Below are 72,089 nucleotides of genomic sequence, written 5' to 3'. Positions count from 1 at the left end.
TTAAACCATTTTGCTTGGTTTCATCCAGTTCCGCTCATGGAAACCTTATGATTGCCCAAACTGATTTTTTTTTCTTTTTTTTTTTTTTGTATTTATAGGTACTTTAATTCAAATTTTTTCTCCCCAAACCAGTGGTATACTGCCAAGATAAGCTGTGCCACAGGTTTTGTGGAGGTAGCGACTGGCTAGAAATATGCAATTGCACTAGATGCATTCTTTTTTGGTTTTCTCAGTGTAATGAAACATTTTGCTACCAGTATTTAGAAATTAGTATTTCTTTTTACATTTGTCAGACTTCCCTCTAACTGACCCCTGTGACCCTGGCTGCTACAATTCTGCTGGCCTCAGAGCTCAGCAGCTGAGTTTCTTTGCCCCCTCCTTTGTTTCTTCATCTCAGACCCCCACTGAAACAGAACTTCACCAGAGTCATCCTCATCTTAACCTTTATATTCCTACTTGTCCTTGTCTTATGGCAGAAAATATGGCCCATGAAACCCCTTTTCTGTTAGTACCTGACTGAACCACTGAAATAGCTTGACTTCACCCCATACGCTTTCTTCTGCATTGTCACTGTTATCACAGCTCTTCAGAGACATAGTCCATGCATGGTACTGTATACATGAGGATTTGTGGCATCTTTGTACTCATAATTTCCATCCTTGCCCAGAAAACATGATTGTCAGGTGAGGGACAGCTGGCCCTGTCTGAGGATGACAAGAGTTATGTGGAGATACTTGTGTTTGCATGGTGGGACACACATACTGACCTGAGGCCATTAACTACAATTGTATTTTCCCTTTGATCTGCCATTGTACGTGTGTTTTGGTAACCATTGATGCTGTTGACAAGAAGAGTAAAATAATGTTACCAAAACTTCCCCAAAATAACCTCCTCTCCATCACTTGAGAAGCCCTTTTTCAACACCAGCTGTCAACTGCCCACAGCAGGAAATGCTTCCTCCAGTGTGTTTTCCTCCTGAGGGACTGTTAGCTCTGAAACATGTCATTGTGCAGAGCATGGATTCAATACACAAAAGGCTAAAAACTGCACAGCATCCTGCTCTTGCTATTCATAAAGTGGAGTATTTCTCTCTACTCTGTGGCATGGTGAGGAGCCAAAAAGAAAACCGCAGATGCCTGACCCAGTAATGCTGTTGTCATAGCAGAGTCACATCCCTGAAGGCTGGGTCCTATACCAAAGGTAAGCATACTGAAAACAGCAATGGTTAGAGAGCTGACATGCCTGCCACTGCCTGGAAAGAGAGGAAAATGGGATGCTGAACTATTTCCTTGCACAAGGACTGTACAATCTGCTAAGCTGAAGTGAAAAGAGGTGCTGATGAGTTATAGTGATTTCTACTAGCAGATTGCCACCATTTCCTTGCCTACCTTCAGAAAAATAATCACACTTGTCTTTCACTGTGCAAGCAGCTTTACTGGCATGGCTCTCTAAGTTTGGTGTGGTAAAGGCCTTGGCTATGTCTCTGCTGTCTAAACCTTTTGGAGAAGGGAGCAGAGGTGACTGAAGGTGGGCTGCAACAAATTGCTGTTGGGCCATCAAGGCTGTGAATGACATAAATGCCAAGAACTGTTCTGCTGCTTACGTTTAGTCACTGATGAGACTGCGTTGGGCTATATCTTGTTGTGCCCAATCTTGAGCAAAGGTAAATGCAATGGTGTCTTTCCTGCCAGCTCAGGAACCAGGGGAGGCTTGTGCAAAGGTTTCACTGATGAACGAGGAAATCATTTCTTGATGCATGCCAAGGTTATAATTGGGGCGATTTGCGCAACTGGGAAAAACCTAGACTTTTCTTCATCTCTCATGAGGAAATTAAGAAGCTCAGTCGCCAAGTATCTGTTGGGAGAATCAAGAGGAAGCAGAGCTGTTTGTTCACCGAAGGAAATGGGAGGGCTCAGCGCCTGCAGCAGTGACATTATCTGCGCACGGGGCATGCACAGGGCCATGCTGGGACTCTCATCCTGTTGCCTTGGTGGAGCAGGAAGCTATCAACCCCGAGCCCTCTATCCTGCCAGTGCCCACACTACACTGAGCCTCAGGTGGTTCTTAAGCCCCATGGGATTTTTTATTTTATCCTCTGCTTCAAAGACCATGTGTTTTTCTGTGTGTGTGTGTGTTTGTGTATATGTGAGACTTGCTTCTCATCCATTCCCTCTGCAGCCCTCTTATTTAGCTTTTCCTGTTGACCAAAGGTTTGATTCCACTCTGGAGAAAAACAAACAACATAAAACCACCAGAAATACCTCTCTGTTCATCTCACCCATCCTCTACTTCAGCTTAATAGAAACAGCTCTCTGAATTTAGTCAACAGTGCTGCTCAGGCACTACCCATAGTTTGTGAGGTTTTTTTTTAATTATGCTGCTTTTATCTTCCCACAAGTTTTATATGATTTCAGGAGTACATTATATCACATGATTAGTATATGATGCATGTGGTCTGGTTTTCTTTTCCCAGAGGAAAAATTACTTGTGCTACCTTGTGTTTTGATTTAGTGCTTTTGGGGTTTTTAGGATGCACTATTTTTTTAATAACTTCATTCCTCTGTACATGTGTATTAGAGGATGACAAGGACTGAGATAGCCCACATTTTCTGTGGGTAGATGATTTCATGGTCCAGGACCAGCTTCCATAACAACCTTTTCTTCTGGACAGAGGAATATTAAATTTATGAGAGGAAGTTACTGGCAGTGGTGAGGTCCTTTTCCACCTCAAATCTTGAGGCAGCTCTTTAAAAATGCTGGGATCAGGCCTTTGGCACGTCTGTGGCAGCCAGTATTGCAAAGCAGAGCTGCCACAGCTTTCTCTTGTAGTTACTGTTCCCATGGGCTGACATGGGATGTGCACCAGGTCCTTGAGGTGATTCCTGCCAGGTCCCAGCTGCACAGTGCCACATTCAGCACAGCTAAAAAAAGCCCATGAAAGCAGCCTGTGCATTACAGTCCTGTATGGAGCTGAACCACAACCTAGCACAGTCAATGGGCAGCTCACCTATGAGCTGTGTGCATTTCAGACAAGGGTCAGGGTGCCCTGGATCAGAGACCTTTTTTTTCATCTGATGATGAAAAGATGTGTTGCAACAAGATGTGTTGCCCTCCATCAGTTGGCCTATGCTGACTCCTACAGAGCCTTTCTAGGAGAATCAAAACAGGCTTTTAAAGTATCTGTCTATTCATACAGTAAAAACAGATTACATTGCTGTAGCTCCTACCAAAGTCCAGGGAGGATGTCCATAGAGCAACATAATTTGTCCTTTAAACTGGAGTCATCTTACGAAATTGAACAATGCTGCAAAGACAAAGTCTGTTGTAAATAATTTATTTTACTTGAGTAACCATGGGAAAGGAGAGAGAAGAGCAGGAAGGAAAGGGTACCTGCATTTACAGCCAGCAAGATTGGTATCAGCCTTATAAAAATATCTGAGCGGGGATCAGAGAAAAACTGACAAAGACTTGTCCTTTGTGTGTGATCTGCAATAACAAAAGGGGTGTAAATGCCTTCCAAAGTAAACAGCAAAACTTCTCTATTCTTTCAAGACATGGGACTGTGTGACCAGTGATGGCAGCAGCTCATGCCTGGAGTGGTGATGAGGTAGCGGGTAAAGCTGTGTGGCTGCCAAGGCCCAACTGAGGCTGTCAAGTTGACAGGGAGCAGCAGCACAACCCCAGAGCTGCTGTGGCAAGGGCAGGTCCAAGTCAGGATTCAGGACAACAGGGAGCACACTTTGGCCCATGAGATGTACCTGGTAGAGGACTATTTTTCAGTACAGCCCCATTGCTGCCAGAGCTCGCAAAGGAACAACCTCTTTGACCCAGAGAGATCCACATGTTCTCTGAACTCTTGTCCTGCACCCTAACATCCAGCCCTCTGTGTGCTGGAGAAGGCATCTCCCAGGCCTTCCCAGTCCCCCCAGGTCCTCCAGGTCCCCCATGTCCCCAGGCACTGCCAGCTGCAGTTCGAAGCACTTTCTGCATTGCCCACATCACCCCAGCCAGATGGGCTTGTTTATGTCAGCTGCTCTAACTTCAGACTCACCAGGACAGTGACAGTGCTCTTCAGTAGCAGGCACAAGCTGAGACAGTGACTTTTACTTCAATCAGATCCACTTCAGAGAAAATTAAAAAGAGAAAACCTGACTCTAGCCCCTTCCTGAGGTTTGACCCTTCCCTGCTCCTGGAGAGGCCCATCCCATCCTCCTTCTTTGCAAAAACAAACCTGTTGCTTGCATGTGCTTACCCACCCTCTTACCTCCCATTAGAAGAGGTATTTATTTCTATAACCTACTTTTGATCCCAAGCTTTTCAATGAACTGGAGACAAGATCTCTCAATACAACAGCACTGCTTGTTATCTTTTCCTATAACCTTAAATCACCTTATCCAGAAAACTGGTAGGTTACTTCCCTGTTTGTTTCCAACAGACTCATTGAAATTGAAACATACAATACCTATTCCTGGATCCTGACACAGTCCATACAGTTTCTTTTAATAACCTTCATAAAGTCATTATGTTTATTACCTAATAACATATACTTGGGAGTCATAAAATGTATTTACATTAGATAGTTTTCCAAGTATGCGAAACGTAAATCAGCACCCCCAGCCTGTGTTGTGATAAGGTCAGACGGATTCCTTAAAATACAGGAAGTTTACTGGCAAACCATTATATTTTTTTTTAAGTCAAAGTGATATTCCTGCCAGCTCTATTTCTCCGTAATGTGTTGACTTTCAAGAATCGTGTACTTTGTTCCTTTGTTCTCGTCATGCTACAGTAAGTGAAGTTATTCATGTTTTTTTTTCCTCTTAGACCAAAACAAACCACCTGAGAGCCATCAGCCAACCATCACCTTGGATGGTGCAGGCAGCCCTTGGGAGGATGGGGGTGACTGAGCACTGCAGTTCATGCTGTGCATTGACACTAGCGGTGCCTCCCCATGCTGTGTGTCAGGACAAGTCCTGAAGTCACCCTCAGGTCACAGTTCACCTGTCATGGTGTGTACTGCAAGAACCATGCCGTTTGGTGCCCAGGGACACCCCCTTGTCCCAACAGGAACTCTGACCAACCTGGGTATCTTCCCTGCACAGGCAGTGGCGGCTGGGGGGGAGGCAAAGCAGAGCCTGATGGCAGCTTATCTGGTGGCAGGTCACCTCAGGTTGCTGTCTGAGTGTTACTGCTCTCATTTCTTTGGCTTTTAGTTAAAAGGAAGGCTTTGCAAATATGACAGTCCCCTGGAAATCAGCGTCTAGGTTCAGTTTTGAGTTCTGACATGGTCTTCCTGAGACAGTATGGGAAAGTCACTCCACCTCATTGTGCTGCACAGTGTCTGTCTGTGAAGGGGAGAGGGAGAGAAAGTCTCTCATTTCTTCCTCTCTTTGTTCCTCTTGACCTTTAAGACTGTAGCTTCTGAAGTTAATGGCTGTTTCTCATTGCATGTACAGTACCCTAAGTTTGGTCAGGACCTGTCAGTGTTACTCTAATATAGACAATAAATAGGAATAATAAAAAAAAAAAGACAGCAACCATGAGGTTGGTGTCACCAAATATGAACTAAAAAGAACTGAAATAAACAGCATGCAGCTGAGCTGCTATGCCAGTGGAAACTTTGGTAGTTCTCTTGGTAATGTGGAGCTCCTATGGCAGGTCAATGTGGCAGATTCTTGTAGCGGCATTAAAAGTCTCCCAGTTTTGGAGTTTTTTCTGAAAATTTCGTGTCCTAGAGTCAGGTGGTTACAGCTGAGCCTCAGCTTCCACTGAAAACCAAGTTTCTCTACTTATAATGGTCCAGAGAAAAGCTTTAAAATATCCTGGAAGAAGAGAGAAAGGTGGAGAACAAGAGAAAAATGGGGAGGGGAGAAGGAGAGAGGGGAAGAGAGGAAGAGAGAAAGAAAGAGGGAGACAGATAGATAGAAAGAAAGAACCCATACTTTTTTGTTTTTTAAGGTCTTGTGATGTTTATGCTAGTCTTAAGATCTCTAGTGGCCTGATTCATGGTTTCTGAATGGATATCTTTGGCAGCACAGGAATCTCATGTAAGACTTTAAACAATTATGTTCTCAGAGTCTCCAAATAAAATGCTTGTGCTTTAACAACAGTGGACAAGTGAAAGGTTTGGCTTCTTTCCCTTTTGGACCAGCAATGGAATGAATGGAAAACTGGTGCTGTGCGCTGCACTGATAAAGAGCAAACAGATTTGTTTCTAGTGATGCTGGAGCACATCAGCTGGGAGGACCTCATGCATATTTCATCTGACTATGCAGGTCCGCAGACTTGTTGTGTTGTTCCTGACAAAAAGTGTGTTTCTTCTAGAAGCTAAGAATGATGAGACCCTTAGTAATTTTGAAGACCACATATTCTTGAGTGTGTTGTTGGATGTAGTGCTGTAAGATGTTGGGGAAGGAGATCTCTCAGCAGTGAATAAAGAACTCTAATGATAAGCATCCTCCATTAAGCCCTGCTACTGCAGAATCAAGTTCAAAGAGTAAGCAGCAGTGCAATGGTACAAATCTGCCAGCTGGCACAAGTCTCTTAGGCCAATCCCAGCGCTCTGGCCAGTGCAGCCAGCATGCTCACCTCTATAAGCCATAGCAGTAGCAGTGCGCTCCCTCCAGCTAGACTAGGACAAAGCCCAGCCCTAAGTATAATATAGGTATCATATGGAGGCTAGAAATCACAGTATCTTTTGAATATCCAGGCCTTTGAAACCCACAAGCAAACCTGCTTCAGTGGATGCTGTTCACCATAAGAATTAGAAGACCATAAGGCTCATGTAGTCTGGTTTTAGAGGTTGACTGAAAGATCTTTTGGTTATAGCATGGAAATGAGTGAATGCTGAGGGGATACTCTGTGTCCTGCTCTGCTTCATGTGTGCCCCAAATCCAATGATAGCAGCTGTTTTGGTAAGAATCCTCATCAGATGAATCCATAAGTTTTCCACTCCTCAGTTATGAATATGAAATCTAGCCCTGGGTCAGCTTTGAGCCACAAACCAAATCTAAACTTAATCTGGATGCAGACCTAGCCCCTTCCCCTGTTCAAAACACGCAGGAATTCCAAAGGCGAATTTTTGAATTTTCCATGGTTTGTGATAGTCTCTTTGGAGCAGCATGTGGGCAAAGCAAGTACGTAACATGGCTATTGAGGGCCAGATGAGTGGAAGCAGTTGTTTGCTTTGTGGGTAATACCATGGAAGTCAATGAGGCTGCTCTCTAGGGAAAACATGGAAAATCAATGACAGAATCTGGCTCTGTGTCTGTAAGCTTCTGTAACTATAAGGTTCAGGAAATGTGCAGGGGGTAGAACTCGCAAGGAACACTGGGCAGCTGCTTCTAGCCCACTGCTGACCTGTCTTCTCCAGGTTTGAAACCTTAGAGAGGAAAAAGGAAAGGGAATGTTAGCAATTTCTGTCTGAGATTCGCATCCTTTAGATTGTCCACCTCTAGAAGAATTTGCCCTGTGAACATCCACCGAAGTGCAGCAAACTAGTCAAAGTGGGTTAAAACTATATCCTATTCAGAGGGCTTTCACAAAAGGCTTACCCATCCACTGAAGCTCAGCAGGTACCCGTACTTGAACCCTACTAGGTGGTCTGAGTGACTGGTTGGGTGGGCACAGGTCTGCCTCACTGCCCAGGAATGCCTGTTAGCCTGTGAATTCTCAGCTGTTTGTCACCTAAATGCCACTTTGAGTGTTTTTTCCTGAATATATTTTGAAAAACTGTCAAACTTCAGACATACAAGTGTCTATGAAACCCAGTGGTGGAGTTGGTTTGGGAAACACTGGGTGAGTTTGCCCAGCAACAGTTTCAGGCACATATTCTAGTTAGGCAGCATAAATGTTCAAATTCCTTGGCTGCTTTCTGGAGTCCCAGATCTTTACCTTGGCTTCAGATCTGGATCAGACTAGAACTACTTAGGAGTGATTTTCCTTTATCAGCTTCTTTACAGATAATTTACTAGCAGTCCAAGCTGCATATTTACTTTGAAGAGCAAAAACTTCATCTTTTAGAGAAGATTACTCTCCTATGAGTAAACATCAGGCGGAACACAAGGAAGGGATGAAAATTGCAGACAAAATGGAAAGGAAACAGCTGATCAGGCTGTTAGATAGTTCAGGTTGAAGTACCCTCAAAATCAGTTAGAAAGGAGATTAGAGGGGAAAATAGTTCATGGCGTTGTGGGACCAAGTGCAATGCTCTATATGTGGCTGTTCATCGTAGCGCCTGAAGTCTGTTGCATGCTAGCCCAAACTCTTGAACAGAAAAATTAAAGCCCTGTCTAAAAGTCTTTTCTCTGGAGGGGATGCCACAATGCAGCGCAGCAGGTGCCAGGCTTGACCACTGTTCCCATGAGGGAGCTTTCTTTTGGAGCAAATGCCATAGGAAGCATGCCAGGAGGTAACCTGGGAGAGAGAGAAAATGATGACGAGCCGCATCAGCTGCAAACCTGGGTGCCGTGTTTCCATGTGGTGCTTGGCTACCCTGGTGACAGACACGTTATAAATACCTCAAGACAGACCCATTTTGGAGGGGTGCCTGCAGCTGTGGGGAAGCTGCAGATTAGAAATTCCAACCGACTCGTCACAGGCATGAAAAATATTTCTCAACGCCCCTCTATGCTCGGGGGGCCTTTCTTAAGCAGATGAGACTTTAGTAGTCTCATCAAACTGTGATTAGAAAGGCTTGTGAGAGCTGCATTTATCCCAAAACGTGATTACTGCTGTTGTCAAAGCCAGTGTGATCTAATGCTTGCCCTTGGAGCAAAATAATGACTAGTGGAGAACTGATTGAGGTTGAAGAGGCACAGGCTCGAAGTGCCTGCTTAATGTCATCACAGGGTTGAGAAATGGAATGCCAAGCAGCAAAAGCCCCCATATGCACCTGGCCAGCAGGTCACTCAGGCCAAAAAGTGCTTGTAGGGCTTAGGTCATAAGCACTACAAGCCATATGACGCTTGCCATATGACGTGAACCAGCAGAAGACTACAAGGCAGGATTGTCACTACTGTCCCGACCTATATTCAGGGAAAGTCAGTATCCATCTCTAGTACCATGCTTTAAATTACATTTGACATTCAGTACAATGACAGAAACATCCCCAGCCATTTGTTCACATGCTTTACACTCCTGAGGAAGTGACCATCACGCAAAACCTACCTCATAGTAGGTTGTCTATGTAGATGCTTACCTCATGGGTGACAGAAATGTTGACAGCACGGTTCACCACATAGATGAAATGTGAGACAGGTTTTATCCTAAATTATGAACCTCCCAGATCTAAAACCTTTCCAGGATAGACTGATATTACTACAAACACAATTGTGAAGACTCTTAATAGGCTGAAAATGTTTTCATTTTTGAAAGATAAGCATTATTATTCTGATGTTCCAGCAAGCTCGGTTCCAGGCAGTACAATACCCAGGACACAATCAAACCCTTACTACTACGCAAAAAATGGGAAGCAGAGGAAATGATGCAAAGCCACGATGGTGTGTGTATCTTCCCCTTCATGAAGACATGAATGAGAACTTACCCAGCTGAATCATTTCTTTCTGATAAATGACTCTGTATTAATTAAACCTAATCACTCTAGCATAGCTCCTTATATGGCTGTTAAATTGTTACCAGCTTACTGATGATTGCGTTTACGAACAGTAATTGGGCTACCTTCTTTTTGGAGTTATCAGAGATTTCCACCCATCTCTAACTTGTTCTTTCCTCTACCACAGATCCCTTAGAGGTGCCAAGTGCCAGATTAACTATTTGCGGGGCTGCTGTCCACCTGAAGGGGAAGAAATCTCCAAAATGAAGAAGGAGGCAGGTGCAATAATCATTTGTAATAATGTTTTTCCTTCTCGTGGTCACTGATGGTGCTTATAAGGACAAATGGACAAACAAGAATGAAATAGTGCAATATTCTTTTGCTTCCCCATAAATATCATTTTTCTGCACTACCACAAAACTGCTGCTGCCCGGACTGATATTAACATAAGGCTTGTAAGCGCTTTTGGGGCCCTGATTACATTCACTGTGTCCCATTGCCAACCTGTAATGTTGTGGGGTTTTTTAATGTATGGTTTATGTGTTGCTAAAAAGCTATACCCCATTTGACATCTGTTATCTGGATTAAGGCTATTTATTCTGCTGGCCAAAAAAGGATGGAAATCTGTGGAGCATTTAATTTGCCGTAATCCACAGGTGATGGTCATTTGTCAGATTGCTGATGTGAACAAATCCAACAGAACAAGCAATCAGCCTATGGACTTAAATAAAAAGTCAGGAAGGGAAAGAAATACCAGGCCATCCTCCATAACACTCTCCTATTTATTATTTTTGTCTGTGTGGTCTTGTAATCACAAATGTTTCCAGTACAGTCTACAAGACTTTCTTGCACGTATCACTGAGCAACTGATTGATCACCAAGACCTTCTAGTAAAAAGACAACAAAATGCAATGCTTTGAAGGTCTCCTCTGAATTCAAATGCCTGAACTGAAAATGGCCAGCACTGAGCCAGCTCAGAATTACTGCTACATTTACTAGAGCTAGTAATGTCCAGAGTTATTTCCGCTCTGCTCCTTTACAAGTCATGTGATCTTATTTCTCCTCTATCAATACTCTAGCAAATGAAAACCAGACTCATAATCGTTCAATCAATTTTATTTCATTGCTACTGTGTGAAAAGGAAAGCTTCATATATTAAGCAGCATTTTAGATAAGAAGAGTGAGTAATTGGTTACTGTTTCAAGAACAACAAAGAGCGAGCATTTAAATAAATGATTGCAGAAAATTCTTTCATACAGTCAAAATGTAATTGGGTACATAACATGGCTGATACACTGGTGGCCATGAAAATTTATTTACCTTCTGAACCACTGAATAAATTATTCAGCCTCTGATCGCTGCCGAACAAAGTTTATAGGCCAAATTCACTGCTGGCACAGCAAACAGAGTTACACTGATTTCCATTGAGTTGTCATCATTTGTTCCAGTAATGAGCTTGGCTTGCCATTCCTACAGCGTGGATCTAGAGTCCTTTGAAGTCAATGGAAAGGGGCCTTGGCTTCAAGGGGCTTTGGGCTCTGGTGTACCATGTGCTTGACAGCAACTGAACTAGTTATACTGCAGATCACCGTGCATATACATATTCAGTGTCATGACACATACTGACCCAGGATTGGGACTGGAAATGCATCCCTAGCACCAAATACTCTATTTCTGTAACCCAAGTCTGAATTTGGAGATGGTCTTTTCACATTTAGAACATTTCCACTTGGTGCCCAGCCCCTCAGTTTGTTTGGAATTTAATTCCTCCTAGCATGTTATTCCATCACCCCCTCAAATCTCTCAGTAACTGCCTGAAAATTGAAGCTATTTTAGATGAAGCTTCATTGGAAAAGATGTGGTTATAAACTAACATATTCTTGCCCTTCACCAGCTGTCTGTTCTCTAAACCTAGCTGTGAACATAATTTTCCCAAGAAAGCTCTCTGGCAGAAGTTAGGTAGGAGAAGGATGACAGAAAGCAAGATCATGCATTTTAATCACCAGTTAGTAATGTTAAATTGCAGAGCTTGCTCTTGTCAAATACTGTCCAGCCTGGGTAAAGAAGGCACATGTGAGTAATGCAGTGACTCCAGTCGCCACGTAACTAAAGAAATGCAGAGAAAGTCCAATGAAACATGAAGCTCTGCTTCCCAATGACTTGGTGGGGTACTTCGGTATCTGACAGGTTCAGGATGTATCACCTAGGTGGCTCTCAGTTAGACTTGTGTTCTGTCTGTCCTGGGCCTGGAGATGAAGCCGCAGGTCTCAGCAGCAGCAATCCACCTTTCCTATTGACAGGCTGAGGAAGTAAATGGATTTTCACTCATGCATCTCAGCATAACGAAAGCTTGTGAGAGAAGGAAGCCAAGGAGAGAGGAAGTAAAAATACATTCTCTATAAAAATATGAGAGTCCGTCCTAACAGGAAGTAATAGCAGCATGAGCTGACCAAGAGAACTGAGGAAGAGAACAAAAATTGTGCCAGTAACAGTGGTGTTTATCTTGATGGATAATGAATCTTGAATTTGAGCTATCTCCTGGATGACAGGAGAATGAAATAGAATATCTGACACCTACCACTTCTCAGGTAGCATTAAATGTATTAAAAATGTTTACATGCCTAATGTGACCTAATTGCAACCTCACTGAACTAAAAATCAGGTCTCCCACTCACCTGGTATTGATACCTCCAGCTTTGACCTGCTGGGTTACCCTTGCTGGTTTGCTATTCTGTGCCACAGCTTCCCAGCTATGAAGAGGAATGATAGTAAATCACATTGACTGCTTTAATAAAGCACTAAAAAACCTCCTGCTCTAAAGAGGAGCAAAAGCAAAATAGGCAGATTTACTGTTATTTAGCAGCTGTATTCAGGTGTGAGATGGATACTTTGTAATGGGATGGTGATATCAGATTACAGGTTTAAAATAGGCACTTTCAGAATATGCAAGTCCACAGAGGAACTTCTGAAATACCAGTTCAATCACTGACTGTGGATTAGCAATAAAGTCTAAGTTTTAAATTCCAGCTAAAAAGCCAGATTTATGATTGCAAAATATGGTGTTTAAATAAACCTGCATCTGACACCAACTGATCATCACAAAACAGGCTTAGAGCTAGCTAAAATTCTTCTGGGTTAGCATGAAACTACTGGAAGTTTAAAGCCTTTTCATGTTTTGTCACAATCTCGATAATGGGCTTACTATGAAGGTTGTAAAATTTCATTACAGCACATTCATTTCTTGAGCAGAATGAGGCTCATTTTTCCAGTGGAAATAGCCTGGTCTTGATGATGCTTCTCTCTGTGCCAGAGGAAAGGTTCAGCTGGCTTCTTGGATCAGCTTTATGGCCTCTTCACAATGCCAGGCTGCTGCAGAAAGGGGAACTGTGGAGCCAAGAATTTGGCCTCTGGATTTCTGTGACATTAACACCCAGAAAGAATTCCTGGGAAGGACCACTTCCATGAGCGAAACTGGAGCCATTCCTTGCAGTCTGGGGCTTGTCTGCACATGTGAATAAGTGCATCTGGAATAAGAGAAGCCGTAAATTTAAAGTAGGAGAGTGGTAAAATGCAGTAAGTCATGTGGCAATGTGATTATTTCTTTTTTATTTCTGATAGAATTGGTTATGAAAGTTAGTGAAGTTGACGCAGGGAAAGACACCTACATTCCAGTCTCACAGCGTCCACGTGTACTATCGCTCCAGGCTGAGTTACTTGGAGTTGTTAAATGTTTGCACTGGAATAACTCCATACGCAGACAAACTTTCATTTTTTCTGCAGAACTAGGGAACTGAAGAAGTCTATCAGGGAATAAATTCAGCTTGCTTATTTCCTCTTAGAACAACAGAATTGCCCAGGTTTGTGAGGTTAGTATAAATAAAATTGCCAGGGTAAAGCAATCGATGTTCCATTAATAGATGTTTCACAGCTGAGTAAACTTATTTCAATGTATCAGCTGGAAGACTCCACCATTTCTGGTTTTCAAAACATCAGTTTTGAGTGCCTCTTCTAGCTTTCAAGCACTTTGGTTGAAGGAAAAAAAGATCTGCTATCATATTCACCCAGATACAAGTCAAAATACGGTTTTACGGCAATTTCATGGAAAAAAAACCCCAACCAACCAACCAACTTGCCTTATACTTAGGTGCAACTTATTTGAAGAGGAAACCAAGTCAGTTCTGAAGTGCTACACACTTAGAGAAGCTGTTTATCTGTTCAGTTTTTTCTTGCCTCTCTTTTGGTAAGCATTTTCCCTATTTTTTTGCCAGCCAGAAACTATAATAATGTGTACCCAAGTCTGCAGCTTTTAATGATTCTTAGAATTTTCATACAGAACTTGTAGGGATACCATTTGTTATTCACTGCTGTTTCAGGGTGCTTGGTGTACAGAACAGATCCTCTCAAAATGAACTCATGGAAGAGAGCAGAGGAGAGAGGAAAGGAGGAAGAAACATGGGGGTCTCATTGGGAATTATGCTTAACCTCCATTCTGACATTCCCCAGGCACCTGATCGTACTGCGCTGAGACTGGAGTGATTCTATCACACAGATATCAGTTGGACACACTTTGAGAAATAAACATCATTTAAATCTTTGTTTCTCAGAGGAAAACAGCTATAAGTCTCCGTCTTTACAATGAAACATCTTTCAACGTCCATTCTTACAATAAGCACCTTTCATAGGCTACTATTGCACATACTGTTCTTCCCAAATTTTGCCTACCATCAGGGTAACATTTATGATACTTTTTTTCTGAAAATAACAATCTATTTTTTTCCAATAACTAGCAAGATTGGCCATTTAGCATGAATCACCTAATTCATTCCAGACCTTGGACTTTGACATTTATTTTGAGATATTTCTTATTTTGGAGCATAGTGAAGGGTACATTTCACAGACCATTTTACCAATTTCATTGGGTAAAGAATGAATAACAATTCCCTAACTTGAAAATTGTTGTTTAACCACTGCTGTTAAGTGAAATCTTACTCTGCTTATGATTCAAGTATATATCTTTGTTGCAAAGGAAAGATGAATAAATTATGATCCTAACCAGCTTTAGATAATTAGATGCTTAACATGAGCAGTAGAAGGGAAAAGACATTGAAATAAGCCTATGGGAGGTGAACAATTTGTACTGCAAAAGCCATTAATGAGTACTGGAGCCATATGACTTTTGCTAAGTCTTTTCTTCAGACACCTCAGCCCTTTTTAATGTAATGTATAGCAACTCAGACTCACTGTACAGCCTATTTGAGGCTGTCATGTTCCCAAGAAAGAGCAGACATACACTGAGGGTGGCTGAAGACAACTTATGTTGCTGCACCCATCGGACACTTCTGCTCTGCATGAAAGTCAGCAGAACAAAACACAAGTCTTGCACTTCCACATTGCAGGATCTTGGCATCAACTTACCCCTATGAGCTGGTTTTGATTTTATCAGAGCCTGCCATACATTTGAATCTCAGCAGGAGCCTCAGTAGTGCCAGGCAATGCTCCCTTCTGCTGTTAGTCCTGAGAATGCTGATCTTGGGCAAAGGAGAGGAGCAGGCAGGTAGAGCAGTACTGTCTTTGTCCCCTGCGAAAGATTCATACCAATGTGTCTGTCAGAGCCATAAATCTCATGTCCTTAAACACTTTTCTTCTCTCAGTATCACTAATGTCAGTCATAATATATTTTGTCTGGATAAACATTTACAGGGGATAGTAAAGAAGGAATTAACTTAACAGTCATGCGATACAGTGAGGTTTACAGTGACCATCATTGTGAATTTATTGTTAAGAGGAAATGAAAAAAGCATATGTATGTTGTGCTACTTGTGGAATCATGTTGTTTTGCTGTGTATATTATGTGCTAACGCAGGACGGGCAACTCAAAGGTCCCTGCCAAGGAAATATTTGATGTCCTGGAAATGCTCCAAAAGTTCTTTTAAGCCATTTAGATACAGGATGTTCAACCAGTACCTACTGCATTTAAAGGGCTCTGTTCTGGTAATCTAATATTTGCAGAAATTATCTGCTGAAGGCTGAGCAGGCACGTCAGGGTAACATTCCTTTATTCATGTAATCACAACAACATAAGGGTAACCAGGACATGACTGTTTTGCAGCCAAACAATGTATTAGCAATTAATGAGCAAGAACTAGAGCGTACACTCTACTTTTCTAAGCTTCTCTCCATCATGGATTTGACAGTGTCATCACAGTCTTACCTGTTCTCTTTCAAGATCAGGCTGTCATCAGACTAACACTGAACAAACACATTTGGAAGTCATCAGGAACTTGCGTTCACTTTTCCCAGTCCTTTGAGTCATCTCAACAAATCTGAGAGTTGTGGGGGTTTTTTTAATCTGGCATCCTATGGAAGTGGCAAATGTTCAGTCATATGGATGAGTAAAAATGTGCATGATTACGGTTTTTTTTTCTCTCTGTTTTTCCATTCTGCAAAACCTCCCCCAGTATCTTTTAGACCTAATGGCTATTTGCCTTCTTACCTCTATTCAGAAAATTAGAGAACCACATTTTTCTGGAGACCACTATGTTCTCCTGTCAAATTCTTGGCTTTCCACAAATATTGTCATCAGTTTGGAAGATGAAGTGAAACATTTATGAAGGGTGGTGGATCTGACTTTGGCACAGTCAGCCTGCAGTCTCAAGGGTTCATTCTTCCCTTCCTCAATTATGGCAAGGAAGCAAGAGAAGTGAAATTATGCTTCTTCAGTCACCTACCTCCACAGAAAAAAAATCAAAAAAAGAGGGGGAAAAAAAAAAGAGCAATGGTGTACTGAAGCCAAAAGCCAAAGTGAATAGCTCAGAAACAGTCTGCTAGCTGAAATAAGTTCGTATTTAGCTGTGTGCTGTACAAGTCCAAACAATTAAAATGACCCTAAAAATGTTCTGTTCACTCATAGATCACAATTGAAAGAAAGATGAATATGTCATATTCCTCATTAAATTTTAAAAAGTAAATCCTATTTTACTGTGACTTTTTCCTTCTGAATGCTCTAGTGACTGGAATGGAGGATTTACTCAACATACTCATGCACTTAGTGCACGCAGGGACATGGGCCTCCACTGCTTTCTTTAGTCCCTGAAATTTTAGATTTAAATTTAATTTAAATTTGTTCAAAATGTTAGTACATTTTAGACACTAGTATAATTACCCAACTCAGTGGTACCCAAAGTGGTATATTCCATTTGTGGGGTAGGTAGAGGAGTGAGAAGATGCTGCTGTTGGCTGTGTAGCAACCTGACCTGCTGGAGCTGTGGGTGCTCTGTCCTGAAACTCTCAGGACAAGTAGTTGGCAGACAAGAGGGCTCTCAGACCCTCCATCACCATGAAGGCAGGACAGTTTCTGCTCATGTGTAAGGCAGATTTGGGATGGCCATGGAAGTTTTGCTTTCTGGTTCTCCATCCTATGAGGAAAGGCTGAGAGAGTTGGGATTGTTCAGCCTGGAGAAGAGAAGACTCTGGGGAGACCTTATTGCAGCCTTTCAGCTCTTAAAAGGGGCCTTAAGAAAGTTAGGGAATGACTTTTTAGCAGGACCTGTTGCAATAGGACAAGGGGTAATGGTTTTAAACTAAAAGAGGGAAGATTCCAGCTGGACATGAGGAAGAAATTTTTTACAATGCAGCAGCTAGGGAACCTTCTTGGATGAAATTAAGCCTCTCCAGACAAGAACTTGGATCTCTGACTTCTTACACAGGAGAGCTAGCCATTTGCATAAATGAGCCAGTTTAAGCCTCTCATGACCCTCTCCTCCCTTACCGTCACTGCCTATAGTACACCCTCCCTTCTTCTGGACATTCATTTTTGGTGCCACAGGCATCTCTGATCAGTTTGTTCTGTGCTTCTTTAGGCACTAAGCTAGATGTATTTTTGTATAAATATATTATAAAAATATATAAATATTTTTATTGTATAAAATATTGTTGGCAGACTGCAGAGCTGCATTCACTAGGCCACATGGTGCTGGGAAGCTAAGGACAGTAACAGGAAGCATAATGATACCACAAGTCCTTTCCTCACTGCAGGGCTCTCAGGCCAAGACCTGGACCACAGATCCAAAACTCGTACTTAATACAGTTTTTCTTTGCCAAAGCTTTAGAGGAGCAAAATCTCTAGAACTCAGAAAGCTGCAAAAGTGATGAGAGTCAGAAATTATTTCTAAGTTACATTAGAAAAGCTGACATATGTATACTAAGCATGCTACATGGACACCACTACTACCTGGTTTGTCACCCATAATCTGACTGCTTTAGTGGCCTGTTGAGTCCCTGGTTTGTGTGCTGGATGCAACCGCCCACACCAAATACTTGGCTTTTTATCTCTCAGGTATCACACCCTCTCCCCACGCCACAAAGAGATGAGAAGCTGCTCAAATTAACTTCCTTTATTAATGGAATGGTTTTTATAGAGCAGAAATGAAATGGATGAAAAGGACGCTTGTCTTTCATGGTTGACAGAAAAAGTAAACACTGTCTACAGACATTATACAGCTTTCTTTTAACCAAAATTAAATACAGTCCATAGCGAAGCAAGCAATCTCTAGAAATGTATTGTTATGCTGCTATTACAAACTATTTACATTGGATGAAAAACAGGTGTCTCAAAGCCAGCTTTAACCTTAGTTGATTACTCTTAATGATTCTGTGTATCTTGCCCTCATCTCCCCTTTTTGCTATTATATATAAATCAGATATTAACAAGGTTAAAAGAATAAGTAATCACAAAACAAACTCTGAGTAGAAAGACAGAGAATAAGCTCCCTTCCTCACCTCCGAGCACAATTATTCTGTCACCCTCCTTCAAGATTTAAGGAGTTTATCAACTCCCTGCACACTTTTCCCACATCCGACTATTTGTCTCTCCGATCAACTTCTTTTCCAGGTAATCCCTGTGAAGGCAATAGCCGGTACAAGAATATACATTTTAAATATATACATTTCAAAGGAGCATATTTTCTTCTAGCAGTACTGTGTGCTGCCTCTGCGAATGCATGTTCACAGTAAAACTATGTCAAATAAATATTTGAAGGAATCAGCACAGTGCATCCAGTTTCACTTTTCAAAGGGAAAGTGGTGTGTCTGCTTTTAGTGGTGGTATAAGGCAGAGACATAATACAGATCCAACTTTGTCAAGTCACAATCATGAACAAAGAAATCCTGCCTAATTACAAAATACTTGATTAATAACTGGACCAAACAAAGAGATAGGTTTACTATACACCGAAGCTATTCGCTGAAAAGGACTTCACTGCTGGTTTCATAGCAGACATACAGCACAGATAGATAGTATGTTTTTTCAATTTGCAAAAAGGAGTAATCAAAACAGTTTGCCTATTCAGTCAAACATTGCTCTGCTGTAACAACATTGTTCTCAGTTGCCTCTCTCTTTGATCCTCCTGCCTGTATTTCTCCTCTAGTTTTTGTTTTTCAGAGTCCATACTATAAAAAGTGGAATCTGTGCTTCTCCTAATCTTCTCAAACTGACTGAAATCCGCAACATACTTTCCATTTGGAGAAAGAGAAACCACAGGCACGAACTCGTAGCCCCAGTGGATCTCCTCAGGGATATAGGAAGTTCTGCTTTGGCAGACAGCACTGGTGGATTCCACCGTGGCATTCAGGAGCACCACAAGCTCAAAGTCCTTATCCTTGAGATTTTGAGGTGTGAGATCTCTCAGAGGGCTGCTTTCATCCAAAATGTGGTAGAAGGTTAAAGGCAAAATGAGAAATGGACTCTCTGAAGAGGAGTCAACATTGAACTTGACACTGGCTTGATTCAGCAAGATCCGTTCCCCTTCTTTGGTTTCATACGTCTGAAGAAGCTTCCCAGACAGCTGACACTGTATCAGAAGGCTCTTCCTCATATTTGCTACTCTGATCACCAGGCAAAGTTCTCCATTGTGTTTAGTAATGACAGCACAGTGGCTGAATTTAATAGTCTCTGCTCTTTTTTTAGGTCTTGCAATTTTGGCTAGAAAGGTACCTGTGATGAAGATTTCTATCAAGGTGGTGATGACCAGTTGGGCCACAAGTAAGAAAATGGCATGAGGACACTCCTCTGTAATGAAACGAAATCCATAGCCAATGGTTGTCTGTGACTCCAGGGAGAAGAGGAATGCTCCAGTTAGAGAGTCTACATTCTTGACACATGGCTCATGCTTTGGCGTGAACTTGTTTATTTCTAAATCACCATGAAGGAATGCAATAGCATAGTAGATAACTCCAAAGAGGAACCAGGTCATAACAAAAGTAGCAGCAAATAAGGTGAGTTTGTACCTCCACTTCATGTCTATAACTGTAGTCCACAAATCTTGAAGGTAGAGTAGGTAAATGCCATCGACTTTGTCTATCCGCACGTTGCTGTGACCACTTTTAGACATCACACGGGGCTTGTGCGCCTTGAGCATGGCAGTATCAATGCCTCCATTAACCAGTGGGACACGGGACATATTAATCTTTGTGGTTTCCATTCTCACTGCTTCAGTCCTAAGGAGAGAACAAAAGAAAACTGTTACTTACTGAAATCAAAGCACATAACTCATTCTGAAAAGCATTTGAAAATGTTGATGGAGAGAAGGCACAAACATAATCTAAACACAGCAGCAGTGAATAAAAAGATTTGGAATATGAAGTTACCATCATACAATATCTGACATTGCAAATAATTTTATATTCATTTTTCCAGGAAAAAAAAGTTGATCTTTGATTCTGGTGACTGCCAAATATGGAGAAGTAGGTTTCTTTTATGATAGCCTGTAAAGGAAATTTGACAAAGTTGAAATTTTATATTAGTACTTTATTTCTGTAAAACGAATTAAATTTTTTTCTTACATTTCTCTAGAGAAGAGTCTCTTTTTGATTACTGAGCAGGTTTTCTTTAATGCCCTGAAGAGAGACATCTGATCAAAATTAAAGTCGCGTCAATGCTTGGTTTAGAATGCAGATCCAGCACACCACCTCTGTCTCTTCCTGCGGCGGAGGCAAAATGAGCCAGACCAGCTTTCACTGTGAACAATTAACTTCCACAAGTGATTTACTCAATCGGATCTGGCTCTTTGTTACAAACCTACCACTAACCTAGAGGGAAACAAAGCAGACCTGAACATATCAAAGTCGAGTTTTGGAAAGGAATATTTACACCTGAAAACACTTTGAAGCTGTTTGCGCTGTACAGTGCAAAAAACTATTTTAAGCCATCTAAAGACAGAAAAAAAAAAAAAGGAGGCAATTCACAAAGTCAGCGTTCTAGCCGTGGGCCCTGACCTGCGCAAACCCAGCAGTCATTGGACCACCCGACTCCTGAAGTTTGTTTACTGTGCATCAGTCCGGATGGAGACTAAGTGTGCAGACACTCAGGACTGAACAAAGCCCACGGAGTGAAGCAGAACGGTGCCTCTGCCAGTTTGATGAGGCAAGTAACAGGACCCAGCTTGCAGGACCAGACAGTGATTACGTAGAGCAAGGACAGTGCATGTTATAGTCGTTTCCAACAACAAAACTTCCTGCTGACAAAAACAACAAAGAAAAAAAATCCCATGCATCCTTCGTGCTTTGGCAGGTTGCACAAAAAAGCATTGTTTTGTTCCATTGTTTTTCTCAAAATGAGCCTTAAGTGATTCGTTTTCATGAACCACTGAAAAAAAAAAAAAAAAAAAAAGGAATGTCTTCCTTATAGCTACTTAAAAGAATTTTGCAGGAAGTACAAGATATATTTGTGGTACACACATGTGCCAATCCAGGACATCAGCATAATTGCTCACTGAAGTACTTTTCCTGTTATGTCAATTAAGGAGAATTTTTGTTTATGGCTATACCCATCACACTGTTGCTGGTTTTCTGGGAAAGGGTAATTAAACTCAACTCCCATTAACACCTGCAGCTCATTCTAATTTTGTTTTAATCACCAACATTTCTCTTCCATAGCCTAGGAGCCAGTACCATATATATATATATAAAAAATACATATATATATAAAAGAAAGGAATGCATCAATGATCCCAGTAGGAGATTCCTTATGTGACAGTCAAATCAACACACAGTGCGCAGCATGTCCGGATAATAAACAGGAAAAAACCTTCAAGTGATCTGAAAAAGAACAACGGGAGGAAATGGGGGGGTGGGAGGGGTAAGGATGGGAAGGAGCATACATGCAACTGCTCTTTAGGCAAACTCAAAATCAAGCACTACTGTCAGTGTGTGGTAAATACATTCAACCTCTAATGGGAAACCTTTTCGGAAAATGCATGCCACTTAGTGAAGAGACTCCATTCCCCACACCAAACCTCACACTCGATAAGCCATGGATATAAAATGTGTGCAAAAATCTGTCCCAAAATAACTACACTTCTTCCTCTCAAGCACACTTCCCTTTAGCCATTACTTCCAGGCACAAAACATTATGTTGTCAGAATAAATTTCCCTGCCACAGACTGCTAGGCCAGGAGATAGCTGACTTCTCCAGGCCAGAATCGGGGACACGTCCCCATCCCATCCCCCTGCTCAGCCTACCTGGACGCCTGCTCCTTGGAGCAGCTCCCCAGGGCTGCCGACTCCTCCTCCTCTGGAGGCAATGAGGATGGAGACAGGCAAGGCTCCACCTTCCCTCCTCAGTGCTCCAGCTGGTGGGCTTAAGCTGGTGGGGCAGGGACAGGGCTCATGGATTTGGCAAAGAGCAGACTTACCTGGTCAGAGTCAGGGGTGGCCCAAGGAGAGGGGCACATGGACACTGCACACCACACTCACCATGGCTCTACCACGCCCAAGAAACACTGACTTCTGCACAAGTGGTCAGCATACGTGTAATAAACTTGGCATGTTTGGGATGCACCTGCCGTGCACAGCAGCTCTGGCCCACATGCACTGTGCCACTGATACTTCCTTCATATGCCAGACTTGGTATGCATACACTGCACTGTCAATCTACAGCACCAGCCAGGTTCACAGTTTCGACCCACACAGGGGTCCTGCCCCTGCCTCTGCTCTGCCCTGAAATACATTGTTCCAGGTCCAGGAGCCCTGAAAGGAGAAAATCCTGACAGTACAGCCTGCCAGATATCCTGGTGGAGAATACCTATCACCACAGACACATCAAAATGCCATAGCAGAAGAGTTGTCCCCACAAGATGGGAGGTAGGAAGGCAGTTGCAAGGCACAGTGTCTTCCCTGGGCTACACCAACAGAGGGACAGCTGCAAAATTTGCCATTTCAGGTTTAACCTGAGAAGTAGAGCCCTGCTGCAGCCCTAGCAATGTCTGGCATGCTTCAGGTTGTGTTTCAGCTCACAGCCAAAGCCATTTCTCACTGTGTCTCTTTATTGTCCCCATGTGTAAAGTGGATCTCCACATGTGAGGTCAGCATGGCAGAGCTGCTAGTTTTGGAGTCCACCATAGATGAAAGAAGCTGTATCAGAGCTCCCCTGTCATCTTTCGTGTCCTCCCCTGATTTGTATTTCTGTATGTGACAAAGTTACTCAGCTTTACAGTGATTTCCTGAAATGGATCCCAGCCAATTTCTGGTGCTTTTTTTGGTGGTAGGGTATTTTTTGTGTTGATTTGCTTCCTTTTTTTTCTTTTCTTACATCACTTTTTCCTGTGTGATCCTAAATTCCTCTAGTGCTCTTTTCCTCTCCAGGGAAATTAATCTTCATTTCCTTTCCCTGCAGAAATACTTCCCTTCTTCTCTGCCACACTGATACGGGAAGAGAGGATCTCTCACTCCATCTTGGAGCAGCACTGCCTCTGCTCCCATACTTTATCACTGGCAGCAGCCAGCAGCAGCCATCTTGGGGAAGAAACTCTCATGAAACCAACAGTGGAACAAAACTGGGCTTCAGAGGACGGTTCTCCCCTGCCCTCCACTGCCCCACTGCTTCCTGTGAACAGTACAATATCCCACAGTAATGATTCAGGGGTGTCCATATGTATAAAATCCATGTTATAACACCTGCATTACTATTTCCCATCTTAGACCTTATATAGGCACCTCAGATACCCTGTGCCCTAACAACCATCCCCAGCACCCCAGCCAAAAGATTTTGGTTGGTTTGATTTCTACTCCTTTCTGTCTAAATCAGAAAGAACATCTACCACAGTAAGTTAATATAAGCAAAAAAGCCTGAATAATAATAGTAGTATACATTTTTTTAAATTAAAAGAATGTCTACTGTCCATTAGCTAATTGATTTTACAATGATAAAGTAATTTTTAGTACTGTAAAAAAAAACCCCACTCAAACTGTAGCTGCAAATAAAAGTTAACTGAAGGACAGTTAAGGAAGCAGGTACTTCAAGAAGGAAGAAAATGAAATCATCTCAGACTTGTCTAGTGCTCTAATATGCTATGAATTACCTCCTTTCCTCACCAGGCTTTGGAACAGCCAAAGGAGACTCCCCATCAGAGCACATGCTGGTAAGGAAGTTTAGTGCAGACAAAGTCAATAAAATGCAGAGCTACATACCAAACCACCAATCATGAATACCTTGGTATTAAGGTAATTCCAGCAGCCAGGAATAAAACAAGCACATTAACAGTGTTTCCAGAGACTACATTATCAAGAAGTCAAAGCCAGCTTGCATACACGCAAAAATGTTCCTGTTGCATGAAGCCAGATTTGCTTGTGCAAGTCCTCTTTTGGCAGACACAACCGATTAAAAGCGTACAGGAGCACGGCTTGTTCGAATGGCCTCAGCTGTTTGCTTTTTTTCAGATCAGATATGCTTTGCCACTTGAGCAAACCCTCATGCATGCTTCACTGCCACTCTGACACAGGGGCAAAACTTGAACTGTTTTTCAACCAGCATAAGCCACCAGCAGGCTTGGCATTAAAAAAAAAAAAAAAAAAAAAATGTAGGGTTGAGGAAAGAAAACATTGAAAAGACGTACATAAGCTTTAGATCTTTTCTAAGTCTGATGTGGTTCAGTAGGTTATAAAAGTCCCTCCTGAATTCTCAGTACTCTGCCTAGCATGAACATTGTCGTCCCTCTGGGCTATGCACCAGGTTATGCTGAGCAATTGTCAACCAGCAAAATCCTCCTCTGTAGCTGAGTTAAGGAATACAAAAGGAGAGAGCAGAGGTAGAGGGAGGGAAGCAGTGGTTGCAAAAGGTTGCTTCACTTCTGCCACCAACTGCAGCTATACAGCCGGACACTACTACCTTGGGCTTAATCAAAGAGTCCTCAAGCACTAGGACTGATCAGCGTTTAGAGTGCTGATGGGCAGGCTGGCAGTCAGTCATATTGTAAAATATGCTGCCTTTAAAAACTTAATTAACACCTTTTTATTTTCTTTCACAAAAGGACTAAGCCAACAGATCTGTAAAGACCCCCTCAAATCAAAACCAGCTACCCAAGCTGTGCCTTTATCTCCCCATTCCTCCATAGAGCCACCAATCAAGGCAGGGCAGCCCTGTGAACAATGACCCTCCCTGGGCTTGGGCATCCAAGAGCGGGTGAAGGCGGAGGCATGGCCGAGACTTCAGGCAGAGCAGTGCTCAGGGGCTGCAGAACTGACTGCACCAGAGGTGGGGGCAAGCAGTGTAGGAGCCAACTGTATCTTTGTCATCACTCACAGCAGGGCCATGGCAGTAGCCATTTACAGACCAATCTTAAGGAAGTGAAAACCCAAATCCATATTTCTCTCTCTTAGGCTGCCTGCCTGACATCTGGCCATGGAAGATAAAGCTGAAGAAGTCTCATGGTGTACTGTTTCTGAGGGAGATTCGTGCAGGAATCTTCTTCTTTCCAAGGGTAAGGCTTTGCAGTAACTATTGATTTGCATAGATGAGCCTTGGAAACAACACTGATGCAAGCAAGTGGAAAAACAACTAAGCAGGCAGAGAGAAGGCAAAAGATGACTCAAAGCTTACTGAGGTTAACGGAGAAGCTGCCAGTGATTTCACAGGTCTCTGGGTCAGGCCTCCAAGTGGACAAAAAGCACATACTGCTAGTGTCTGAACAGCTAACACACTGCAAATGTGACATTCATTCTCCCAAGAACATGCCATCCAGTCTCTGCCCTGGGCTCTGTGGAGGAACAGAGGACTTGGCTGTGCAGAGCCTTCAGTCCGGGAACCTTCAGGTACACCAAAGTCTTCTTTCAGAAAGGAGTAAGTAAATGGATCAGTTTCTGAAACTTACCTTTTTGTGTTCAGTAATATGGTATACACAGTGTTGCTGGAAAAGAGAGAAAGGTTCCCCAGAAATCTGTTCTGTTTCTTCAGCAGTGCAACATTCAGTACTTTTGAATGTCTCCCATTCTGGCATATTGTTGCTTCAAACTCTTTTCAGGCTCTCAAACGCTTCATTAGCACAGTTAAGCATTTAAAACCTGACTCTGCTGTGATGCTTTTCCCACCCACTAACCCTTGCCTTGTTCTTGCAGTGCACACCTTTCCTGGCTCTTTCTACATGGGCAAGTCTAAACAGATGCTCGAGAGCCTGTCCTTTCTGTTTCTGGGGAGCTGGGTGCCAGAACTACTCTGCAAGGCTGAAAGGGACAATATTGTTGCATTATGCTTATCAAGCTCATACCCTGTACTTCCACTTTCATTTACATCTTTAACCTGTTGTAGGAACATTAGTGACCCCTCACAGTAGGCCTCTGGCACAAGCAGACATTTCAGTAGCACCAAAGAGAACGAACTGAGCAAAGGGAGGACAAGAGTGGTGTCCTATCCCAGTCAACTTTAGCACTCAATGTTAAGGCCAGGACTAGACCTTCCGAGAGCTTAACACCTACTGTTGTCCCATTTTGCAGTCACTGCCACCATTTCTTCTCTCTTTGATTCTAAGATGCTTTTAGGGGCTTTCAGAAGCTACATCCTGTCTTTCTTTGTCCCTGTGGTATTTCTCTTTCCCACAAGGATATCTCTCATTAATCTGTTTTCCCCCATTTTGCTTAGTATCCCATTCTTCTCCTCTTCCCCACTGTCTGTGAATCACAAGATATAGTTGTGCTTACTTGAGTTCTTGCTTGTGTGAATCACAAACTAGTTGTGCTTACACCACCACCAGAGGAATGTGTAGCTGTGGCAGCAGAATTTCTCACGAGACTGCACACTCTTTTGTGTGCTGCAAGTATCTTACCATAGGTTCACAGCACTATTCCTGACCTCTTCATTATATGACTCCGTTTCCAGTGATGTGAAATTTTGCAATGCTTAAACCCTTTGGGCTAAGGTTTTCCTCAAGACTGGTCACAAGTGAACACACTTTATTTGTTTACTTCATGTGTAAGTCAAAACAAAATAGCCATTTCCAAAATCAAAGCTAAGAAAATATGTTTTGGGATGTTTCTGCATCCATGTTAAAACAGCTTTGATGTCTTTTCCTTCAAGAATCGAGTGTAAACACATAAGGAATTTTTGGTGCAGAGAATGAAGCTCACACTCTCCATGGCCAGATGAAGACCCTAACAGCTTGGCTGTAGAGCAATGTCAATGCTTTCTTGCTTTCTGGCTTTATAAATCTTTATCCATACAGTGATATAGCTTCAGTAGAAAGTGCAGAGTCTCCCTTTCCTATATCCCCAGTTCCTTATCAGTGCACTCCCCTGAGGAGTGAAAATATGGAAACAAATTGCCTCAGACATGGGGAGGAGTCTCACCTCCACCTTCAGTGGTCAGATTTGGGAACACAAGTGGTAGCAGCCACACAGTTCAAGGAGGAGGAAGGAGGTGGAGAAATTAAAGAAGGGGTTTTATTGGGAGAAGGTTGAAGAGAAGCCAAGGAATGCATCATTTTGGCTCGTCTTGCTTAGGCACAAGATAAACTAACCTTTTTGGTGTCTTACAGGGTGCTTTGTGGTATGCCCAAATGCAGAATTGTTGGGTGCCCAGCAGCATGAGGGTCAGAAACAGAGACACCTGTACACATCGAGCATTTCCAACACAAAACAGAAGCTGGGCAGGGATTTTCTGCAAAATAGTTTTCCATTTAGTCAACTAAGGCTTACTTAAGTCCTTCTTAAGTACTTAATTCCCTTTTTGGGAATGGGATCTTTGCCAGCTGGCTGCTCTGGCGGCTGTGAGAGCGTGCTTTCTCACAGCTCCCACTGCCTTCCCCATTGCGGCGTGAGGACAGGCCGCCTTGTGGGAGCACGGCTCCCAAGTAAGCACCAGACGGGCAAAGGCACTCAGAGAGGCTGCGCTGCTCTCGTCTCTGATTTCAGGGCTGGGGCTGAAGCAGATTGGGTTGTTTGCCCAGAGGCATATTTTACCTCTCTATGCTTGTTTATATGCTGCCTCGTATAAATAACCTGGTTATAATCTGACCTCATGGGGTCATGTGCCAAGACAGTTTCGTGTTTCTGTACACAACCAAGGGGTGGCTGCATTTCCTTCTAGCATTCTAGTCAGATGGTGGCAACTTTTATAATGATACAGAAAGCAATGATTCTGAACCCATCTACTGCTCAGGTTAAGTCCAACAAAGCTCATAGGGAAGGGAGTCCTCTCCCGGGTCAGTGCAGAGCACAAGCATACTGGAGTGGGCTAGTGCCTAAATTTGCTGGGACTGTCATTGCCTGCTCACTGTAGGTTGTCTATATCCTTGTTTTCCCTTCTGTCACAACAGGTATAGGACTGAACCTTGTTTTTAACCTCCCCAGTACTCACTCATCACTTCACAACCCATCAGACACCTACTCTACCACTGAAGAATAATAATAATAATATTAAACTCAGAACAACAGATTTGCTAATCTGCAGCCCATTTGAAATTTGCTGCTTTTGTTCCAGACCTGAAGAAGGGTTAGTGGAACAGAAAGCTTGTCTGAATTCTTTTCTTGTTTGTTTGCTTTTTGCTCATTTCTTGGTCTAATAAAAATCTGGTTTCATTTAAAAACAAACAAGCAAACAAAACCAGAAACAAACACTTCCTCTAGATTTTTAATTTGAATTGTCAGCAGGTGGCTGAAAATGAATAGTAGAGTGCCTAGTCAGTGTTATGCAAGAGGCAAGGAGAAAAGCTAGCACTTTGCTGATAGTTCACAAAAGCCGGCTAAAACATCTGCAATCTGCCTTCCCCAGGGCCACTTCTTCTCACTGTTTCTCAGCAACCATGGCTGGTACATGAAAGATATTTAACAGGCAGCAGTGGGATGTTTCAAATCATTTAGAGTGGTTTGTGCCTTTCTTTTCTTTCTTGGACTACAGATACTCTGAGCCTCAAACCCAACACTGGACACTAGGTCCCAGCTCCAGCCTTGTCTCGCTGACGAGCAAGGGCATCGTCTCCTACCTGTATGTCAAGCATACAGTATGAATACATCCCATGGCTCAGCAGCTCTCTTGTTAATTACCGTTTGCAATGCCAATTCATCTCATGATGCATACACAGTAACCCAGTCAAGTTGGGTTTTGTTTTTTAATTAGTCATTGCACACTGGAGCTTTCACAGCTCAGTGTAGGTGTGGCTGTGAGCTGAGGCTCCCTGCAGAGTGTCAGGCTTCTGCTGTGGCAGACTTGTTAATGTGCTCTCTCCATACGAAAGCTGCATTTCCTGTAAATCGCAGCACTCCTTTAGCCCGTACCACAAGATACTATGCTGGTGGAGGAATGACGGTAACCCAGAAATACCCCACTGCATGTACACATTCACAAACACTGCCAAAATAAACATCTTTATAATTTTCTATCTCTATGCAGCCGTTAAATCTCAAAACTGAAATACCAGTCTATGAAAAGAATTTTCCATCAAAAAAAAAAAAAAGAAAAACCCAAAAAATCCTGCACCTTTTAAATATGTAAAAACCTCAATAGTATTGAAAATAATGGAAGGGCTGCAAAAGGCCAGGAAACTGGCAAGGGATAAAAGCATTTTATTTAAAGGTTTTTATATTGGTAACCTTTTGTACATTAGGCACTAAAATTGCCTAATGTAGTCAGAATCAAATCTAACTGGGGAAATAGCACACCTCGACCCAACAGGAGGATGGACCCTGTTACAGTAGTAGCTTTTCCTCTATGACAGTTTCTGGTTCTGTGTTACCTATATAATGTAGCTGCTTTGTGCTGCTTCATTTATGCAGAGTAACAATAAATGCAGACTAATCTGCTAAATAAGCCAAATTCATGGCTTCTCTGCATGGCCAGGACACAGCAGTGAACTTGGCTTTGTGATATTTGCAATTCTACAAAGCTTATTTCCAAGAAAGAAGGATGGGTTTGTCACGGTTTCATCTTAAAACTTGTTACAAGGTGATTTTCTCAGGAAGTTATTTGGTTATGAAGAATTGCCCTACCTGTGTGAACAAGTTCATACTGTGCAAAATGTTTTCAAAAAGTAAGCCTTCTGTTTTGCTGGCAAAATGCAGCCTGTGTCTTCCCTCACCCAAACCTAATGATTTTTAAATTTGATGTCTTTATCTCTGAGGCAAAACACAGATGATGCTACTGGCACAGCAGAGACACATATAGATTTTTTACCTTTTTTTTTATAATGAATTAATTTACTGTGAATGACAGAGTAAGTATGGCCAATATTCTCTTTAAAGGCAACAACAGCTTCAAAAATGTTCATTCCTACTCCATTTTCTCTGTACTACCAAGATTTCAAATTGCACCAAGCACCTATTTCCCTTGATTGTCCAGGTCTGATAAACAGAGAACAAGTTCTACTTGATAGCAAACAAACATTCAGTATCTACTTGACAAAAACAAAACATTTAAACTTTTAAATGCTGGAAAGAAAAATCAATACTGTCCAATAAAATCAGAACATGTGATACTTCACAGGCAAACATATATATATCATAGGTCCATGTTTACTATTAAAAATATTACTTTATTGTAATGTATTGGTATGTGTATTTTCGTAAATGATTACATTGCCTATTCTGTAAAGGTCAAGCAGTTGCAAATATAAAATATCGATGTGGTAGATTTTGGTGTATCTAGAGTCAGTTGTGAATGCATCTTCTTTTACATATATTTCCCTTTGTTCCATTATTACCCTTAATAAAATCTCTAGATCTTGATACAAGATAATTTTCTCAAACAGCAAGTCTCGGACACATCCACAATGACCAGTAACCACAACCTGTGGCTACGGTCTCTTGCCCAGTCAAGTCTCCCCTTGAGTTTTGCCAAAGCACTGCCAAGATGGTCATAACACAATCTCCAGGAAGCCACTGGTGTTATCCTGGGGCTCACACCCCCTGTCCTCATCCCCATCTCCATTCCTGGCCCCATTCCTGGCCCAGCTCTGTTGCAGGTACTCATCAAGTGCTATCTCCTCACCAACCTTGCAGCGGGTGCCCACAGCTCCTAGGGGGATAGAAATGGTCACAGAGGTCCTGTAAACCATTAAAATGCTGCACTGGTGTATAAACCAGGGCCTTCCATCTGCCTCTCTGAAGCAGTCAGGGACAAATTAAAAATATCAGGGACGCTTTCACAGTGGTGTAGGTAGGGTTGTTTATTCTCAGTACTGCCCAACAGTTTTATTTCAGGGCAGCTTTCTCTTCGTTTTTTTCCTGACCAATCTATGGATGTGGTTAATTTAAGGTTTAAAAGGCTTTTACTCACACATACACACACACCCATATATGTTTTCCACTGAAGTCTCTGCTTTTTCCTAGACCCACCCAAATTCCAGTACATAGCTCACTTGTGTGCCAAGCTTTCATATTCTCCGTGCAATGAATGGAAAAATGCCCTTTTTTCCACTTCTACACATTTTGGGGGGAGAAGAGGGAGAGTGTGCAGAGGAGAGGGAGGAAAGGCATCCAGAGGAATTTAGTCATACCTGTTATTTCAGAGCAGAAACAGGAGAGAGTCCCAGAGCTATCTTTGTTTCTGCCCATGAATGGAGGTGCATGGGGTCCAAGCCCTACTGCTTGCTTGGGACTCTGAGCTGTATTTGTGGACTGCCAGGGAGATTTAAAAATTAATAATTATAAACTAAAAGTAGCATAAGAAGCTGGCTGTTATGTGTTCCCATTCTGTTTATATGAAGTACTTTAGAACCACTCTTAAATGCATTGATATTTTATGAGAGGGATAAAAAAAAATTCAAAGCTTAATGGTGAGAAACATTGGGGAGTTTTAAATGGAAATGATGGCTTTCAGCTGTGTCATTTTATGCTCCCTTTAATAAGGTATTTCAGGCTATAAGCATCTTGGTGAAAGGCGGTGGGCTAAGAGCAAAGGGCGCCTCTTGCCACCCACATCAGCCTGGCAGAGGAAAGGCTGCAGGACCACCATATTTTCACTCTGGTTCACATCCTCCCTTCTACAGGGGCTGCCACTGTAGCTCATGGGGTGACAGGACCCCCCAGGCCATGAGGAAGAAAACAGTGAAGTCCTGTTCTCTCCTGCTATTGCATCTCCAGGTTGAATCCCACGGCTGTAACAACATACAAGCTCTGTGAAAAGCCTTTTCCATTGCACTTGCCTCTATGGGGATTCTCTGATGTCTGGTTAAGGCTGATCCTCCTTGATTTCCTCTTCTCAGTGAAGGCATTAATAAAGTCTCTCTGACTTACAGAGCCACCTGGTTTCATGAAGCTTGTTGGAACGTAATTTCTGAAGCCTCTATTCACCTGCCAAGTTAAGCTGAAATTAGCCCATGGATTTAAATGCGTGGGCTGCTTTGTATCCATTCTTTGTGAGGGGATGGAAATGAAAATATGCTAGGTTAATTATTTATCCTATCAACAAAATATTACTGTTGCACAGAACCTTATATTGCAAAAATTGGAAAAAAAAAATACATTTTTTAAGAAAAAGCTGTTTCCTGAGTTCTTGACTGGGAGGTTACGCAGCTCAGGATTATGTGTCTTCCAGATAAACTCCCAAGGAATCAGAGGGAAAAGAATATTTGTTTTCCTCATGGCTTTCCCAAATTACTCAATCCCTGCCAATTTCCATGACACAGACCCCTCAGTCTGCTGCAGAGACTGTGGCTTCTGAAAGGGAGGAAATAGCATGAATGTACTGGTGCACATCAACGTTTTTTGATTCTCTAGCCAAACCAAAAATATCAAAACAAAAAACAAAAACAAACAAAAAAAAAAAAAACCCCACAAAAAAAAAAAGATTCAAATTTTCTGGCAACATTAGAAAAAAAAACCCCACCATTCTGGACTGAAGATGCTGTTTGTTCAAACCAAAAATAAACCTTTCATTTTGCTTTGATGTTTGTCTAGATATGTGTGTGTGTGTCTAATTCAAATCAAGTGAGGAACACAACAGTACTTGCAGTGACAGATCACAGCATCCTGCTTCCACAAAGTCTAAATGACATTTTTCACTTTCCAAAATTGTTTTCAGGCCTTTCAGTCCAAGTTGCTCTATCTTGTTCATGTTAATTCATTGCATTTTCATCTGATCTAAACCTGCATTTTCAGCCCAGAAGACTTCTGGGTGAAGTATCTCAGCCTTCTGTAACTGTAAAGACCACACAAGTTTCCTGGCTGGTTTGGTGACAAGTGAAGCTTGTGCAACAAGCTACTGTTCCTCTAAGAGAATACAGCAGAAGCAGTGCCTGTCCCCATTGACGGGGTCTGGGGACATAGCTGTGTGATCCACTAGTAATTTTTCTTTGTCTTATAGTTTCTTGGGAACCTCCATAAAAGCTTTGTGGTTCTATGCTGCAACAGGCTGAAAAAAAAGCAGTGAGAATGTGCCCAAACAAGAAAAAAAGCTCATGCTGTTTTTCAAAGTTACTACATTTCCTTATACTCAAAGGAGGGTATTTTGCTTGCTTATTTACACATACCTTATCTTTATGATTGTTCCTTCATGATTCCATGTCATCTCAAAAGCTCCACAATCTTTTACAGTTGGGGACTTGGGAAGGTCTAGCTTTGATCACTGAAGGTAATTAGACTGAATAGAACATTGTTCGTGCTCTGCTGAGAATAGTTTCCAACTATGTTCAGAGTACTGCAAACTTATTTTTAATATTCTACAATATTCAGCAACTTCTACCTTGGTTTTTGTAAATTTTACAGATGCCGTGAATTTCAGAAGTTGCTTTGATGTTTTCCAAGCAGCCTGATTTATGAGAACAAAAAAATACCACCATTCCCCAATTACTTTCTGTCGCCTTGTTATAAGGCTTGATACATCAATGGAAATATGGTCTGCCTGAGAAGCCCAGGCATAAAAAGTAACTGGGGTATGAAGAAATCAACTACGTATCCCACAAGAGATCATTCTTCCAGTGGAAAAATCAAACCTTTTGATCTCTAACTCTCTGTACTTTTCCTGTAATATTTAATTTAATGAAGTCACCATTTTCATTGAAAACCAGACATGATGGGAAATGTGAAACTAGACCTAGTGGATGGTTAAATGTTATTTTACTGCTATGGAACAGAATTCATATTTTGCAGACAATTGCTAAAGATAAGTGGTTGCAAAAAGTAGCTAAGCAGGACTATGAATATATCAAATTGCTGCAGCATATTTCAAATGGGGTTAAGATAATGCCATTGGTGAAAGTCCCAGAGACTGTGACTCCACCAGTCAGATGACAGTTTAGTGGCAATGCAGAAAAATTGTTCATTCACTGCTCTGGTGAAGTGCTGTCAAACCTAGTCTTTCCCCAAAAGAAATATCCTTTCTGAAGGCACTTCCTCTGCTTCATTTGCTGTACGGTTCAGACTTCTTGTCTGCAGTCAGCTTGATGCCACAACATCTCCAAAATTAATCTTTTCTTCAAGCCCAGAATTTCATTTTATTAATTGTTTCCCAATGTGCCTTTTGTTCACAGTTCTCTTCTCATGTTCCATGGCCAAATTACTCAAACTTCCAGGGTAAAAATCTTATTTCCGTACTACTATTTTGACCATACTTTTCTCCTTCATTAATGCAAACATCTCTTTCATTACTTCATACCCATAAAGCTCAGAGCCTAACATTTCCACAGCTATTGCCTGGCCTCCATAGCTCTTCTTTCTTTTGCTCTCTGTTACATCTCATTCCTCTTTCTCATCAATGCTTATTCCCTGTGATTTTTTGCTCTCTTCATGTTTAGGACTTCTTCTATGCCATTCCAAAATAGCTTCCATTTGACATACATTAAATTCTCCACTTCACAAGCTTCCAAATATGGAAAACACACCTGTTTTGAGACACATTACAACTTCAACAAACATCTGCTCATCACTATGTTCACCTAGCAAGCTCCTCCTTTATGTTGCATCATGCCTCACTTGCTATTAGATCTGAAATAATTTAGAGTAGATCTAAAATTTTCTTCTTTGTTCATCTGACTACAAAGTGTGTTGAGGACCTACAGCATAGTGAGAAATAATTTGTTCTGATTATAGGCTATGTTCAGCATCAGCATTGATAACAATTGATTTGTTTTCTTGGAGGCACTCCTTTCTCAGCATGGCTCTGCCTACTACACACTTTATATACCTTGAATGATGCTTCTTTATGTAACAGTGAGTTTTGTCTGAAACAAATTTGGAGATATGTTTTTCTTAAAATTTGCATGGGAATGCCAGACATCTGGAAAACTCACTGTGAGATAGTAGTTCTGATTTGGCTGCCAAGCATTTACCAAAACTGGGCAATTTCTAAAGGTACATGCACTGCAAGGCCAATTAGATTCTTTGGGTTGAAATTCCTCTCTGTTCACATTAGTTCTCTAAAAGGTTTCTGTCTAGTCTGAGCTAGTCTTCTAAGGCACAAAAAACAATGGAGAGAGCTATACACCTCCACATAGTAAGTCTGCCTCTTCTTCTTCTAATGCCTTGTGGTGCCCAGCTCCTTTCAGTGTCTGATGAGCTGAGACCAGATCTTTAACTTTCAGACAGCTGAGATTATCTTATCCTTCCACCTGTATAACAAGACCAGTTCTTCTGAGAGGTGCCATGTTTATTGCTTGCATGGAAAGCAACTGTTCCAGTGTGTGTGAGGAAGGGATCCCCACTCTTCCTGGAAGCATGAGGCTTACACATGTAAATTATCTAGTACATATGTGTATTCTAAATTTGAATATCCTAAATAAATACATTAGTCTGACTTGTACTGATTAAGCCTTTCAGGTTAAATCCCATAGAAGATGCTGTGTAGTGTGGAATCCAATATAAGATTATACAACATGATGTACTCTTTCCATCATAAGTATAATTTGGTTACTGTAAAAGAATGTAAATTATGCACTGAAGCAGATGAACAAGGTTCTTATGAAAAAAACAAGTTACCTAGGAATCTAAAACAAGGTACAGGATGTGTCTGCTCTGTTTCTCTGTTTCACATATTCTTGTCTACGACATTACCTACAAGAGCTCAGTTTGTTTGTCTGTGTCATCAACATGTATACTGCCACCATGTCCCATACCAAAGTATGGATACATCATACCTGTGCTACGAAAGGCTTCTTCATCCATGATGTCTTTACCTATGCACGTCCAAAAAAAAATTACATCTGCACTTGCCTGCAAACAACCTGCATTCTACATCTTTGTCACCACCACTTCTTTTGAAGGTTCCCTTTTTCACAGTACTGCTCAAATCTACCTCTGCTTTTCACCATGCCCAACCTGCCATTCAGCGAGATGGAGCTAATAATAAGTTGAAAAAGAAAAGAAGACTAAATCAGAGCCATTCAATGGCATGTGTTGTTTTAAGCTGAGCAAAGCTGAAGATCAAAAGTAGTTTCTATTAATAGCACCTGGGGTTTTAGAAACTCAACAAATTCTGAAACTTTGATCATTGTTTTCTTCTGAGGTCAGGGAATGAGGATCTGGTCCTTCTCCCAGCTTTTTTGCAGATCTCAGTGTTAATGTTTGAGCTCATATAGTATGTATTATTAGAAACATGCTTAAATCAAAGTTTGTAGTGAGAACACAAAGGTCATTGATTTCTGTGACAGTCAGTCTTTATAAGACAGCTTGGGTGGGTTCTTAAGATCATAAAAAACAATCAGAAACAAAAGTTTTTCCTTGATTATGTAATCATTGTTTATAAGATCTAAAGAAACAATGTACCATTTAGAGGCATGGTGCCCTCCTCTTACATTTTCACTGCTTTTAAACCAGAAATATATCTGCAAAGGCAGAACCCCACACCACAGGTGCAGTAGAAAATACGTCACTGGGATTGCCCTACTGAAATATTTACTTGGATTTCCGTATATAAACACCAACAAATGGTTTAAAAATAAGATTTTTTGTTCCCTATCACCTGAGACCTTACAAAGGGGAGGGAGATTTGCTAACAATAAATATTACACTAAATTTTAGACATTTTTTGTTCCAGAAGTATATCTTTAAGGTTCAGTACATATTTTAAGGGTTTGCTTTTTGTTGGTTTGGGTTTTGGGGTTCTCAAAATTTTTTAAAATGCGACAATAGAACAGGGTAGGAATGAACTTCCAGGACCAGAAAATCCTCAAGACTTGAGCTGAAGTACCGATAATGTTATCTGTACTGAGGACAGGGAGTGAGGCTTGTGTGAGCCTTTAGTGTGTTGGCATAGTTAGCTCAGGCATAGCAAGTTTATGAATTAAAATAAGATATATTTTTAGGATTTCTGGCAGTATAGCAGCCCTTTAGACCTCTGCAAAACTAACTGAACTGTGGCATAATTTATGAATTTTGTTTGTTCAAATCTGTTCTCACAGATGAAACCAAATAGACTTCAACTTGGAGCTCATGGTGTGATGCCGCCAGCTGAAGTACCCCTTCTGGCCTCTACGTTTCCCATAGCAGTTTAAAAGGGCAACAGTGGGAATGTGAACCAGACCTGAAGCCTTTTGTTTGCACATTATACATAGATAAAACCATTATTGTTAGCTTTCCCACACCTGCCTGAGTTGCGTTCATTCACCTCTAGTCTTGTGGAGGCATTTTACACTGAAGGCCATCTGAATCTCTGATTTTTTTTTGTGCCTTGAGAAGGGCTTTCAGTAACTTTTACTTAGCACATTTCACAACAGGTAACGGACATATTGAAGGCCAGCACACATGAGCTAATGTTCACTATGTTAATTCATAACTCATAAACGGAATCCCTTGTAACAATTGACTTTCTGCCAAATCTTAGGGAAAGAGGAGTTGTGATCTAAAACTAGTAATCTGGGAACAGTCAGGAGACCAACCAGCATGTACCATAGAGGCCGTGCAGTATGCCAGTTAATGAAACTCAATGTGGAAAATAAAATGTTGCCTTCAAAGTTTCTTTTTTCCTTCCTAAGCCTTTGCATTGTTGTGAGAATGTTTTGTCATTTGCTTTAGAAAAAGAATCAGAAGTTCAAGTGCTCTGTATCACTCTGAACACCTCCTCCCATATGCTGATATGCTTTTGGTGTGTGAATGAAGCCCAGCCTTGCTTAAATGCTGTGAAAGTCACAGAAAACACATCTTTGTTTCTCTTACCTCAGTCCTTCTATTCATTGCTGTAGTGCACAGAGTTGTGGTTTGGCTGTTTATTGCAGAGAGGGGCCCGTTGATAAGTTTGGTGTTGAAGTGTTTGAGGAAGGAAACTTTCAGGAAACATTATTTCTGGATGAGGCAGCAGGAAACTGAAGCCTGTTTGCTTTGGTGAGAGGATAGAGGGGGTTCAGAAGAGGACAGCTAGCATGCAAGTTTCCAGGGGTAAGGGTAGGCAGCTTTGAGTGGGATCATCGCTGAGCAGAAACCAAGGCGGCACTTAAGGGGAGCTTTACTGGTAAGGTCAGAAAAATTCAGAAACATTTTTCTGGTTGACATTTTCCTTGGAAAATGTTGACTGAAATAAAAATAATTTAAGCAGGAAGAATTTATTAACTGGTCAAAGTGTTGTGAACATCTATTTTATTATATGTTTTTGTCAGGCTTTGTAACTCTAGTGAGCAAAAAGGGAAATTTTGATCATAATATATTTTTCCTTTTTCTCCTCATCAGTTCAAGCTAAGAATAAACCTTTTAATCATCTAAGTAAATGTACTGTTATGCATATTTCTTCATTACAGATTACGGTAATTTATTAAACAGATAAATATTTTTATCATATAGCCTCAATGCAAAAGTGTTAACTGTAGATAAGAAAAAGCTTATAATGTAAAACCAGATAGGTATCCTGCAAGCTATGATCTAACCAAAAGTGAATCACCTTAGTTAAAGCAATAGAGATTAAATTAATCTAATCAGGCCATACTATTTTTCCAGTCAAAACTTTATCACTTTTGATTTACGAAGAGAAGGTGGCTTACCTAGGCTCTCGAAGCATGGACAAATCTAGCTGACAATCTCCATGAGAAAAGCAAACCAGAAAGGAGTCAAGTGTGGTTCTAAAAGTACCAAGCTACAGTTCCCAAGCTTTAGACCTTCCCTCCACCTTTAAAGTTAGCTAAAATGCAGTATGCCCTGAAGGTCAAATTGCAGGGGCTACTTTGAACCAAGTGACAGACAGACATTTCTTAATCAAGAAGCCCTCTTGGGAGGCAACAGAAAGGCAGCTGGCCCTCGTACCTCAGCAGACAAAGTGCAGGGAGGGAAAGGACTTTGCGAGTAACGAAACACCTGGATCAAAATGATCAAATGCTCGTCACCAGCACCTGCAAAGTAAGCCATATCTCCTCAGCAAGGAGGCCAAGGTGATTCTCAAGCCTTGGTGACCAAAAGCTAGCAATGCTTCCCATTATCCCAAGGGTGTCCTGCAAACTTAGGCAATCTGCACAATACCATGGAACTTCCCTGAGATACATGCTGGGTCCAATCTATGCCCCAGCAGTTCAATTTCAACCTTTAACCAAAGGCAGGCCAAGGTTCACAAAGGGTTCTGCTGGATGATGAAATTTGCCACCTTTCTCCCCAATGGGTAAAAATGACTGCAGATGTGTTACCCCAAAAATATGCTTACCCTCTTTATGTCCAGGTATTTATTTTGTCCAGTAAAGGGTAATAATACTTAAAGCATTCATGTCATTGCTTGCTCCTTTTCTGCCTGACCATGACCTCTAACTTGCTGTGAACCTCAGAGTGTGCTAGTCACACAAAGAGAATTTCATATGCTTAGGAAGAGCGAAAGATGCTATGTTTTTACTTGCCATTTTTCTTCCTTCCTCCATCCCAATTAGTAATGTATCCACTGGTTTTGGCTGCTTTCCATGTGTATTTCACACCATTCAGGCTAGCTAAGGTATAGAATGAGCAGGCATTTAAATTCATGCACAGCCAGTACAAGGGAGCTATTTTTTCCGCTGTACCATTTACTTCAAGAGCATGCACATGCCTAACGCAAAGCTATTTACCATATTAATGGTATAAACACACTGAGTGCTAAAATATCCTCAAGGCTGTAGTAACTCATTCAAGTAAGTCATGAATGTTCTCCCACACAAAGAGGTTACGGACAGCTCAGCAGGAAGGTAGCTTTCAGATATTTAATATTTAGTGAATTCATTTGGACTGAAAAGGTTCACTTTAACTGTTCGATACTCCAACCAATATCTTTTTTCTGATTTTCACAATACAGCCAATAAGGCAATGACTTTTCCCTCCATCAAAAAGGAGGAAAAAAAAAAATCATCCCATAGTCTGCTTTGTTTTTCCTGGAAGCAAAGTGAATCAAAATTTATTTTAAAATGTCCTGAGGTTCAGCATGCAAAACAGTTAAGTTTCTGTTTTTCTTGGCACGGTACTTCACAGCTTTGGTTTCTACCTGTTCCCAAAGAATACAGCCTGTCCATGTGAACTATGTGTCTTAGGAGAGAGAAACAGGAGAGGAGGAGGGAATAATATTCCAAACTGCTTTAATGAAATCTGGACAAACAAAAATTTCAGCTCGAATCAAGGCTGTGGGTTGATGGCTTGTTTGTTTCATTGCATGAGAAGCCAGGATAAAAAAGAACTATTTGTTTTCATTTGAAATTCTATAAAAAGTAACAGGACTGAAGTATTGTGTGTATGTTGGAAGACTGAAGCCCAAGTCATCTGCTGCTGTTTTTGTCTCTAGGCCATGCCTCATTTACTGGGATGAAATTCTTGGGGAAGTTTTTGGTCTCGTCTACACTCTGCTTTACAAAAGCGATGTCAGTTTGTACTGCACAACCAGCACTATGTTACATTCCAGTCTTGTTTCCCCCCTCCTATAAGATGATTGTTAGAGAGTGCAGAGAGCATAGTGACATTTTACAGCCAAGGAAATAAAGACGACATTTCTGTAATAGCAAATTGCCCCCTTTACCCCTCAATTACAAAAAAAAAAAAAAAAAAAAAAAAATAAGAAATCACAGGTAATAATATCACAGGAGAACACAGACAATAAGCCTGGCAAATAGGCACTGATCACAGGCACTGCGATCAGAAAGACCCTAGAAATGCCTCTAAATACAATATAGCCAAAGGCAAGTGAGGAAACAAGGTTAGTTAAAAAGTAATGTAGATACTCCTGGTTCACAAAGGCAAGCCAGCTTTGTTCCTTTTTTATGACCAGCACGTCATGGAGAAAAAAGGAACTTATCTGTAAATCTCCTTACAGCATGATTCCTATGTGAAAATAAAAAAGGAAGGCAAAAATGAGCTACACTGTAGTAGAGGGAAATTTGCACCACAGGCTCAGGCTGTGATTACTGAGGATAAGCCAAACCTGTTGTAAACAAGTAATATGAAGACACATACAAAAGTTGGAAGAAAATGCATAATGTTCTCCAACTCAGACATGTTTACATTCTTTACACCTACCACAGAAAACTTACATAATATTGTCTTGTACAGATAGGTAACAGGGACTGGAAAAAGTTCTAGGCAAGTTTTGCCACTATGTCAATAAAAACTGATTTCTGCGTCAAAAAGAAGAACAAGAGCTGACTGAAAGATACGCTTTCTAGAAGAAAAAGTTTCTGGCTGGCAGATATTTACAAAGACAGGTTCAGTATCTGCCCCCTTTCCCAACTTGGAAAAATATAAGCCACATGCATTATAAACCTCACATTTAACAGCTTGCATCAGTGGAAAGACCAAACCATGACAGCTTTTGCTTGATCACCACTAAACTGCCTATATCTCAAAGTTCACAAGAAGGCATAAACATCATTCTTTTACAGACAGTTTCTAAATCCTTAAATTATTAAAATAAGAGTAAAATAGGAAAAGAACCAACTCATTAGCTTTCAGTTCCGCGGTTTCCAAAGCACTGTTAAGCATGTATGCATTTTTGACAAATACCTCTTACCTGTAAAAGAGCAATGTTCAGATTCCTTACTAGATGTTATCGTCATGACAAGTCAAACAATCTTTTTTATAAAAGGTTGGATGTCTTTTCAAAAAGGGACGTGTGCATGGTTTAAGAAAAAAAAAACCAAACCAAAAAACGACAAAACACAACCCTCAGAGAGTCTCCCTTCTGTCACTGTCAGTAAAAAACAAGTTGGAGTAAGTCTGAGTTGGAATTACCTGAATAAAGAATCTGGAGAGAAGGAGGGAGGAGAAGGAGGGAGGGGGAAAGAGAGAGAGTGAAAAAAATAGTCCGAGAGGAGGCTCAGTGATGTCAGCAGTATGTGTTAAGGAAATCTACAGCTGAGCCCGGCAAACTTTATAACTACATAGCACTCGACACCCAGTTACGTGGTAAGCAAATACCTGCTTAAGAGGAAACTGATGTACTTTTAAAGAATGTCAGTTAATCTTTGAAGAAACTTTAGCCAGGCTGATCAAAGTCCCTTAAAGGCCTTATTGCCTGAATAAATAAGGTTACATGTGGTTGTATAATGCTAAGAAAAAAGAAGAATAAAAAGTCAACATTATAGATTACCCCTTTCCTGTTGGCAAAGGAAGGATGAAATTCATCTGAAATAAGTTCATGCGATGGTTGTAACACACTGAGCTGTAGCAGCTACGGACACAGCTGAAATCCCTGACCACCAAAGCTTCCAATCTGTTTAGCCACAAACTCATTTCCTTTGATGACTTATTCTGGGTTTGATTCAGTGCCTTTCTGCTTTTATTTCCTAGATGCAGACATCACAGATAGTCCTGATGTGAACTGGGAGAAGTTTGGTACCTTGAACACAACGAGGATGAGGTATGGATGTTTGCTATCTGGAAAGCCTGTACACTGCCATTGATACCACTCTGGTATTTGATGGGATTCCCAGAACTGAATGCAAACACCAGCAGTGAAAAGGAAGTCACTGCAGCACTAGAAAGGCTAATGTAATAGCCCCTCAATATCATTATTCTGTGTCCATATTCCCAAGGCTACTGCTTCCAGGATTTACATATCTCAGCAAGCTGGTCCAGTACACCTGTAGCTCAGCATCACCTGCAGGGGCTTGCTATGGTCTAATTGGTGCCAGGTGAACTTCATTCTCTTTTGCTTGGGGGAAAAAGGAGATCAACACATGGGGAGTGGTTTACTAACAAAATTCTGCCCAGCTCAAATTCATGGACAACACACTAGCGAAAGCAAAATCTCTCCTTAGCAGCATTGGTAAACAGACATTTAAATGCCATTAATAGACATTAATAATGTTGTGATATGTGACCAAAAGAAACTAGAGGCTGGAATTCTGTCGTCAAGTGGTCAAGTATGTAGGCATTCAAGCAGAGCCAGTAGGCAGCAGCTGTTTTACGTTTAAAAGGACAACGGTTAGATGTGATTTTTTTTCACTTTGTCAGAGACTAAAGAATTTCACACTGCTTGGATTGTTCCCCAAATCCATGAACCTGTTGCACTGGTATCTCTTTCTCTATATTTACAATGAAGGAGATGGCAACAGCTCCGATCAGTTTTCATTACATATATATATATATATATATACAAAAAAATAATGATTGTGAATGTCTTTTTCTGCTTTCAGATAAGCTCTTTGTTTGCAGAGCCCTCTGCCATGTCAGGGGATGAAGCACCTATATTAGAAATTCTTTTTCACTATCAGTTCAATTATGTTTACCTGTAACTGAAATACACATTATTAAAAATATTCAATTACATCTTTCTTATTTCTTCTGGCAAAGTTTGGGAAATATTCATATTCATAACTGAATATTAATATTCAAATATGCTAGTCCCACACAGCCCCCAAATCAACATCTGTGGAAACTTGGTGCCCGTGAACACAGCTATAGTGTAAGGGGTTGTTGGGAGAGTGTAATACAAGGATGTGCTCTGAATGATGCATTTCATACTTTGTGCGGACACTGCAGTTCAGTTTTTAGTTCCTGTGATGATTTGCTCATACCCTGTGGATCCCTATTCCATTCCAGAAGACAGACCGTCATAGCTGAGGGTGGAATTTAAGTTGTATAGGCATTTCCCAGCTTTGCACACTTGACCTGAAAACTTAAATACCTTTCTTTGAACACAGTTTTCCATTCATCCATTTATCAGAGAGCCCACAGGTGACCAGGGCATCTAGCAGGAGCCTCTATGCTCAGCTACTACTCTTCCTTTACTACAAGTAAAGTATTTAAACATCATTTCCTGGTGGATGCCCACATGCTCCTGGGCTGTTCCCACGCTGCTCCTGAGGTGGGCTAAAAGGAGAAACAAATTTATTAGTTTATGCCCTCCAAAAAGTGTAAGCTCAAGTGTTTCTTCAGCTTCATCTTAGTACTGAAGCTCAGAAATCTGTGTCCTTACAGCAACAACAGGTAAAATATCAAAAGTTTGGGCTAGATAAGTTGAAATACTTACCCAAACTTCTTCAATCAATAAAGCTGAGCAGGAAATTCCATGATGATAAGAGGCTTGCTCAGGGCATTTTCAGTTCTTATGTTGGCTCTGGGTAGAGTTAAGTTAGGAGAAGAGACAATAAAACAAGAATCCCTGGCAGAAAAGTTAGTCAGATCTGTATCTCCAACTTATCCTAGATCCAAAAATCAATTCTTTTACTGAAAAAGTGCTTTGGGCTTCTCTTGTAGAGCATGACCCTCAGCTCATGAGGATGTGTGCAGTGGGAATGAGGAAAGCGACAGTGACACTTCACTTTTCTCTATTCCTGTGAACCCCAAACTGATGAGTTAAAAATCAGAGAGATGTTATAAAGAAATTGGGATTGTTATATAAAACCAGACACAATACTAGAAATGGACCTTGCACAAAATATGTTCAAGATGTCCTGAGCAGAGATGTCGCCTGTGAACTTCCATTTTATGCACTAAACACCTATTTTACGCACCTAAATACCTGTGTAGAGCTGAACTTGTCTACTTATGCCCAGATTCTTGGATGTAGTGAGGAGCACAGCTCCCAGAGAAATCACACTGGTCCCTAAACACTATTGCATACATGTCTCTCAGGACACAGGCTCGCTCTGTAACACTGGGATAATAGTACAGCCAAACCTTAGAAGCGTTTCACAACAAATACAATAAAGATGGGAAGGAAAAGCACAAAAATTTATGTCTTGTAATAGCACGTTTATTTTTAGTGCACCCTCCAAGTCAAAACAATTTGGTAAAGTGTTCAGTTCTGCTGGCTGGAGGCCAGAACTATTCTGCCATGATTCATAGTGCTCTGCATTCTGCAACCATTTCAGTCCTGCAGCTCAAACACTGCTTTTATATTTCAGTACTAAACTGTTAGAGCATAATGTTTTCTGCATGTACCAGCTGGCTTTCCACCTTAATCTACACAAGCTATTTTTTCTGGGTTTATTGTAGGCTTTTGAAAAATTGCGTCAATAATAATAAGGTCTTCAGTTAGTAGAAATGTTAGTGAAAAGCTAGTAAGAATGTTGCCTAAGTTGTCCATGGACTCATTACTTCAAGAGGTGTCTTGATTTGAAAGCGAGTACTATAAAACCAATGCAACAGAAATTATCCACTTTGTAATAACGATAACAAAATATTACACACAGTGCAGAACTAAGCCCACATACCATTTTGTCAAGCATTATTGGTATTATACCTAGTCATTCAGAATGTGGCACTTCCAGGATTAAAATTAAATTCATTAAAAATGGTAAAAAACCCACATTGCTGTGCACATGAAATAATTTTATTTTAAAAGTAAGAAACTAACTAAAAATTATTTTCCTGTTCATAAGCTTACTAGATTTCTGCAGGTTAAGGTTCACTGGCTTTCTTATATGCAAATAGAAATACATACTTTCCAAACCTTAAATAAGAGACATTACACTTTGCACTTTCTTTACTATATGTTTTCTTTATTTGCTTTAAAATAGTCCCTTTCTTTTTTGTATTTTCCCCTGTGCATTAGAATATTCATCTAAACTGTAAATCAAACAGTTCAGCTGCTTCTTATTGGTGAAGTTCTTGACAAAAAAAGAATTGAAGGGCTAAAATTTGTTACACACATTCCCATGAGATCAGAAAAAACACTGGACCTGAAGGTGCTGTAGGAAATGCCATTCTCCAACCCTGTGAATGCTAATGGACACACGAATCTTTGCACTCCTAAGAAATCAGAAACCGTGCTCTCACTGCATATGCTCTTATGACAGTTGATACACATTTTTCCGTCTTCTTTCTTTTTTCACCTTTTAGTTGACATTGCAACAGTGGCTGCACCAAGGAATTCACAGCACGTTACCTACCCTGCTGTGGTTTAAAGAGGTGGTTTGCACACAAGCTGTCCACCATATGTTCTTTGCATTATGAGAGGTTGTGGCTGACACTGGCAGCCCCTCTCCTAAGGGAGATTTGTGCACATGAAAAGCATATAACTGGAACAGGATTTTATTCCACTTGACGAACCTCACATGGAAGAATCTGGCTGAGGAGGGCCCAGCTCTGTTCTCAATGAAGCAAGCAGTGACCTTTGTGGAAACCTTGTTACCGCAGCAGTTAGTGCTTTCAAAAGCTTCAACTTCATCCCAAGTGATTTGGATTCGAGAAGACTGCAGTTGCTAAGATGTGTCTTATCTGCTCACATTAGTGAAGATGGTTGTTCCTCATCCAACTGGCTCAGGGTTTCAGAGCCTCAGCTAGGCTGCTAGGGCAGAAGGACTTTGGCGGCAAACCTCAGCTTCCAAATTTAAGCTCCTGCCCAGAGGTGTTTCTTCTTGATGACAGAAGTATCAAGAAGATGCTTCTTGATACCCAAGATGTCAAAATAATTAGCAGAAACCTCTGGAGAAAATACAGCCCCCTGAGAAAAGCAACTCATTCCCAGGCACGTTTGGCTGCCTTCTCCTCAGCTGTGGAAATGAGCATCCTCCAATTTGGTTCTAGCCCAGAGTGGGGGCAGATTCACAAGCAGGACTTCAAATCCAAGCTGGCTTTCCACACGAGAGTGAAAATTACAATGGGCTTCAGATCCAAGAGGGATTTTAATTTCTCCTCCCCTGCCAATCTGGTCAAAATGTCCAAAGAAGCCAAAATTCACCTCAGATTCCTGGAACTGGGATAGATGTCTTTGCTTTCTGAAACTCTGTGCTGGGTGCATGCTCAGTTTGCCACATCATAAGCCACCAGGGTGAATAAACCTCAAGATGGGGATAATTGGCTCACATTGCTCATGGAACTCCAGCAGGCAAAGAGCACTTCCATGCTCATTCTTATGAGAGAACAAGCAGACAGCTCTCCAGGTCTCTCATGTCATAGCTCTAACATAACATTGGTTTTGTTGCAATAGAATCAAATCCACAGACACGGAACCATGCTCTGTAGGACCCAATCCTGAAAACTGTTCTCAGCTACAAGCAGAATATCTGGCCTAAGAAATGGCTGAGGGTTATGGCCCAGAACAGCTGTTCCAGGGGATGCTGGCAGAAGCAGGGCTGAAAGAGTCAGCTATGAGAATAACAATGAGAAATGGAGGTAGCTTTCTCTGATCTAACATTATCCTCCACTTGACCCACGACAAGTGGAGTCCCCCTGGTGTTCCTATCGCTTCTTCTCAAGTGTGAATTTCCCTAGTTAAAGCCAAGATGATCAGAAATTTTTCTGGGAAATGCAGGAAAGCCCCAGCTTCTCAGCCATTGGATCCCTCCTTCTATTGATGTGTTTTCTGCGGCACAAAGAACATTCCTCAGTCCAAGAGAAGCTTGCGTATTCAATACCTCCTAGCTATATCCTGTCACATATCTTCAATAACACACTTTGGAGGACAGCAAGAGGAACAGAAATCTCTTCCAGTCAGATTTCAGTTTGCTGGGGTCACTGAATCTACAGGCTCCACTCTGAATTCTCGACCAAAAGTCCACAATCTCTAATTCTCAAACACATTTCTTAGTACTCTCCAGCAGGTAGGCTAGTTTTTTTCTTACCCTTAAAACTCAGTGATATTTTACTGGAGCTCTGCTTTGGAGTAATTTGAGAAATAATGGATTCATTTACTTGGAAAATTATTTTCATGAGCAGCAATAAGAGCCCATTCTGGACTTTCTTCACAGGATTTATTTGAACTGTGCAAGCATGTGACTATTTGGGACAAAAATGTGGCATTGATATTACCTGTTTCAGATGCCCAGACTAGATGGCTTCTCAGGAAACAGTACTGAAAAATAAGAACAAATTAAACAAGTACTTTTGTGCATTTTAAATGTGTATTTCTGGAAAATAACTTCTGGATTCAATAAAAGGAACTGAAGTGTGTACTTTTGCTAAACTTTATCAAAGAGGATTATGAAGTGAGCCTACAGACAACTGCTGAGATTGACAGAATGTCTGATACTACTGAAAGTGCACAAAAAGAGAGTAATAAAGGGAAGGGTATAGAGTTTGCAATACAGGGTGTATGTACAAAGACTATCCCGAGGCTTACTATCACCAACATAGATCATGGCATCCCTACTACAAAAAGATTAGGAAAGTGGTCTTCCAGAAGCAAAGTGCAAACTTTTGTCCAGGCAGTGCTAAAAAGACTCAACTTTAAGATCAAATTTTGTAGAAAGCATAGTTGTCATCATTTATCTACAGAACTCAACTTTGAGAGGAAGTCAAATATAGTCCATGATTACAGAAGAAGAAAATTATTGTTTCGTGAGAAGATGGCACAGGGGTGCTGGCCACACCCATTGTCACTGTGATTGCACCATTGTTTCCATCGCAACCTCCTATTTTCATATGCCCTAAGCATTGCAAAATGTTGACCTTTGGGGCTACATTTCTCCATCCTTGCTCCCTGCCCCAAAGGTGAATTCTTTCAGAAAGTCTGAGCAAAATCCTTTCAGAGACCATGGCTATTACTTTTTGGCCGTTGCCAGGACAGGTTGCCTGAGGCAGATTGTATAGCAACTGCTTTGCTGCTCTGAGCTATAATAAATCCTACCATCCATCATGTAAAGCAGAAAATTAAAAGCATGAAAAAAAATCAGAGCTCTCCTGATTTTAATGTTTGCAAGGACTGTTCAGACTTGCAGATGGCAGCAGGTACGAGAAGAATTTTAAGTGGGAGACTGAACTGAGCAGGTCTTATTTAATGACAATTGCCAACATTACCACATTTGTAGCTTGCTTTACAGAGACAACTATTGAAAAGCGGTGTTAAACAACCTTCAAAACAAGGCAACGGTGGCAAGCCACTTAACAGGACACTGGGTCTGTTTTGTCCCTTTGAGTGTCTCTTAGATGGGACATTTGCAGTTCACTATGAAGTAAAAAGATGTGCATTCCGATCCATTGTCATAAGTTAACTGGTTTCCTAAAAGGCTGGAGAAGTCAGTGCCAATGGCATTAGATGCTCTGCCTTTTTCAAAGCAGGACACTTGAAGGAGACTTAAAACATGGATACAGAAGCTGAACTACAGGTACCCATGGTTGAAAACACTCTCGAATTTTAAGACCCCAGACAATGCATTAGGACAGAGATGAACAGCACTCAAAGCCAAAAACACTCCCAAAACAAAACCCAGTCTACCGGATAAGACATAGCACCCAGGTAGCCTCATAGAGCCTCACGCATTCTCCTGATTTTATCATTCACGGAAAATATGTCTGAAAGGTACTGTACAGACAGGAAAAGCCAGTCTCCCTACAGGCCACAATAAAGACTAGAGCTGTCCAAAGGTCTCTGGGAGTGCAAATGTATTTGTTTCGGTAGGTCTACTTTATGAGGATGCACACCCTCCGTATTACAGCTTCATTTGGTGCCAAATTGCAGGCAGAAAAAATTTGGTTGTAATATGATCTTTAATACTGCTGAACTGTTGATTAATATTCGGCTCTAAGTTAATGTCCCTTGGTTTGGTCTTACAGGGATTTCAGTCACAGATTTTAAGGTACAAGCTGCATGAAAAGCTGAGATAGGCTTTCTAGAAACAGATAGAATGGCTACAGTAAAACTTTACAACCGGTGTACAGTGTACCGATTGAAAAGACAAGCTATACTGAAGTCTTAAATTATGCATCAAAACCTTTGCAGGCAACCATGAATGATGTCTTTAAATGCCTTCTTTGCCTGCATCTCCCAAGTTTTCAGCAGACACCAGGAACAGAGAACAGCATTGCTGCTTGTCCATGTCCAGGGACTTGTTCCCCCACCGAGTCCAGTTTGTCTACAACCCTGCATAGGATGCCAGCCCACTTAATTGAACCCATTCAGGCCAACCCATTTAGTCTGTTTTTTGTTGAACTGACCTAGGCTGCATTTGCATTACTATCTATCTCTGGCATTCTGTTATCTGTTTGATTTCTGCAATATTCCCGCCATCATAATCTTTTCAGGTTCAGTTGTTCCCATGCCTTGATTTCACCTCCTACCCTCCTTCCAGTTTCCTCATTTGTCTTCAAATGATTGCACTTTACATCTGCTATTGTTCCAACTTCAGCTTTTGAGGGCCTGATTATCTACTTTTGTTGACTACATTGTTCAGTCCACAAAAACATACTGTTCATGCACTGTCTTGATACATTTTTATTTGACATTAAATATAACACTTTAATGCAATACTTGTAGTCTCAAACATAATAGAATGCCTAACAAAGACGAAGTTTGCAAGGTGCACAAGATAATCTGCTTGTTTTATAGCTTCCTTTTACCTAGCTGCAACTAATACATCTACATGACAATTGTTGTTAAATAGTTCCTGCAGTTTTATATGCTATCTAAGAATATCTGTCAGATACACAACTGCACCTGCATATGGACCTTAACATCAGACCATTAGTGGCTTTGTTCTCTAATACATATAATACCCAATTAAAAGCAAAAAGAGTGATGGTGAATTCATAGTCTTTTGTCATTCAATAGATTTTTCTATCAAACCAGTGCTTAGCCTCTATAAATCCTTATGGCACTGTTTAGGAGCTCAAGCATAGCTTTTACCAGTGCATTTATGTGGAGCTCCCTATGTTTCTTCTACTTCCCACAATATTTTTCAGCTGAATGTTGTAATGAATCCACCAGAAAGAGTTAACAGTGGAGCCATAGTAGAGTGCCTCACTCTCCATATTTTTCCATGTACTGCTGGAGTACTGGCACCTTGACCACACAATATACCCTGATTTGAAGTCACACTGTCTCTTCCCCCTACTGTGCAGCAAACTTCAGCCTGTTGACAATTGATTTCATCAGGACAATGAACCTCTGGATTGCTTGGAATGAAAGGAACTCTTTTCCTCAGGGTTCATTCAGTTATTTTCTTTATTCAGCTACCTTGAACCTCCACTTGTTCTAATTTACCTTTTCACATTTTTTTTTTTCCTGCTTTGGAAAAAATTTAGCCCTAAAAAGGCTATTTATCTCTTCTTGTAGGACATCTGCTTTTAACTCTTTTCTTGGAGCAGAGTTTTCTGATTAAGGAACTGAGCCCTTTCAAGCATGTCTACTGTGTTTGCATTGCACGGTGGGCTGCAAGCTTCTAAAGATGACTAAGGCAGGCTTAAAAATATTTTCTCCACATTTACTTCACCTTTGTGATATGTAGTTCACCACTCTTCCTCCTCCCACCTTTCCCGCAATTGTTGGTATTATTGGCCTAACTGCATTTCCACAGAAATTAACCTTTAGCACATTGCTCTTGTGCCTTGCTTTCTTAATCTTCTCTCAGATCTTTCCCTACTTGTCCAGCCTCAGAGTGATTTGCTCTATTTTCTGCAAGATACTTTTACTTCATTTGTTACCTTTCAGCCTGACTTGTTTACATTTTCCCTGTGTTGCGTTGTTTTATTGCTCATCTAGACTGCCATAACTATGTGTACTTTCCAATAACTTCCTTCACTTTGTTTTATATCACTTCCTTGAATATATCCCAGCTGATGTTTAATGAGATTCCTTCATCCTTGCAAGTCAGTGGCCTGAAAAGTCACCAAAAAACACCTTAGAGGGCTGCATCCAAGAGCTATCCTTTAACACAGTCCTGTATTTGGACACAGGAAGTTTGAGGTGAACAGAAGCAGGCAAGCACTCTACCTTGAATGAAGCCATAAGGCTTCCAGTGAATAACATGGGTAAATGAATAACATGGATAAGATGCTACTGAGCCAGCGGCTGGGTGGAGGGGATAACAGACTCCAGGCAAGAAGCTCACAGAGCTACACAGGTGAGTCTGTCTCAGAGAACAGCCCCAAGTTCTCACCTGGATGGGGGAGACAGGCTTGCTTTGGACAGCAAGAGGGCAACCTCTAGTCCTGTAGGCCTTGGTGTGGCTCTCCTTCCTGCTGGACAAAATAAGCTGGCGAAAAAGGCTCCCACTCTGTCTTGAAGAATACATTGAGACATACTGATTTTTTTCTGGAGCTTGGCCATCAGGCCTAGGCCATGGAAAGGGCTCTGGATTTCCAATAAGTTGAACCTCTAGGAATGTGGAGCTATCAAAACTGAGACAATTTAATTCCAGCATTGGCAAGACAGCATTTGGATGCAACACATTACAAGATGTCCTGCCAGTTCTGGTTTTGGGCACATACTCCAAAGCAGGTGAATCCTTCCTTGTTTCTAGTTCCACAGCAAATAAAATGTTTCACAGAGCTCTAGCAAAGATGAAACTAGGTGGCTGTTAGAAAGAGGGCTAAGAGAAGTGGTCCATCTCAAAAGAGCTGCTGTACCTGTTGCCAGCAGTTTCTGAAATGAAAGCCAATTAAATTCAAATAATTGTATCCTCTATCTATATCTGCACTGAGATACCCGTGTGTAAATGAAACCTGAATTAGTAGACACACACTTGTACTAAATAACATATGGTTTTTGTATGCATGTGTGCACACAGGAGCAGAAGTACTTTCTAGAAGTGAGCTTTTCACACTTTCTTTGGCAGACCAGACCACTTTCATCTCCTGTGATCCCAAATACTATAGTGTTGGAAAAGGAAAGGGTCTTTTGCTTCTCCCTGGTTTCTGGAACTACTTCAGACTCTTGCTCATTTTTATATCTCCGCTTCTAACACGTTTGCCAATCAAAGTACATCTCTATCTCCCTCACTCTCTCACCATCATGTTAAGAGTAGGTGGAGTATTGTGGACTTTGGCAACTGAGTCTTAGAAAATGACTCTCAAGAGCTTTGTTATAGCATAAAGAAGGTTGGACTGGATGGTGTTGCCAAACTTTGAAAAGCTTCTGTAAAAATGTACATTTTCCTACAGCGTTACAAAACCCATATTTCCCTAATAAACTGTCGGGAGTCCAGAGGAGCTTCTACAAAATTTCTGGTAAATAGTATTTGGTTTAAGAATTTATATTCATGCCAAAAACAATGTACTGCATTTATCAGCTTGGAACTATTACAATCTTTTCAGTAAATAATATCTTGGTTTCTGAAAAAAGCCGAAAATGTGTATCTAATCCAACTGTGTCACCTCTCATTTCCTTCAGAAAGAGGAGAGAAGGCAAAGTCTGAAATTCTGTTTTGAATTAACTCCCACTTTATCTCTAGGTGACCTCTTTGTGCAAAGCTATTACTGCAGATGCTGTCATCATTCAGTCATCTCAACCCCTCCAATGCATAACTACAAGGTAGTTAATACTATCAGCACTATCATCTTGCATTTGTTCAGGGCTTCTCATTGTCCTGGGTTCAGCTATAGCAGTCATTTTTCTCCTGCTTAGTAGCTGGTGCAGTGCTGTGTTTTTTAACTTTCAGCCTGGGAACAACGCTGATAACACCGATGTTTTTAGTTGTTGCTAAGTAATGTTTATTCCAACCAAGGACTTTCTCAGTCTCATGCTTTGCCAGGGAGGAGGGGAAGCCGGGAGGAAGCAGAGACAGGACACCTGACCCAAACTAGCCAAAGGGGTATTCCATACCACAGCACGTCATGCCCAGTATATAAACCGGGGGGAGTTACCCGGAAGGCCCAGATCACTGCTCGGGTCGGGCTGGGTATCAGTCGGCGGGTGGTGAGCAATTGTATCCTCTCCCCTTGTTATTTCACTAATCGTTATTATCATTGGTGGTAGCAGTAGTGGTTTTGTGTTATACCTTAGTTGCGGGACTGCTCTTATCTCAACCCGTGGGAGTTACATTCTTCCCATTCTCCTCCCCATCCCTCTGGGAGCGGGGGGGAGGAAGAAGGGGGGGGGGGGGGGGGAGTGAGCAAGCGGCTGTGTGGTTCTGAGTTACCGGCTGGGCTCAAACCACGACATCATTCAAAATGTTCTAGCTCCTTGCAGGGTGATCCTTTCACTGGGGACCAGGCTGCACTCTGCATGGATGGGCCCATACTGTGGGTGCTGTATGAAGTACTGCAAAGGGCTGGGCAAGTGGGAGTAGGGGGGGAGTGGGAATTATACACTTCAGCTGCATTTTAGTGTGCCACTGTTAAAACAAATAACCCTCTCTGAGGTGAAAACCAGCAACAAGTGCTCTGCAGTGCCACAGAACCATAAAGATAGGGAAATGAAGAATATTCAGGGCATTATCCTTGATTCCACACGGTTCTTTTTACAAGACCTAAGTGTAAGAAATGTTCAGACCCTCTAACAGAAAACGCAGGGCTAGAAAGGGAGCTTAAACAAAGGGACTTAGCTATTCAAGCTAATTCAAGATAGAGCCCTGATTCTAGTCAGGTCTATCTGTTGTGGTAAAAGCTTGAGTATTTCAATTGGGATGATTAAAAACCTGAGTAAGTTTTTTCATTACAATAAAGGCAATTTAAACTCATTACACCATTCCTTGTTGTCAGTCATGCCAGTCTCTCAGTCTCTCCACTCATCCATGAGCCCACAAACACCTTTCCATACCACTCCATTTATTCCTCGTCCCTCCTCCTCACCTTTCTCAGCAGACAGGGACTTCTCCTAAGTGTGTCAGCAGTCAGTTGGGATTGAGAAGCTCATCTCACCTCTATTCTGCCCTGCTGTTACTGAGGGTTTGTCGTTTCTTCTTGTTGGACCTGTGCCTGACTGCTTCTGCAGCTTCCTTGCTCTCAGCTGCTGGAGAAGGTTGAGGTGGTGAGCTGGAGAGCCGGAGAGCAAAGAAGTAAGAAGACAATTTATACTTTGGTATTTTGGAAGCTGGAATCCAGGGAGAAGCTTAAGAACATGACTTGAGGCCAAAATGCTTGGCTCTCCAGTTACAGAGTGGAGCAAGGCAGGTTTATTCCTATCACAACACTGTGGCCCATATATTGCCAGAAGCTGCCAGCACTGGTAATGATGTGTGGTGGCTTCAGAGGAACCTTTCCTTCACTCATCTCCTTTCTGCAGTACTGTGGGAGGAAAGGGATAACAGAAGAATTAGCAGCCCTGCAAGAAACTTGTCTGAGATGGAGCAGTCTACTGTGGAGCATAATACATACCACATTATGAGATCATATGACTGGGAGTTATTATCAGGACATCTGGAGGTTACAATTCCTCCTGTCACTGTCCCCTTCATTCCAGCAGACTTGTGGTCCTCAAACTGTTAATTTGATCTTTGACTACTATTTCATTTATCCCAGCTGCTGAGTTAGGGAAAAAAAAACAAAAAACCCACAACAAAAAAGCTGCATCTCACTGAAAACAGATGCTGCCTCTGTACTAAGCAGATAAATTAAATACCTAAAGCATGGGTTGTTTACAATGTTGATTCTTTGTAAAGCTTTAGTGGTTTTGTCCTTGATATCAAAATTCCAAGTACATTGTATCACTTTATTTTTGATCCATCTTTATTAGGGAAATAGCCCATTGCCATTTCTTATGAGTATTGTAAATTAAATGGAATAACAATTTACCACAGAAATTATAGTAAGGAGAAAGTAAACCTGAACTCTGCTTTTACACCTGTAGAATATACACAGCTTTTCCAGCCCGCATTTCTCCACTGTCATTTACATTTCTATGCAATTTTTCTCCATATCCAATATGTATAACTTCAATACATTGAAGTAAACCACTCCCAACACAGATCTACATACACATTCAGACACAGGAATACAGCTCCATGGGCTAAGCACTGGACTCAAACTGTTCCAGCACGCTGCCTTTCTCAGAGCTTGCAGGCTCCTCAACAAACACTGATGCATTTTGCTATCTAGTTAGCAGAACTGAGATGAACACTTACCTTTGGTTTACTGCAGTGCAATAGTCAAATCTGACTCCACAGCCTCTGAGATAAAAACTGATCATTTTATGGGTAACTCCTGATCACTGTTTACAGTTCTATGGAAACACAACAAGTTACATAGTACCATAATCTTGGAAACTCAAATGACAAATGCCTGTGATTTTCAGGTGTCAAAGTTAACAAAGGGATGATCTTTGCAACTTTTTAGATCTACTGAAACAGTCTTCTCTTAGGAAAAACAGGCAGGGAGTTCGTGGTCTGCCAGGGTCAGCAGAATTTGGAATTTGTTGAAGTTTCAAGATTTTGTGCCTCAAGTATATTAAACAGAAAATGTATATGAAGCATATCAATATCTACATTGATGTACGCTGATTTTTGTCTCAGCAATATAAACATAAAATTACAACAAAAATGGTTTGGCAGCAAAGCTGTCTTCAGTCATGGTTAGGGAGATGTGAGTGGAAGAAAGAGATAAAGTCAAAGTCAAAGCACGGTAACTTCAGAATTTCATGCACTACATGTTTATATAGGTTTTCATCTCCTTCTGCCTCCTTTGGCACTTGTGATGTCTCCCTCAGGCAGACCCAAGCAAGATGCCACAGACATCCTGACAATCACTGCATCTGGAGGTCTAGGTTGGAGTAGGAGTGGGGTATAGGGAGGGGATGGTGGCAGATTCTCACACCATAATGCAGCCCCAATGACTGATCCTTGTGGTCCTTCTGTTAGATTTTCTGCATAGGACTTAGAGATGGCTCAGTCACTGTTTTGCCTGATTTTTGTGAAAACTGTCTGAATGGGTCAAGATGTGAAAAGGAAAGTGTCTCACACTTCTCTCAATCCAAGGTGGGGCAAGATTTACCTTTGCACTCTTCTGCTTGGAAAACAGTTGTAAAAGGAAGCTACATGCTTGAAGCAGGTCATTTGCCTAATTTGCAGATAGGCAACTGGCTTTCTGTGTATAGCCAAAACTCTGAGATCATGCTTGTTACTGATGTTAGGCAGTTCAGAAAAGCCCCCATAAATGCACTTTCACATGCTCTCTGGTAAACCAAGGATAAAGCAACAGGAGAAAGTAGGAAGCCCTAATCTTTTGTATTCGTCTTGGACAAATCACCTAAAATCTAGAAGTCTGATGCCGTCCAAATCCTTTACTGGAGTCATACCTGAGTAGTGTCAGAAACTGCTGTAGTCCAGTTGGGGGGCAGGGCTTCCTACTTTGTTGTTTTACCCCTGGTTTACTGGATAGCACGCAAGAGTTCGCTTATGGGGCATCCAAAATTTAACCCTTGGGAACAGAGGCACTCAGAAGTAACCTTTTGCAGATCTCTTCTGTGCACAGTAACATACTACTTTCATGGGAACTAAGCCAGGCTTTTGCAGTGGTTGGAGATGGTGCACCTGGTTTATACAGCTATTGGATGATTTTTATTCTCCCCCAAGAAGTGGGATACCTGAATGGCTCTCCTTAGTCACAGAAGTAGTAATCTTAGACCACGCAGAAGCAGGTTGAGCACCGAACCTATGTATTTCCCTCCTCCTGCACAATCTGGCTGTTGAAAAACAAACTATCATATACTAACACAATGTAGCACAGGTGCATCTTTTGAGGGGGTCTGATTCTGTCGGTATGTCATAAGTGTTCGGATCTTAACACAGATGTGAATATTTGCCTTGTGGCAGCATATGTAAAGTAATTGCCTAATCCCCCATTAGCTTAGGCAGGAACTCAGGGCTTAAATGGTTACAGCAGGAAAATGCTGTGCAAAACCAGAGCTGTGTGTCTATTGAGATGTGTGTTTGATCAGAAGTACAAGCCTAGTTAAGATTATGGATCACCAAACCAGTGTTTACATCCCCCTACTTAAAAATAACTTCTTTTTAAGGGAAGGGAAATAGATTGCCAGGGAAATTATTTGCTGATATTTATTTTGTGATGGTCAGATTCATGAGTGGATGGTGAGTCTCAGTTGATCAATATGGGTTTTACATGCGAAGAAATTAATTCTTTCCTATTTGTATTTGAACAACTGTCATATTGCTTTTTCAATAGATCACTTCCGTATAAAATCAATTACTCGATTGACTCCTTTATCAAATGAAACTCCTTATTTGCTTGTATTCTCCTTGTCACTGGCACTGGGTGGTTGTTTTCAGCTAAAATTGCATTTAATGAGACTACAGCTGTAGTATGAAGAAAGGCACTCTGACCAATCAATTAACTGCAGTGGCTGTTAGGAAGTTCCTTCCTTCTGCTTCTTGTGAAAACTAAAACTCAGTGCCAGTGTAAGCACCCTAGCAGGCAAACTTGAGAATTCACAGGAGGCTTCAGCAAACTGAAATCTTGTAGCATTTTTACTGATACAACTACACTATGCTTTCCAAAGAGCAAAACCTATACTCATTTTTTGGAAGACATTATGCCAATGGTAAAAATTACAACTGAGAGCACATGACAAATCACTTCTGATATCACAAGGGCTGAGATTCAGAACTTATTTGTCAGAACATCTGCAATCTGCAATTACAAAAGCTGCCTGCAATGCAGCAGGAACCACTGCAGTGTTACATCTTTGGTTCAAGAACAGAATCTTCCACAAAGTTTAACACATCAGTAAGATTTCTATTATGTATGAACTGTATTCTGCTACTTTCTAACTACTCCTGGTGAGAAAAATCCTGAAAATGTACAATAAGTCAGTTGTTCAGTAATCAGAGGATTAATTCCTACTCTTAAGTAATTGCCCTCACAGTTCCTACATCATTCTTCAGCAATTAGAGGTCCGGAGGTTAACTGAGGATCTAACCAGCTTCTTATAAATGCATGGGGACAAATCCTGTTCAGTGGCTCATTCACTGACATACTGGAATGAATAAAGACATCAGGATCTGCCCATCATCATAGGGACCAAATGAATGACTGTTCAATTCAGTGGTGAGCAAGCTTTGCTACAGCAGAAGGTGCTGAATCAGACCTTTATCTCAGAATAAATTAGCACCAGGAAAGGGAGCTGGGGAATGCAATTGCCGGTTTAAACTGTAGTATAATTTTTATTTAATTTGACAGCTTTCGAACTATACATCCTGTAACCTTTTACAAAAAAAGCCAAGACCTGACTGTCATACCATGGTCTTGGAATTGTCTCTCAAATAACACCAGAAATAATTAGAAAGTGTAAAAATATAGTTTGCACTAAGAAAAATAAATTAGGGTATAGTGATCAGATTTTCTCAGCGTCAACATGAAGATCAAGGTCAGAAAACGAGACAAACATCCTCAGCTATCTTTAACAGAAGGGCTTTTTTTCCTTGTAATGCTGCCATAGTAAAACAGATGCTAGAAATTCTCACTCCAAAACTCTTTGCTTTTCAACCAGTTTTAAAGCTGTGGTGGCGTTCCAAGTTAAACTCACAAAGGAGAAAGAAATATGCTGGTGTTTTCATTGTAATATGAATTTTCCATTGAAGATGTGGTTGAATTAGCAGTTCATTTTTTAACTATTACCTTAATTTGCTCCTTGTGGTCAATGTTTTTTTCTTTCTATAAAAGTCATGCCTTAGTCCTATGTCTTTTGAGACACCTCAATGAAAATGTTTTAAAAGGAAGGGAACTGTCTAATTATATGTCTGTAAAGTGGCTAGAGAGCTTCATTTGTGTGGAGTAAAACAAATAAGAGAAAATGTGGAGGAATGTGCTGCTGAATGAATGAGGACATACCCATTTTGTTCCCATACATGGGCAGTAACATTAAGGTGTTGGGAGTGATTCTGAGTCTAGACATCCATTATAGGTTTTGTGTTTTCAGCCCCTTTTCAACTTGTGCCTGGAGTAACTGATGTGTTCACACACTGGGACATTTAAAACAAAACAGAAGGAAACACTTTTTTCCCTTTTTTCCCTCCTTAGTATATGGAAGGTAAAGAGAATTTTGTGCTTTTTGATTATAAACTTCCCACAGCTTAATTTTCCAGGAGGTAACTAGTAAGGAATTCAAGGCTGGTGGGTCCTCTTTATTTGGACAATAAGCGCAGAGCTGTAAACTTAGTACCAGTGTTGACCACTATGAGTATGTGAGAGGGGCAAATGCAACTCATGTTCTTTTTCTTTTACAGAAGGTAATAGAAACTAAGAGAAGGTTAAGCCAATGATGTACTGGAGAGAGAGAAGAAGCTGGCAGGAGGAAACAGAGAGAAGGCAGCTGACCGAGACTGCCATCTGAAGCTAAATAGAAAAGCAGTGAATTCCACTCACTGAAAAGATGGAGAGGCCAGTAAGGAGGTGGACTGTGAGAAGTGAGGAGGAAGGGCGCTGGGGAACTAAGATTGCTTTTCCCTCTGTTCACACTAATAGTTGTCTACCTCTAAAGAGGGAGTGTTGGACAGGGGCTGCACTTCAGCTCCTTCCAACTTATTATATCCCAGGATATGGCTACTATATACATACTGTATGCCAAGGCAATATGAAGAAACCTCAGATGCCCTGTGCAGACCCCCATGAAACAAACATTTCAGTACATTTAATGTTCCAAAGAAGAAACAGCAACAGCTGTGGGAAACTCAGGGTGAAAGTATCACCCAGCAAATCTTAAAAGAGCCCTATGCTTTTCCCCAGGGGATGCGTTCCCCAGGCTGCAGTATTGATACTAAACCATTACTAATGAAACAAGACTTCTTAGTAGTGCCTGGATAAGGTTGCCTGGGGGCTCTGTTTTCTTGCCTTAGGCAGCACCAGAGGGAGCCCAGATAAAGTTGTCTGGCTGATTTGACTGGCTGTTTTCACAGGTTTGGGTTCTTTTCAGTTTCACATAGAGTCTACATTTCACAGACGTTTAAAGTTTCCTGTAATTCGCAATAGTGCTTCGCTTCAGGAGCTTTCCTCCCTAAGTAAAAGTTGTGCATGCTCAGAAAGCTTTCCTTAACTGGACTGCACTGCAATTTTTAAAGTATTCTTAAATTCAGTTTGTGCTTGAAAGTTATTTCATTTTTCTTAGTGTACAGTTGCCAAAGAAGAGTGGGAAGAAAGAGTCGTATAAGGGCCTGACTGCCCTTATGCCGTGCCTCAGAACAGAAGTTAACAGACTTCAGATAATTTACTCTGTGTGTACACAGCACTTGTTCAACACTCCCGATACAACATTTCATCTGGAAAGAAACAGGACAGTGCTCTAACAACTGAAGAAAACTCCACACTGCAGTAATTCAGGAAGTGAAAGGCATTGTTGCCAGGATAAAAATAAACTTTGCAAGGCAGACATCTGCTACCTTTTCTATAATCCATTCTAAGAGATGAGAGTTTCTGCATTTATAATTACATACATAGGTATATATGACCTTGACAAAATTCAGCCTCTTTTACTTTTTAAAACTTGACTAATCTTCCTGATACTGATACATTTTAATACTATACAAATCCATTACATCTTAATCTAAATTTTGTTAAATACACTTGCTGTACCAAAATATGCCTTTATATAAAAAATTCAAATAACCTTGACTCCTGAATGTCACTCAGAAGTACTTTAGTACTCAGAAGACACTGATTCCGCAGCCCCACCTTTTAGTCTCTGTCAATTCCTTCTTGACAGTCAAGAAACAGATTTTCAAGAAGTTTTTTTCTGAAGGGTATCCCTAATTTCTGGGACTGTAGAAGTGTGTGAAGACTAGCCACTCTCCTGGCAATGCCCCTTCAGCCCTATTTGCCCTATTTCCTTCCCAGGAATCCTCCTCTGGCCCTTGTAGTGCATAGGTTCAGCTCCCAGCCCTCTCTCCCCTTTATTTTTTTCCCCAAAGGAGCTGCATTTGAACCAGATTCTGTTCTATTTTAGTATAACCGTCTGGATATGAATGATCATTTGCAACTGTTACTGGTTTAACCGGAGGCAAACTGTGCCCTCATGACTGGTGATTTTTATATTATTTGACTGCAATAAGCACAATTGTACTCCGGGAGTAATGGCTGGTCTCACTACAGCCAAAGGGGTTTCCTGTAGAAAAAGAAGTTCAAGACTGAGATGTAGATTTTCAGCCAATTGAGGTCCTGGTTCAGCATCAAATTTGAGCAGGTGCTTCATGTGTATTTAATGTATTGCCTTATTCAACAAGACACAGAAGCTTGTGACCCTCTCCACTAAAGCTAACTTTACAGCAACACATGCCTAAATGCTTTGCTAACTATGTGGACTTCATTCTTATATATTTATCCATATCTGGGCTTCTCAAGCTGTAGAAAACAAGTTAATTTGAATGTGTCTGTCAGAGGTGCATGTGGGAATTAAAAAAAAAAATCTGTGGGGAGGTAGCTGTGGTACTCAGATCCTGGTGGTAGGAAAGGGAAATATAAAAATGCAGTTGGAAGGTGGCTGATGACATCTGAGAACAGAATTTGTAGTAAAGATGTGAGATCAGCAACCTTGTCTGTGTGCTGGGTCTAAAGAGCTTGAGGCTGCTCAGCACAACCACAGCATGCTCTCAGTGATCCTTGTAAGCCAAAAGCTACTAGGTTTAACAAAAGAGATGCCACCAAAACCCTTCTTTCCCTGGTTTCAGCATGCTGCTCTAATAAGCTTCAAACCCCGTTATTTTTCTTGTGTTCAAGAAGCCAACACATTGCCATGTCAGTGAATAACATACCCTGCTTCTTCCTATTGCTGCATGAGAGAAAGAAGATGACTGTGTATCTACCACCTTTGGGGAATTTTTATTTTCCCGCCTTTGAGCTTGGATGGTGCTGAGCACTTCTAAGACGCCCTGGGCAAACCTGACTCTCTCCGAACTGTAACCATGTAGTCCTGTACTATAGTATTGCCATTGCTAGTCACAGGCCATAAGTTCAGTACCAAGTCTGCAGTCTGCAAATCCTCAAGCCTGAGGCTTCTAGGTCTTGCTCCACCTGAATGACTTCTTGACCTGCCTGCAGCTTTCTTTTATTTGGTTTAACTGTGGCAGCAATTTCTCTAATTGACTGGTTGTCTATGGATAATTTGTTCTACTTTTGTTTATCTTTGTGTAATACAGCAATATATATAGTTGAAATAACTGCTTGTTACTGCTTTCTTTACAGAATGAGGTATTTATGACTCCAAAATGCTGATGCCCTGTAAAGAAATACAACCCAGCTATGACAGCAGAGACCTTGAGGAGTGGAGATAAGCAGGCAACATAAAGGAGTACAGGGACAAGATCACGAGACATGAGGCACAGGGTTGGCACTGGATATTGTCCTGGTTTCAGCTGGGGTAGAGTTAATTTTCCTCCTAGTAGCTGGTACAATTCTGTGTTTTGGATTTAGTGTAAGAATAATGTTGATAGCACACCGACATTTAGTTAGGGGAAGTTGGCTGTGAGGGGATGATCACCACTCACGACTGGCTGGGAATTAATCAGTGGGTAGTGAGCAACTGTATTGTGCATCACTTTTTTTCTTGGGGTTTATTCCTCTCTCATTTTGTGTCATCTCCCCCTTCTTCACCACCACCATCATCATCATTATTATTATTGTTAATTTTATTTCAATCATTAAACTGTTGATATATCAACCCATGGGGTTTACCTTTATTTTTGTCCCGATTCTCCTCCCCATCCCACCAGGGGGAGGGAAATGGGGGGAAGCAGTACTTGGTTGCCAGCTGGGATTAAGCCACAACAGCTTCAAACAACTCGCCAATTGTCAGTTAAAGATGGGCCAGACCTGGATCTGGACAAACACAGTTTTAAGAGTAACAAAGAAACAGTCTCTAACACATGTAAAAGACCCTCTATATGGTAAACTCTGGTGCAACGGGGTGGTACAGACCAACAAAGACAGAGCAAAGTTGTAATAGCATGTTAGTAAACATAAAAGTGACTCCAAGTGGATCCTAGCATGAGGAAGAAGAAACCATCAGCATGAACATCACATTACTCATGGAGAAGGACTCTGCCCACCTACAGCTTTCTGACCCCAAAGGTACAGCAACAGAACTGCCAACTTCGGTACCCACCCAGAGAAGCTGTGGAAGGAATGAGCATAACACCAGGAAAACAGGCAGAAACTAAGGATTATGTGGATATCAGTTTGAATTCAAGTATTATTATTTCTTCTTCTGTAACTATTAGATCTGGACTAGTTATTATTAGATTCTCAAGATTTCAATAAATTCATAGCTTTACTGGAACATAAGGTGTGCTTTCCCTTTGCCATAAACAAGATTTTAAGAGTAGCTTTGTCAGCTTTGCCTGTATGAGTCTTTTAGTCCCACCACAGATCTCAAGTCAAGAGGAATCAGAGCTATGAATTTAGACATGTATTTTAAGTTTCATTGAGACTAAATGGACATATGTATAAAAATACACATGTTCAGATCAGGGCTGTAGAAAGGCCCAACTAGAGCAGGTCAATAGCACTAAACAGTCCATGCCAGGAACCTGACTGTCACTGACTATGCAGTGAGTGAGTTTTGCTTCAGCCTGCCCCTTACCTGCATCTGCGGATCAAGTATAAAAATACACATTAAGATCAGGGCTGGGGATAAGTGCTTTCCCTAGGAGAGGTCTAAATACAGCGTTAGGTTAGAGACCTGATGGTGCATGCTATAAATAGGAGACAGGGCAGGGTTCAGCTCCAGCACTGCTCAGGTCCTCTGTACACTGAACCCATACACAAGGACTCATTTTGATCATACTTCCCTTCCCACAGCCCATATGATTCTCTTCTTTCTCACTATAGTTCAGCATCCACACAGCTAAAATTGCACCAGTGCAGTCTGTGCAAGTAGAAAGGCCCAACTAGAGCAGATCAATAGCACTAAATAGTCCATGCCAGGAACCTGACTGTCACTGACTACGCAGTGGGTGAGTTTTGCTTCAACCCGTCCCTTACCTGTATCTGCAGATCAAGTGCCTTCAGTGACTGCATGCTCAGAGCACACCTCCCAGGCAAGCAGCATGCAGAAGCACTCTGGTTTGTTCACTCTGGACCCTACAAAAGCAGGGACGTGGGGGTGCTGTGGAGACCACCCTCAGCATGCTCCTGAGCTGATCTAAAATGCCCATACATGTTGGGGCGCCCATCAATAGTCTTCTTCCACTATGACCATTTTCCTAAAAGAATTACCCTTTTGAACTAGTCCTGGGGTGAACTCTGGGCTTTCCATTTCTTCTTAGCCTTTGAGGTTGCAATGTCATCTGATTAGCTGCCTGTCCTCTCTAGCCACTGACTCCTCAGCTATGTGCACAAGCTCCCAAGGTAGTTATTTTGCTATTCCAACTGTTCCACTTGAAATGGTTGAATTTTGGTGATTCCTTCTTTGTTTAGAAATGCTGAGTCAGTTGTTTATTTATAACAATTTGTAACAATAAATTACTTCAAAGGGTGAGCAGCATTCCACTCGCTATCAGGAGAGTATGTGCAGCATTTTGGTAACCAGTAAACATAAAATTCTTACTTTTTGCCAAAGTTCAAAATACATCAAGCCATCTCTGAATTAAGTGATTGGAAAAGTGCACATATTTTAAAACTGCATCAAGTTAATATTCTGTTTTAATCTTAAAGACTGTTTGAGGAGGAGATTGTGTTTAAATTCCATGCAGGTTAAAATTCAGATCCTATGTTTTAGAAGTTTTTTGTATAGACTACTTACTGGTAAGTCTTACAAGCAACAGGGAATTTAAAACACAAACCAAAAGAAAAGATGGTTATGAAGCAAGGGAATTGAGCTTCATAAGGTGACTTTTCAGACAGAAGCCTAGCCTACAGAAAGGCAGAAATCCAAAATTACATACTTTGTTAATGTTAGTAAAAAATAAAAAAAAAAAAAATCAGTTTACTGGTGATTTGTGATTAACTAACTGAGCACTAAGACGTACAAACTCAGTAAAAAAGGTATGGTTACAAAACAGCTCGCTGTTGTCAGAGTCATTTCCATTTTCACAAAGCTACTGAATAGCAGAGATATTTGCTGCATAAAGTGCTGCCTAAGCTTCAGCAAGTTTACCCTTATAGCTCCAAAAGTCAGCATGGGAATAGGCAGTTAATGGCTGGACAACCCAATCTGCTGGAGTTCCTGTTTAGTGCCACATCCCCTCACAGGCAAGACCACAGAGGGATGTAGGATTGGCTTCAGAAACTCTTGATTCCCTATCTTGTGCTAAATCTCTGTCTCTAAGGAGGGTGCGAAAGGGGCTGGCTGGATTACCTTTTACCTTACTGGAAGGTGGGGGGGCCTAGACAGCCAACTGTCTGTCTGAAATTAATCCTGTTGCCTTGTATTTCCATTTATTTCTCTGTGTGTTCTAGTTATTGTAGAAACTGAAAGCTTTCAGGGTTTACAGTTCAATGGTAACTTTATTAGCAGTGGTGCTGACATTGCTTTGCTGACATTTAGCACTTTTACTTCGATAACTTCTTTTAGAGGCTGTGGAAAAAGTTAGCTTTAAATTTTTCCTCATGGCTTCTTTCTCTTATTGCTTTACACATCCTCATTCCTTTACTTAAAGGCAGAGCAAGGCAGATCTGGCTAGATAGAGATTGTGACTTTGCTTAAGATTATAGATAGTTTTTCATCAGGTTATCTCAAACTATCTTTTTTCAAGCTAACCCAAGTCAGTTGTCAGTGAGCAGTAGAGCAAACATGGTTCTTTTTGTCCTGACTTATGTGAATCCTACCATGCTCATGTCAGAGCTACTGGAATGGCTTTATAGAGGTATTTTGCACATAAGCAATTTATCCATAGGTTGGTTGAAGGCATGATTCAGGAGAACTCTAAACCGACACTTAATTATGATGAAACCTTAATATAACAAGTCAATCAACAAACATTAGGGAAAAAGCTTGTAAAGACAGGAGAGGGAACCATGCTCCTCCCAGTCATTCAAGCAGTAAACACCAAAGTGAACACGCAGCAATTGATCTAAGCCAGAATGTGATGAGGAATGCTATATATCAGCCTGAGATGTTTATAAGGCCAGATGTTTATATTTACATAGAAGAAACTATATGATTTGTTGGAACATGGCCATTAATTTTTATTTCATAATTACATCTTTAAAATAACTTACTGGCATTTAGTTTTATGCTAGCTCCAAGATAATGAACTGAAGAGTCTTTTATGCATAAGAATTCTGGACAAAGAAACAAAAAACAAGAAGTACAATGTAACCTTAGAATTAGAAAGACTTTTTTTTCACTTGTGGTTAATTATCTCCAGAACTGCCAGCTCTATGCCATTTGGACAAAGAAGTGGAAATTTGTTTCCTCTTCCATGAAACAAACACTGCATTTATGCCTCCTGAATATAGAAACAGGTTTTGCAACACTAATTATAAACAGTTCTTTATTCTCAGTTCAGAATCTATAATCTCTTCTGTAATAAGAAGTAGCGTCACTAACAAATAGAAAGATCCTATACTGAAAACTTCAGTATTAGTGCTAGAGAAGGACAGCATCTTCCTTTTGGAAGATGGACACATTGATCTTGAAAGGAGAGTCTGATACGGCATCCTAGATTTAAAATGATACCATGTTTTTTAGAAATACTCCAATTGTGCTTTAAGGTGATGCTCAAGTCACCAAGACGGAAATAGTTTTTCAGAACAGGAGATTTGCTGCTACAAGACAGGAGAAGAAACTATCTGCTTTGTTCTTTCTATTTTATTCTTCACAGGAATTACAATTTTCACCTTAAACTAGACTGGCTCCTCTTCCATCAACAAGTATTTTTAACTATTTACCACAGAAAGTGCTACAGGTCATAACAAAGGTTGGGGTCTATGACACCATATATCAGGAGAGCTGGTTGGTAATTTTCTACTAACATCGTATTTCTGTGGAGAAAGCTTAATTTTCCTGATGTTTTCCTATTTCCCAGCAGACCATTCCAAAACAAATGTTTCATTGTGGTTGGCCTTGAGGTATTGGCTGATGCCCAATATGAGAGGGGTGTAACAAGAAGGTCTGTTGGATCAAGCAGATTACAGGTGAGATGAGTTTGGAAACAGCCCACCCATGAATGCCAGCAGGGCTTAGCCGTGGGATAAGTGCTCAGACCTGTCAAGACTGCACAGGACCTCTAAGCACAAAGGGAACATTTTTGTAAGAAATAACAGCATTTCCAACAGCAGGCTTCAATGAAGAGAGTCTTTGGAGGCAACCTAGGCTGTGGTACTTGTACTGCTGTATGACTCCAACCCTGGGTGACTTGTCCCTACTCCTACACAATGAGAGCAGAAAGCAGTTTTACAGACATGTAGCCAGTCTCTTACCACAAAACTACCTTCCATTCAGCTATTTGTCCCATAAATTAAAGAGCTACGCTTGTGGCTACATAAAAACCATTACATACAAACATTACCCATAAAAACCATGGGGGACAGAAACCTTTGCTACTTCTTAAAGAAGAGAAAGCTCCATCTTTGTCTTTTTTCAAGCTTCCTGAGTCATGTCTTAACCTTAGAACTACAGAGGTGGATGTCAAGTCCTGACCCCATACAAAAGATGATGCAACACTTGACAAAATAGCAAAAGAACACTTTTTCCCTTATGATTCAGATTAATTCTTACCACAGTTTGCAAAAGATGGGTTTGCATTCAACCATGTTAACAATTCTTGCAACTTTCAAAATATTTGCTTCTTGACACATCTTCACACATCTTTTTGCCCAGATGGCTCAATCAAAGTGATGTTTCTCATGAGTGCAAGAGGCACCCAGTGGACCATGTTGCAACAAGCAGAATTTCCCTACCGAATTCTGAATTCCAGACCCTTCCTACCCCAGTCATAGTATGAGTTTTCCTGTGAGAACAGGCATTGCAATGGCAGAAATTAACACCTTTGCAGGAGTTCAGGAAGCCTTAGGATTCAGCAGTGTCTCTAACCATCCATAAGTTGTCATCACTATTGCTTTCAGTCTTGGTGTGTGATTAATGTTTTCCTCCGTTTTGGGCACAATAGCAAAACAGTGCGTGGCAAGTCACAGGCTACAGTACTTAGCTCTCAGTAGTGCACTGTTTATAATTGCATTTTACGCTGAAAGGTTTTTTCCATCAGCGACTTCTCATTCTGCCTCTGTGCTAGTTCTTCATTGGTAAAAATATCATAGGAGTCATTCAGATTATTTGGGTTTTTTACTTTTTACTTTTCTGAATAATGGAGACTAGAAACGCTAATAACTTCCTTCTCCTTGTCAATGCAAAAAAGATGATGGAAGCACACTTAATAATATCCAACTTAATTTAATAATACAATTTATTAACATCTAATAAAACCACTATTACAATAAACCACATTCATAACATCTTAATCACATCCAAAGAAATGGCCTTCCCTTTCAAAGCCTTTTCCATCAGAAGCTAGTGACAGGCAAGCAGGCCTCCCTACCACCATGTTTTCCTTACAGTCCACCTAAATTTTGCTTTGGCCCCTTCAACCCCTTGCAGCCTCCCCCAGCCACCTCGCTGCCCTTTGCTTTCTGTAGGCTGCAGCCCTTGCAAGAGGCTCCATCCCCTCCGTGACACTGCTGGTAACTATGCAAGTCAAGGTCCTTGCACTTTCCCTCACTAACTGGTTACTCTATCCTTTTTCTCTGTGTGTTGATACTTGCTAGGGTCGACCTGCCGAGCACAAGAATACAATGTCCTGTATAATGGCATTTAAAGGCTTCCCCACACCAGGCTTGCTACATCTATGCCACCTTCTGGATGCTCAGTGAATCATATTATCCCACAGCATGTCTGACAGTTGCATGTTCTGACTAACGTGTAAATCTCTTTACCAAATGTTTTCACTTCCTGAAATCAGTAAAGGGCAGATTAATGATATCGGGAGAGGGACAAGGTTTTAGGGCCAGGGCCACAGCTTCAGATGTGTTTCCTTTGTTTACTGTCTGTATACTAGGAAAAGTGATTGCTCTGTTGGTCAGTGAACTGTCACTTCCATGCTAAGAATAGTTACTGAATTTAGCAAAAAATTCCTCTTTAATAGGGAAGCTAATTTCCCTCAGTTAAGCATTTATCAAATGCTTTTTTTATGCACTGAGAGCCTGTCTAGAATTTTCTCAGGTTTGGGGTTTTTTTTTTCTGCAAAACGTTTAAGTTATAATTTTCTTTCCAGTATTTTCTGATCTTTTATATCTGGGTTTCATGTCACTGTTTCTTCAGGACCTATAGCTCATCTTTTTCAACTGTTTTAGATACAATTGTATCTGAATGATGTACAATTTATAATTTCCCTACATCATTGAGGAACATCCTCATTTTGCTCATTCTTCTGCTATTATTTATATATAAATTGAAATAAAATAATACTGTGGTTTTCTTTGATGAAAACTAGCTAGAATTCTTCAATAGTCCCTCTGGTATGGAGCCCAGAATTAGTGAGGACTTCAGTCGATAAACAACTTTTTTCTTGCATATTTAAATGTTAGCAACATGCTTAAATTACTTGCTAAATCACAGTCTGGATAGCAAAGACTCAGGGAGGCAATTTCAGCTTTAGACAGAGAATGAATAATACTAATTACATAAGGTTTCCACTTAATCTCCTCCAGAAGTGCAAATAATTCATAGGAAAACCAGGGAAACAGTAGGCTATTTTGCTAAATGCTGCATTCAACCAGGCAGTTCTAGCCTGATCAGTGAGGCTGTGGTGCTGTATAGTAATTTCTTGATTTTAAAGTCAAACAGTAAATGATTTGTTTTTAGAAATTAATATCACAATTGCTACAAACTGAGATTTCTTAAGAAAGTTGGCTATCATCTCAGATATTAAAAATAAACATCAAAAGAAATCAAGCTTTCATTGCCAGAAAGCAATTAGAGTAACTTATTGTTGAATGGTACTTTCATAGACTGATGATTCTTACAATCAGCTGAAAAAAAAAAAAGTCATTTTCAGTCCATCATAAATTCAGATTATGGCCAGGAATGAGTGTGTTGAAATTCGTCAATAAGAACAGATTCCAGAAATGAGAAAGATTCAGACTCCAGCTCATGTTCACCTGCAAAGACTCAGAATCCTGTATCCTACTTATTCTACTCCACAGATGAAGGTAAGATGTGGACATAAAACACTCCTGGCCCAAGTCCTGGATCTCAAGTGCAAGGGTGGACAACTACAAGGCTGAGGACACTAAGAATGATCCTGCTGTTGCCAAGCTTGCTGTTATCTCAACCAAAACCCCAAACCTTCCTTTCACTTGCCAGGAACCCAGCCTGAAAAGTAGAATTCAGCACATCATACAGCTAGTTTTCAAAAGGGCTGAGCATCCAGTCTTCATTTTCAGAGAAGAGCACTATTGCTTACTGTCTTTGAAGATCAGACAGTTCCATGGACATTTTGGAAAATCGAAGCATGGGGATGTATCACCATCATAGCAAAGCATAAGCAAGGAGAGCTAGCAATTTCTCCTCACAGTCCATACCAGGGTGGGATTCATCTTACCTAAAATATCCAATTAACTGCATAAACTGGAGATCTTTGCTCTCTCCAGACTCAATGCAGACAGGAAACTCCAAGGGGCAATCCACTCTACTTAATTTAGACATCTACTTCAGCAGGAGTTTACCAGCCTAGCCTAGAAGCTTAACTGGTGGTTGGCAAAAGTAAGGTGGAATGGGACCTACCTTGTAAAAATTTCACCTCGAGATTTTAATGGTTTGCAAAGATTAAATTGCAAAAATAAAAGAATAAATGTTGGTGCAAATCAAGTAAGTTATTACCCTTTCAAAGCAGTCTGGAGAACTCAAAGACAGGCAAAGAGAGAGAAATCTTGTCTCCTGTGAAAAGGATGGACATAGCAGAAGATTCATAAAACCAAGCTGACTGTACCACTTACAAGAATGGGAATCCTCCTTCTCTGAAGTATATGTCTTTACCTAAAGTGAAATAGTCCCAGTTAGCAATCCACCATTATGATTTTTGCTGCTTTAAGTGTAACTATAATCTATCTTGCTCCACAATGAGTAATAAACTTGTGAAAGGAGGACTGTAAACAGGACCATTGAATATTCAGCCGTCTGTATTGTTCTGTAAAAAAAACCATCTTTAATCTAATGACCTGATCTAGTATATTTATGGTGCTGCTCCCAAATCCACTTTGTATTGGTAACAGATTATTTCTGGTTTTTGTTGCTGGTTACTCATTATTTCACACTAATTGATGTTAAAACCACAGACTTCTGGATGAAAACTCTGGTAGATTTGCTTTAGGTTTGCAAACAAGTGTTATAATCCCTTGAATACCCTTTTATTCTCAGTATACATAAAAAAGCTGTGCAGGTAACTTA

At 41.0% G+C, this 72,089-nt stretch overlaps 1 protein-coding gene across 4 annotated transcripts; it reads right to left on the bottom strand.

The window, feature by feature from the left end:
• Window positions 1-17,928: 17,928 nt before the first annotated feature.
• On the bottom strand, window positions 17,929-44,185 carry KCNJ15 (potassium inwardly rectifying channel subfamily J member 15). 4 transcript variants are annotated; one of them, XM_030477475.1, is made up of 2 exons: window positions 44,136-44,185; window positions 17,929-20,044 (listed from the first exon to the last, which is right to left on the bottom strand). In XM_030477475.1, the coding sequence occupies exon 2, from the start codon at window positions 20,026-20,028 to the stop codon at window positions 18,898-18,900; it is 1,131 nt and encodes a 376-aa protein (XP_030333335.1). In that variant the 5' UTR covers window positions 20,029-20,044; window positions 44,136-44,185; the 3' UTR covers window positions 17,929-18,897. The 4 variants fall into 4 exon arrangements, with proteins under 4 accessions (XP_030333335.1, XP_030333334.1, XP_030333332.1 ...); XM_030477474.1 differs by lacking the exon at window positions 44,136-44,185 and adding an exon at window positions 41,673-42,014; XM_030477472.1 differs by lacking the exon at window positions 44,136-44,185 and adding an exon at window positions 23,905-23,964.
• Window positions 44,186-72,089: the final 27,904 nt, after the last annotated feature.

This window comes from Strigops habroptila, chromosome 2 (assembly GCF_004027225.2).
Source record: "Strigops habroptila isolate Jane chromosome 2, bStrHab1.2.pri, whole genome shotgun sequence".
Taxonomy (NCBI): domain Eukaryota; kingdom Metazoa; phylum Chordata; class Aves; order Psittaciformes; family Psittacidae; genus Strigops; species Strigops habroptila.
The sequence above is the reverse complement of the archived record's forward strand: the minus strand, read 5'-3'. Positions and strand labels throughout refer to the sequence as shown.

Coding starts and splice junctions, on each gene's coding strand:
- KCNJ15 (XM_030477471.1), bottom strand. CDS start 20,457: ATGTCTCTCTTCAGGGCATTAAAGAAAACCTGCTCAGTAATCAAAAAG. Junction 20,045..20,389: donor AGACTCTTCTCTAGAGAAAT/GTAAGAAAAAAA, acceptor TTCTCTCCTTAG/GACTGAAGCAGTGAGAATGG.